This window comes from Mustelus asterias, chromosome 15 (genome assembly GCF_964213995.1).
Source record: "Mustelus asterias chromosome 15, sMusAst1.hap1.1, whole genome shotgun sequence".
Lineage (NCBI taxonomy): Eukaryota > Metazoa > Chordata > Chondrichthyes > Carcharhiniformes > Triakidae > Mustelus > Mustelus asterias.
In genome coordinates, this window is record NC_135815.1 from 4345322 (window position 1) to 4417251 (window position 71930).

Consider the following 71930-nt stretch of genomic DNA (forward strand, 5'->3'; position numbering starts at 1 on the left):
ATGTGTTCCTTGGCAGATGAGATCTTTGAACTTTTTCCACTTTCCAGTGTGTTTCTGTCAGTTGAGTTGAGTTCCCCTTTGGGGAATTATCCTTCTAACAGTGGCAGTGTTGTGGAGCTATGCGGCTGTTTATAGACTTGTTTGTGTGATGTACCTGGGCACATCCCATCGTTGTTTTTCGCTTGCCCATGTATCCATTACAAAAACAAGCATGTCATTCAACAAACAGGCGAGCCAGCCTGGCCAATCACAGCAGTCCCACAGCAAGAGCAACAGAGGTGATATAAAAAGAGAAAAGGGGTTGGGAGTGAAGCAACTCTGTCAGTGCCTGGGGGACAGAGAGACAGGATAACGATTCAGGTGGTGATCCATTGCCGGAACTGAAAGAGAAATGGAGACAAATGGGGTTAAAAAAGTGACAAAAAAGAAGAAGACAAAGGATATCAACAGGTAAAAGTCACATAGCTGAATCCTTTTGCTGCTTTTAAGATCTTGCGCATTGTTTACGAAACACTCAGATCTTAAGATCTGCCTTAACTCCTCCACTTACTAGGTTACCAGTTCAAGCAATAATTTGTGTGCTGAAACACATCACTTCCCCTGGCTATTGTGCCATCTGTCAGCTTTTGACAAACTATATCTGACCGAGTTTCACAACTCACTCCCAATTGTCTGACAAGTAGATAGCTGGATGGACCCCACAGAGCTCAAGACAAAGTTTAAGTTTAAAGTTTATTTATTAGTGTCGCCAGCAGGCTTACATTAACACTGCAGTGAAGTTCCTGTGAAAATCCAAGCTGATTCCCTCAAGGAAAGGTCCTCTCATTGTTTCAAACTGGAGTATTTTTGTCATTTGTTGGTTGGGTATGGGCGAGATTGGTATTTATTGTCCAGCCCTTGTTGCCCCGAGAAAGCGATGGTGGGCATTCTGATTCAATTCCTGTAGCCCTGTGATGGTGCGGGGTCCCTCCAATGGTGGTAGATAGGGGGTGGTTCCAAGATATTGACAATGAAGGAATGGCCATGTACACGCAACTCAGGGTGGGAATTTAAAGGGACTCTTAAAGGTTGTTCTCATGCTTTTTGGGTGTACAGGCCATGGGGCTGAGAGATAAGTCAATTTGATGAACTTTTATATAAGGTACAAACTATACCTTAAGCTCAGAGTGAAAGGAATGGATTTGAAGTCGAGAGGCACTGACCAAATGAACTGCTCTGTCCCATAGAATCCATACAATGCAGAAGGAGGCCATTTGGTCCATCAACTCTGCACCAACTCTCTGAAAAAACATCTTACCCATCTCACCCTCCCGCCCTATTCCCATAACTTTGCGCATTTAGCATGGCCAATCCACCTAACCTACTCAATTTTGGACTGTGGGAGGAAACCAGAGCACCGAGAGGAAACCCACGCAGACATGGGGAGAATGTTCAAACTCCATACAGACAGTGATCCAAGGCCAGAATTAAACCAGATCGCTGGTGCTATGAGGCAGCAGTGCTAACCACTGTGCCTCTTAAATGTTGCAGCAGTTACCCCTATCCAGGCCAAGAGGGAGCATTTATTTTTCATGCCTGACTTGACATTGGACTTGGCTTTGAGGGGTGAGGAGGGGATCTTTTTAAGTACTCAGTGTCTGCCTAATGTTGTAGTCAAGGTTTTGATGTGCCTGGTCCAAGTTCAGCTTCTGACCAGTGCTAACCACCCACCAGCCCCCACCCCCCGCTCTCCCAGAAGCTAACTCTGTATGAATTGGTGGTGCCACTTGGAAGATTTTCTGCCTCCTGAATCTCAGCCATGTGAAATTAAATGAGCGTTTGTGTTGTATAATGATCAGAGGGAGAAATGTCCTGCTTTGTATTTGCAGTGAAATTGAAAGCAGCATATGAAAAGCATGTTTGATTTTATTCTGAATAGAGAAACCTTTGATCATGATGGTGTGCGTCAGAACGAGCTTTCTCCTCAAAGGCTGAAGCAATATAGTATTTAAAAAGGGAGTGATGGATAAACCCCTCACAATACACTAATTACTCTGATGTCAAATTGTGGGCAAAACCTTGGAATCAGTAATGAGATAAAATGCATGTGTATGGAGAAATGCATGGGTTAATTAAATGCAGTTGATATGCTCTTGTCAAATGAAAGCTGTATTTAACAAATCAAAATAGAAAGTGCTGGAAGTACTCAGCAGGCATGGCAGCATATGCAGAGAGAGAAAAACTGAGTTAATGTTTCATCTCTATGATCTTTCATTGGAACTCTCATCAGTTGGTCACAGATATCAAACTCTCACCATAGACGCTGCCAGACCAGCTGAGTTTTTTTCCAGCACTTCCCGTTTTTCTCTCAGATTTTCAGCATCTGCAGCATTTTACTTTGGTCTACATTTGGCAAATGTCTTCAAAAGCTATTACGTGACTCCAAAGATGTGCAGGCTAGTTTGGATTGGCCATGGTAAATTGCACCTTAGTGTCCCAAGATGTGTAGGTTAGATGGATTAGCCATGGTGAATGTGTGGGGTCACGGGGACAGGGAGGGGGAGAGGGCTGGATAAGAGACTCAGTCAGAGCGTTGTTGCAGACTAAATGGGCTGAATGGCCTCCTTCAGCATTGTAGCCATTCTATGATTCTATGATTGAGCAGATAGAGAGTAACGGTTGGTGCTGTGAATATGGATTTCCAGAAGGCATTCAATAAGGTGCCTGATGAAAGGTTTCTAGATAGTATAAGATGGTAACAGCTTTGGGAAAATTTGGTCAGTAGATCACAGCTGAAGAGTTAGGGTAAATAAGTGTTGCATGGATGCAAGAGGCCACACTAGAGCCATATCTGTTCTCTGTATCCATAGATAGTCAGGACTTGGGCACAGGGCACACAATCTCCATTTGTTGATGACAATAAGGTAGTGTGCGGGTTGGACAAACAGGCTTGCAAAAGACCTTTGGGAGATGTAACAGGTTGACAGAATGGGCAGCAAGATGGAAAAGTGTGAGGTAATCGACTTTGGGAAGGTAAACAAGAAGTGGGCGTGCATACTCAGCGGGAACTTACTGCCAAGGAAAAGTGAACGGAGAGAACTAGGGGTGCAAAGGCAGAATTCCCCGAGGTTTCCACTGCAAGGATAGAGCCAGAGACAGCTGGATCATTAATGGAAACAGGAAGATACGGGAATGCAGAGAGGCTGTTGGATAGCACTCACAAAGGGCCAGCACAGACATTATGGGCCAAATGGCCTTTTTCTCTGCTCTCAATTTCTATAGTTTAAACACGTAAGGGTTTTAAGGCAGCTTAAGTTCAGTCTTTACACCTGGTAAATGTTAGTGTGAGTTTATTGATTTACCAAACCATCTGTTTCCTTTTATTAACTAGCAATCCTCTGCCCTCGCTGGAGGAAATCACGTCCTGGACTCAGGGTTTCGATAAGGTGATGAGGACTGAGGCAGGCAGGAATGTTTTCCGTGAGTTCTTGCGGACAGAGTACAGCGAGGAGAACATGCTCTTTTGGCTAGCGTGTGAAGACTTCAAAAAGGAAAAGAACACGAAGGTGGTTGCAGAAAGAGCAAGGACAATATACGAAGATTACATTTCAATACTGTCTCCAAGAGAGGTGAGAAAATTCCTGCAGGAAAACACAAGACACTCAGATAACATTAGAGATTGTGCTGTGTCCTTTCCTTCTGTAACAGATTGTATGTTGAAAGGAGAAGGTAAGTACTGTCAATGGTTAATACCAGCAAAGATTAATACTATTAATAATTACTCATGCCAACTAGTAATGTTACTGAATTGTACTGTTAGTGATTAAGGTTTAGTATGGTTTGTGATGAGTTATATTAATGAATAATTGATTGCATTGAGTACTCTCATTGGTTAGAACTATAATAATTTGTTTTTGATCAATTTGTGATGACAACTAATTACTACAGTTACAGACTAGTATTTAAGATTATATTGTCTTTGATTAATGCTCTCTATAATTTGTAATTTTGATCATGTTTAGTACTTGTTCACATTATTGTCACAGATATGAGTGTTATCTATAAGTGATACTGACTGTTGTTAATGAGGAATATTGTCAGTGATACAAATATGAACAATTTAGCAATAATATCAGTGATTGGGACCAGCCATGACTGGCACAGCCTGGGACTGTTAATGGCCAAGATTTCCCCACCCCTGACCCCCTGCACTGACTGCCACCTTCTGCTTCCCCCTCTCCCAGGTTTTGCCCCTGCCAATGATAAGGAATAATCCATTGGCTGTGGATGCTATCCTATTTTTTATTTTAATTTTTAAATGCTTGCATTCATGAACTTCCATCTTTTAGAAGACAAAGAGTAGATACATTGAGGCCAATTAAATCAGATCCCTTTAATTGCAGTGCTCAAATTCTGCAGTCACAACCACAGTAAATGGACGATTTTTTTTTAAATTGGTGACTGATAGTACTGAGCATTAACAGGACACCACTGGCACCACTGCTCATTGACAATACTGACCACTAGTATTGGCCATTGATAATACTGGCCACTAGTATTGGCCATTGACAATACTGACCACTAGTATTGGCCATTGACAATACTGACCAGTAGTATTGGCCATTCACAATACTGACTGCTAGTATTGGCCATTGACAATACTGACCACTAGTATTGGCCATTGACAATACTGACCAGTAGTATTGGCCATTCACAATACTGACCGCTAGTATTGGCCATTCACAATACTGACCACTAGTATTGGCCATTGACAATACTGACCACTAGTATTGGCCATTGACAATACTGACCAGTAGCATTGGCCATTCACAATACTGACCGCTAGTATTGGCCATTGACAATACTGATCACTAGTATTGGCCATTCACAATACTGACCACCTGCTCTGTCAGCATTCACCATAATACTGGGCACTGGCCATTCATTATACTGACCACTCTCAACATTTGCCATTCATACTGACCTTGGTCTATTATTAATAACCATTGATGGGGCAGCCATAATACTGATCAATGGGCATTCAAGGCATTGTCCATTCACAACACTCCCACTGGTATGGATACATTGATATTAACCTTTCATCATACTGACCACTGGCAGCAGTGACCATTGCTATTGATAATGGGGACATTGAATAGCAACATAATTGACAATTGACATCACTGACATAACTGACCATTAACAGCACTGGCCATTGGCCTTTGATGAGCATTAGTGAGGCTGACCATTGTGCTCTGGACGAGATTGAGGCCTTCCTGATTTGAATTTTATCATTGGATCTTTTTTAACAACTGGGCATTGGGGGAGGCTTGGGATTAAGCACGATTTGACCAGGCTTATCTCAGTCTCACTTCTCAACAGTGAATCAAGATCTCTGCTGGGAAGCTTGATGATGCTGATGCCTTTATGATGTGGATTTGACCATCAGACAGTGTCTGTCCACTTTAAATATGCATGATGTTCTTTAGGTGAGAGACAGTTATGAGAATGGCAATGAATGGGCTGAAATGAAGCATAAAGATTGTATCACCTCGATGCTGAATAGCTCTGTGGGAGATTGTGTAATAATTAAATGTGCACTTCAGTTATTTTCTTCTTTGTGCTGTTTGCAGGTGAGTCTTGACTCTCGTGTGCGAGAAATAGTGAACAGGAACTTGATGGATCCATGTCCTCTTATGTTTGAGGATGCTCAGCTCCAGATATACAGCCTAATGCACAGGGATTCCTTCCCTAGGTTCTTGAACTCTGAGATGTACAAGTCTCTCACTGAAAAACCTAAAACTTCCCCTGACACTAACCCTGAAGCTGAAAGCTAATCTTGGACCCCCCGAAAGCACAAGGAACGGGAATAGTGGAATTTGAACTCAGCTGCACACTCACATATGAAGTCGTACACATACTTACATGTACACAGTCATAGACACACGTGCAAACATACATGCATAACCATTCACTAACATACACACTTGCATGCATACATGAAAGCACAGTTACTTTTGCATTCTCAAACACATGTACTCACAGATGCTGACACCTGTACATAAATTCACCATCACACTTGTGCACCGACCATCACACACAAGTGTGTAAATATTAATGACTGAAAAGAAAGCATTGTAAAACCCTGAAACTTGCTTCCCGGAGATCCCGGTTTAGTTTTACTCAGGGTGCAGCGACCAATGGAATTTCGAGCTCACTTTTAAAAGAAATATATAGATATATATAGATTGGGATAAAAGATTTTTGCTTACAGCCTCAGTTACAAACGCAAAAAAAGCCAAGAATGTTTGTTCCATTTGTAAAAAAATATATAGATGTTTTGTCATTTTTGCCAAGATTAACTCTTGTTCCCTGCAACAGTGTCCTGCCAGGTTTGTCATTGGGAGAATAGGGTGTATAGTGTAGGTGTCTGCAATGTCCCAATGGAGCGATTGAGCCGCTTGCCACAGGAGGGCGTCCAATGCCCCCCCCCCAGAGTGCCAGGTACTGAGTACTCGGCGGGACTGAATGCAGGAAGCGACTGAACTCAGCATGCCAGTTCAACAGGGAATGTAAAGCTCTGTGGCACTCCCTGGGGCCGATCAGAGACCCAAACGTCTTTATTTCTTCGATAGCTGTCGGCAGGATTTCAATCAATTTTAATAAGCACAAAATATTAAAATGCAGAATTGTGTTTGTGGCGGTGGGCTTCAGCCACAGTGGTTCCAATTGTTTTCAGAAACAGCGCCATATTTATTTGTCATGAAAGAGACAGCTATGTATATATATATGTATGTTAGTGAGTAAAAGCTCGGGAATCTCCGCTACCCAGTTGTATCTGTTACTGGGTGAATATTTGCGTCTCTCTGACTTCCCTCTATCCATCGCTCTAACACAGCCGCTAATACATTTAGTTTCAGAATGAATCTTGGTTGGATGTGGGCTGAGACACTCTCCAAACTCACACCCCGAACACTCCAGCAAAGCCTCCTGATATATATAAGTAAAAAAAACCAGGCTGATTTCCCCGGCGAAACGCAGAGTGGGGGATAGTTTCCACAGTGCAAACCCAACTGATTGACAGCAGAGCGGTGGGCAGGGCGGGGGGGGGGGGCGGGGGGCGAGGAGGAGGTGGATCCCAGGTATAATTAGCAGGAATATCTGCATTTATCATCCGCACACTGCCCGGGACGAGTACTCTCATTATATACTGCCTCGATTTTAAACGGGTTACCGGTCATTGGGAGAAGTGAGAGGCTGAATCGCTAGCGGGAATTTCTAGGCTATTTTTTGTTTGCTTGTTCGTTTCTTAAAAATCTGTATGTAATTTTCACACTTTATTATTAAAAATGTTTCTAAATGAATACTATATAGACATCTATGTTGGGCAGAGTGTACATGGGGGCGGAAATGAGCTCCGTAGGAATCTCTCCTTTTTCCAGTTGCTAAATGCTGACAGATTGAGAAGGGAGTGTGCGCAGGTGGCAAACTCTACTCTGCAGTAAACTTGTGAGATTTAAATCGGGAGAATCTGGTTATGCATGGCCGGCAAGCAGTGACCCTAAAAGGCTGTCGCTTTAAAAAAAAATCCAACAGGTGGTTTAAGATTTGGGTTACAGATCACTCCAATCCCACACTGGGGGTTAGCTAACAATTAATAAATGGGTTATAAATATCAGCTTCGGCTGTGTCACTCACAACCTTAAGATGTTTTAAGAGATCTGTTAAAGAATTCAATCTGAGGATATTATGAATGAATATGACAGTCCCATATACTGCGCATATCGACACACCATATGGGAAATGTCTAACAAAGCCTAAACAGGAATTATGACAATATTAGGGAATAAAATAAAGAGAGTCTGGAGATTGGAACAGATAAATTCGTGGTGGGGGAAGGGGCGGAGACTAACTCCCTCAGTGTCCGGGAAGAGTGTGGCTCAGGTCGGTTGAACTTGGTCCTAAGAGCCTAGCAGCTCCGGGCAGCCCCCACTGACTCTCAGACAGAGGTTACACGCAGAGAACAGGTGGTTACAGTAGTTAAAGGCAGCACCATCAGCAGTATAATTGTGCTCCAAATGGGAGACTATCGCCACCCCCCCCCCCTCCCCCCAATCCCTCCTCACTGAGAGGAAGGGGGGACTGGTGAGGACAAAACTTTTTAAAAAGCCAATCTTAAATAAGACTGCAAATCACCAGAGATTTACTATTTATAATAACCTCAAACTGAATTTTTAAACAGATCTCTTTTTTAAAAAATCCTTGTCTAGTGAGTGACACAGCCAAAACTGATATCCATTACCCATTTATTATTCATTGTTAGCTATCCAGTGTGGGATTAGAGTGATCCAAAACTCAAATCTTATATCAGGCCCCAAAGCCTTCGAAACTAAAATGACTCGAGCGAGGAGTATTTGGGATAAAGTGACTTTGTATAATCGGGGTTCCGCTAAGATTGTTGAAGTTTTCCCTTATTTTTATCCATATTATGAACACTGGTCTAACAGGGAGAAATTTGCAAGTCTGGCAAAAGCGGGAGACTATCTCGTGCAGAGGGCCTGTTAAATCCCTTGTCTGATCAATGCAATAAACCCAGTCACAAGGAGGGGAGCAGAAACCCCTTCCTCCCCCCTCCCCAACAATAACCCCACATCCGCCAAGTGTCCATCATTCAATCTCCACAGCCCTGCAACAATATAACAATTCCTCTAAAATAACGCTTCATCAGCATTTGCAGCAAGTATTCAACTGACTCACATAAACACATTGCTGAATACTTTAGGCCCATCATTGGGCACATTGTCACTGACTTTTAACCAGCTGCGTTTAAACCGTTCCCAAGAACTTTCGCCCAAACACTTGACTGGATTGCCGAAGGAAAATGAAACCTTGTGTTTATTCTTAATTTGACATCTCGAGTGCAGCCGGGCTTGGGGTACCAGAGAGTGGGACGGTCAAAGGGATGTTTATTCTGTGACCGAGCAGGATGACATTGGATTTGGGGAGGAGGGGGGAAGAGGGCTTTGGCCAAAATGAACAGAACAGAGGAAATCATTACTGCAGCAACAAGAGGGAAAGAAAGAAACAGCTGGAAACCCAGCGGTAAATGCTAAAAGCAGACAGAGTGAAAAGGGCAGGTTATCCTCTGGGATTGTGAGGCCTTTGGCCAATTGGCTCTCTCTGAATCATTGATGTGTTCTTTCTGTACCTTCACACCGCTGAAGCTGTGGACTGACAGCCTGTGCACCACTGATAGCACTTTTTCCACCTCCCACCACAATTCTAACTGCCCTGCATTCATCCAGATTCCTGCTTCTTCCCCCTACCCCCCTCACTGAAATATTAAAAACTGTCCTTACGCCGGAGTTCAGTTTTGCTTTATATTGTCCAAACCTTCTTTATTATACCGGGTTGCTCAGCACTCCAACCGGCAGCCTTCGGGGTCATTTAGAACCTTGAATCTTTGGTCTGACGGAAGTCCTGACTTCCTCCAAACCGATATTTCTATAGACGCGCCAAACATGTTCAATTCAGAAGTGTTTACCGGTAAATTAAATATTATACATAAAAAAGTATCTTTAAACTTAAAATAACTACAATTATGATTTTATTGACAGCTGTCTATTTGCGAATCATAAGGAGTTTGGGGTCGTGGGGAAGGGAGGTTTATAGCTGATTGGAGACTTTTGGTTTACATTTGAAGGCGCCTTGCTGCTTTGCTGGATTTACTGCCTTTAGAGACTTGTTGTCATTTTCTGCTGAGAAAAATGAGAAGGACGAAGGGGAAAAAAGTGGTAGGGGAGGGGAGGGGGAGGGAGAAGACCGCCCCCTTTATTTAAAGGGACAGCGCTGTCTCACTTTGCATTGCCTTCGAAGAATTGCAAGTGCTTATTTTGTACCACTGGGAATGCGTGAACCTCTGGCGTCTGTGAGAGAGAAACAATGTCAAAGTCCAAGCCAATTCAAAGTTTTCTGTTGGTGAACTAACTGTTGGTGAAAAGTAACTTTGAATGATCTTTAATTTTAAACAAATTGTTGCTTAAGAAAGTAAAAATGAGAGAAAACAAGACTGTCGGCGGGAGGAATTCCCCGAAGTCAATTGACCTTTGAACGTCTGCACAGTTTAAAAAACACAAATGTTTTTTTTTCCTTAAAGGAATGGTTGGGTTTAACCTGACATTGACGGGAAGGTTAGGAACAACACCGTAAAAGGGGAAGGCAACACATGGTCATCCTAGAGGGTTAACCGGCAGACAGGGTGAGACAAAGGCCTCGACATTTTTAGTTCGGTAGGTAGAAATACAAAAATAAATAGCGAGCCTCCTGAAGTGTGTGGGCTAGGAGCTGGAGAGGCCATTCAGCCCCTCGAGCCTGTTCCGTCATTCAGTAGACCCTGCATCAACTCTACTTTCCAATCCTATCTCCATCCTCACCCAGTGGATGGGTGATGGTATCTCCCACTTCTCAGTGCTGGGATTGTTCCAGGAAACTGACCCGGGGCGTTCAGCCCTTTTGGGACGAGAGTATGAAGCCTTCTTCCTTGACCTTGCTCCCAAACCTGTGGATTAGTAAATCCCCATCACCTTCCTCGATCTGGGCCCAGTACCAGTAACCCGGAAAGCTGGACTAATAACCCAGGGACATTGGGTCAGCAGTGGAGTTTAAATCCAGCTCACACTTAAATCAGAGAAAACTCCAAGTGCGTAAGTGCTGAGGAGAGCAGTGGCCCCCACCCCACACTAATTCCAGCCCCCCGCCCCCCACCAACATTGCCCTGGGCAACTTTAACCTTTGGGCCTCATTGCATGCTCAAGCCCAGGAAAGTGAAATCACCACACCTCCCATCAGGTGTTAACGCTGGGTGTGAGGAGAGGGGTAACCCCCCTCCCCCCTCCCCCCCACCCCCGAACATGGACATGGGGCAGTAATTCTCAACTGTCACTCTGCTGCCGACAAGGAGAAGAAACAAGATTCAATAAACTGTGTAAATGGTTTGACGGGACGAAATTGACTGGGGTAAACACTACTGGAATAACTCTGTCCTTATTTCTGTGTAAATAGAAACTCGTTGCTTTAGTTATCCTTCACCAATTGTTTGTCACTACCTTGCTGTGCCTACATTGAATCCGACCATCTTTTCTGCCTCTCTCTGTTAGATTCGATTTTTGGAACAAAATCATACGCTTTATTTATAAGCAACAACTCTTGTGTGTGTATGTGTGTGTATAGATTGTAAATGTAATATATATACCGTTAAAAACCTGAAATCGCAATTTGTTTGCCTCACTGAATTCACTTTAAGAGAATAAAGTAGCATGTCACTTTTTGTAATAGTTTTTTCTAACTGCTCCAAGGAATTCAGGAAACACGATGTTAAAAGGGCTATTTTTCATTTCCCTATGCAAAGATGTGCTGCCGTGGTGATGTCTGAAGATGTACAATTTGAGAAACCGTACAGACACTATATTAAAGAAATGTTTAGAGTTTACACAGAGAGGATGATGGACCTCTCGAAGTTAATACTGTATTTCCACCAATGTGATTGTGATTTTAGAAGTAATGAATTTCATATACCATATATATATATATATATACAGAGAGAGAGCATTAAAATATATGTTTGAAAGAACCCTTCGCTGAAATATTACTGTGTTTTTAAAAAGGGAGATAATAATATAGATCTCCTGCTGTAGAAACTATGACTAAACGATTTGTGAATTACAATTCTCTGCTCCTATTTAAAGACCTCAATACATTTCATAGAGGCGACAAGCTGGAAATGTTTAAACTTGGCAGTTTACAAGATGGAGGTGGGGGGAGGGTGCGGAGGAAAGAGGAAGGGGGGGTTTTAATTCATACATTCAGGGTTTATCCTGACGAGGAATGTAGAATGTGCTTTTTTATTTCTCCCTTTATAAAAGGAAATTTCCCTTTCTCGTAGCTTGCGTTCCGGGAGTGACCCCCTCCCCCTCCCCCTCCACCTCCCCCCTCAGTCCATCCCTTCCAACCTCTCTCCTGCTCAGGTTAAGTCACTGGCCACTAGATTCCAGCTCGGGCCTGCGGAGGCTTGGGCCTCCCCCCCAATTCCTTTCCCTTTTGATGCACCATCAATCGAGCAAAGACTAGTTTGTATGCAAGAACAAATTGGCTTTTATTAGCCAAAGACTTGGAGCACTCCCACGCCGATGAACTGGTCCAGACTGAGGCAGGGGGGTGGGGAGCAGTCGCCTTTATACCTGGACCGGGGGGGGGGGGGGAGGAGTCTCGGGTAGGGCCGGCAGGGATGTGTCCAGGCATGTCACATATACAGGTAATAAGCTAACAGTGGTTTACCGCACCTTTATGTAGGGGGAATTGTTGCGTTTAGCAGCTTACACAGTTGAAAATAGGCAGCAGGATACACACAAGGACAGTGTTTGGGTATAAAATAATTTGCGTATAAAAATCTGTGGATTATTTGAGGAAGTGAGTTGAACGGAAGGAGAAGATCCACAGTTGAGCGGTCGGGGGTAAATAGGGTTGAAGGAGAAAGGTGTCGATATTTCCCTGTTGTGAGGACACAGGGAGGTTTGCCCGGTGAGGATATCACTGAAAAAAAGAGACATGTTGTTGAAGCTTTTTATTTTACACATCAGGACAGATGCAAGAATGTCAAATTTCAAAGGCAGCAACAATTTATACTGCAGGAGAAAAGGGTGCTGATTGGTTAGCAAGTTGGTTTTGATTGATCGAGGCCACGTGGTACATTTGACAGTGCCCACATGGTACATCTTACCCTAGTGATGTGATACATCTTACAGTACCCACAATGTGCATCTTAGTGCCCACATAGTACACCTAACAATCTCCTCCAGGCACATCTGACAGTACCCACATGAGATAGCTTACAATGCTCATACTGTATATGTCACAGTGCCCACATTACATCCTATAATGCCTACATGGTACATTTCACAATACCCATATTACACCACATACCGCCCATGCTACATCTTATAGTGCCAATCTGGTACATCCAAAGATGTGCAGGTTAGATGGATTGGCCATGCTAAATTGCCCCTTAGTGTTCCAAGATGTGTAGGTGATTGGAATTAGCGGGACAAATAGGTGGGGCTACAGGGATAGGGCCTGAGTGAGATGCTGTCGGAGAGTCAGTGCAGACTCGACAGCCAAATGGCCTCCTTCTGCACTGTATGGATTCTATGTCAGTTCTCACATGTCACATTCGGCAGTGACCACATGTTACATCTTACAATATCCACGTTACATCCTACAGTGTCCTCAGGTACATCACTTTTCATTAAAATAGGAGACATTGATTTCATGCTAACCTGTTTAATTGTCCATTAGTAATAGTGCATGGTGTGATTTCAGCTCCTCTGCTGTTTTCTCTAGATTGAGAAGCTCAGGAGGAGGGTCAGAGCCCATGGTGTAAGTGGGAGGGACAGCTGAAAATGGCAGGAGACAATCAGGAAGTTGTTGATACAAACTTGGGTTTTGAAAGGGGGTGGGAGGTGGAAAGAAATTATGTCAGGAGGGTGAGTTCCACAGATTTGACTTAAAGGATCTCCTGTTACTGCACGAGGTGACTCTTGGATTTCAATACAAGGCAGAGAAAGATTGGAGATCTTGATGTAGGCGTGGAGGGTGGAATAGATACTTAGTGTACCACTCCAGTTTAGAAAAACCAAAAAAAAGTATATATCTCAGAATTCATTGCCTCACTCTCCCTTCCTGCTCCGACCTCCTCCTGACAATTTGGATCTTCCCCTAAAAGGAACTGTGAAAACAGATTTGAAGGCAGACTGGCTGTCAATCCAGAGCAAGAAACAATGAATAGATCTGTGAATGCTCTGAACTACCCTCGCCTTTAAAATGAAATTACCATGGGTGCGCTGTTCCTTCTTTTTGCTTGGCAGCTGATGAAGGGGAGTGGGGGGGGGGGGGGGGGGGGGGGGGAGGGGAAGGGGGGGAGGGAGTTAATTGGGGAGAGGGGTAATGAAGACAGTCGGATTTTCTTAAAGGACCACTGCCTTCCCAGAGGAGTGACTGTCAAATACGTTCATTTGTTTTGTCACAAGGACAGCAGCATTTCCATGATATGTCGGGAGCTGGTGATGAATTTCCACTTGGTCGCGTGACATTCCTTCATCTCTTTGCAGTCAGAGAGGTGAAAAGTTGTTTTTTGTTCTTTCACGGGATATGGGTGTCATTGGCTGGGTCAGGATTTATTGCCCATCCCTAATTGCCCCTTGAGATGGTGGTGGTGAGCCTCCTTCTTGCACTGCCACAGTCTATTTGATGTAGGTCATAGAATCATAGAATCCCTACAGTACAGAAGGAGGCCATTCGGCCCATCGAGTCTGTACCGATCATAATCCCATCCAGGCCCTATTCCCATAACCCCACGCATCTACCCTGCTAATCCCCCTGACACTCGGGTCAATTTAGCATGGCCAATCCATCTAACCCGCACATCTTTGGAGTGTGGGAGGAAACCAGAGCACCTAGACATGGGGAGAATCTGCAAACTCCACACAGACAGTGACCCAAGGCCGGAATTGAACCCAGGACCCTGGCGCTATGAGGCAGCAGTGCTAACCATTGTGCTGCCCTTAACGATGGCTTGTTGGTCTAGAGGCATGATTCTCACTTTGGGTGTTAAAATCCACAAGCTCGCGAGAGGACCTGTGTTCAAATCCTGGACAAGCCCTTGTCTTGTAATGGACAAGTCGTGGATTTTTCTTTTTGGGTGGCACAGTAGCACAGTAGTTAGCAGTGCTGCCTCACAGCGCCAAGGACCCGGGTTCGATTCCAGCCTCGGGTCACTGTCTGTGTGGAGTTTGCACATCCTCCCCGTGTCTGCGTGGATTTCCTCCGGATGCTCCGGTTTCCTCCCGCACTCCAAAGATGTGCAGGTTAGGTTGATTGCCATGCTAAATTGACCTTAGTATCAGGGGGATTAGCAGGATAAATATGTGGGGTTACGGAGTTAGGACCTAGATGGGATTGTTGTGGCGCAGACTCGGTGGGCTGAATGGCCTCCTACTGCACTGTAGGGATTCTATGATTCCATGAATAGTTACCCTCACTATACTGTCTCATCTTTTTCAAAGGGCCAGCATAGGTTTAATGGGCCCAATGACACCTCTCCCCCACAACCCCACCCTCCTCCTTCCTCTGCTCTCCCCTCCCACACCCATTCTATGTTCTGTGATTGTGAGATAACATTTTCAAAATTTTGAGCAGATTTTAAATGAAATATTCTCTGAAGAAATGTCACAATTTCTAATGCCAATTTCATTGGAACATGATGATGCATTGACTTACTACCAGGACAAATAATGATGCATCCAAGTCAGTTTCATATTTTTTTTAAAACAAATATATATATATATATATATATATATCTAAATGCCAACTGTGAAATTAACACAGAAATTTCATTCATGGGCAATTGAAAATCTATTTATAACTGTTGGAATAAATTGTTCGTCATTTGTCAAAATGATGTAATTGTTAGCAAAAATATATTCTGATTTATAATCAATACAGAGAACAATGCTAAGGATTTTTTTGCCTGTTGGTTTTCAGGTACAAGAAGGCTGTCTCCTAATGTACAGTTTTTGCCAATTTTCAATGTAACATTAAGCACCATGTAAATAAATTGCTTGTTGAGAAAAGAAAACTTGCCTCTTGGTCATTGAGTCACATTTAGTGCAAAACATTTATTCAGCTGTTTTTCACATTGAAACAACCCAAAGTTTTACTCTCAAAATGCATTAATTGTTGCTTGTCGGAAAGCAAGTGTATCTTGTATTTTTTATGCCTGAAATGTGTGTCAGCCGGACTGAGTTGTCTCTGAATCACAAGGTTCTGGGTCTGAGTTCTACTTGAGGGTTTTAACAAAAATCTAGGCTGACGGTACAGTACCATTGAATGATCAAACCTGACCTTATAATTTCATAATTTTTGTCCTGGTTTTACATTGGGCTAAAATCAAATGTCAGATCAAGCCCAAGATGGGGTGCAATGCCTTATCTTGTCAGCTTGGATCCCGTATGTCTCTCTTGTTGGGACCATGAATTGGATTCAATCTGAATTTGAATTTGGTTTTCAGAACAAGCAAGGAATGGATTTGAATTTGCCCAGTCCATTCTGAGCATTGACTTTGTACTTTTCAGGATGGACCAAAAGCAAATGTCCTGGTTTCAATCTGGCCTGCTCCTTTCAAAGATCAATTATTCTTTCCTGAGGTGCCATGCTCAGACTGAATGCAATAGTCTGGAATGGGATTTAGCAAGTGCTCCTGGCCACTGAGGGCAGCTGAAGATTGGCAATAAAAAAGCAGCCTTGCCCCCTTTACCCAAAGCCCCTCTCACCAAGTCCATGCCAGCTCCCTGTTGAACAATGAAATTGTTCCCCTTTTTCCCTCTACCCCCGTAGGCCTGAAAGTTTATTTTCCACAAGCTGCCATCCAATTAACCATCATTCACTCTCTCCACTTTCACTGCCCTTGCAAGCAGTAAGCTCCAATTATTTTGGTAAAAGGTGAACCCTCCCAAATGCACAAACATGATGCCACAGAGTGGTAAATTGCAGCACTGCACCCATTCTTGACCAGGTCACCTCATCTTTAGATCATACAGCAAACACTTCAGGTGAAAAAAAAGAACTGAAATGCAGCTATTCAAAAACTTCCCTGAAATATGTCGTTGTTTCAAAGTCAGCTCACTGTCTTTATTTGACGGTCCCAGTCCCTATCCCCTTACACCAGAATGTTTGTCTCCCCTCCACCCAGAAGTGCTGCTGGATTTATCTCACCTTTTGCAGTTGCCTCGAGAAGAGAAATTATTAGAGAGCACCGGAAATAACAGCTCATGACCCTCTGCAATGTTCACCATTATCTCTGCATCCCACCCCACTTTCTACCAGAGACCTCACTACTTCCTCCTCTCCGTCCTGGGGTTTCAGATTCCCAGCATGAGTAAAGTAAAGTTTATTTATTAGTCACAAGTAAGGCTTACATTAACACTGCAATGAAGTTACTGTGAAATTCCCCTAGTCACCACAGTTCGGGTCAATGCACCTAACCAGCTCGTCTTTCAGAATGTAGGAAGAAACCGGAGCACCCGGAGAAAACCCAAGCAGACACAGGGAGAATGTGCAAACTCCACACAGACAGTGACCCAAGCTGGGAATGGAATCCGGGTCCCTGGCGCTGTGATGCAGCAGTGCTAACCACAGTGCCACCCAGTGATCTTCCCTGATGCTTCATTTATAAATCGCCCACCTTATTATTTTGATGAGTGGCTAGTCGCACATTAACTGGGATTTGTTACGTTCCCACAGAAGGTGACAGCAGAACAACATTCAGCCTCCAGTCAACAAGTTACTTTACTCCCACTTAATTTTGCCAACATTTGCTCTTTACAACTCAGCATTGGTATCTGTGTTGATACCTTGTTTTAATGGCAGGAATTAATCATACATTGCTGGAAAGAATATCAACACTTTACAGGATATCTGAGACAGGTTAACAAACCTCCTGCAGAGTGAAAGGGAAAAAAAAAGATGATGAGTCACATGACGAGGTTGCGAAGATCACGTGAGTCATACATCACAGCACCGCGGTCCAATCAGTGGCGGTAGGATTTAAATCCTCTCCTCCCAGCTTCCTCGCTTCCTGAGCATTTCCAACATTTCCATTTTTAGTTCCAACTTCTCATCACTACTTTAAACGGGACCCAGAAAAATAGATTAGAACTGTGCTTTAAAAACAGTAATGACTTCCGCATGATTGTTTTGGTAGATTGGATCACGAAAGATAGAGTATCAGATCCAATAAGTCTGGGATATTAAGATATTTTGACCAGGACACTGACTGCGGTGCTGATTCCGCCTGGTTAATAGTGTTGGAACCGGGAACAGCCGCGGTTATGAGATATGACCCTCCCATAATGCCCTGCGGTAATGGTGGCGGCCTCTCCCACAATGCCACGCGGCTGGGAAAGAGGCCTATGGACGGAGTGGGCGGAGAGCATTGTGGGAAGGCGGCGAGGCCTGGGTAGTCAGCCGGGGATCGCGGAGACAGGTGGGTGCAGAGTCGGGGGCTGCTCCCGGCATCCCCTCCCGGGGCAAGCTGGCCCCTCCCCGGTGTTCCCGTCCGCCCCACCCCAGGGACCGGCACCCTCTGCATCGCCACAGCTCCTGTTGAGAGTCAGCCCCGGGTCACTGGGTCAGGAGGCTCTGAGTTCAAGTCCCATTGCAGCCCTGAGAGAGTGTCTGCCTAATGCTCTGCACAAAGAGCAATAGGAGCAGGAGGAGGCCATTCGGCCCTTCGAACCTGCCCTGCTATTCAATATGATCATGGCTGATCATCCAACTCAGTAGCCTGAGCCCACCTCCCACCCACCCTATATCCTTTGATCCCTTTTTAGCCCCAAGAGCTATATTTATATGATTTGATTTATTATTGCCACATGTATTAACATACAGTGAAAAGTATTGTTTCTTGCGCGGTATGCAGACAAAACATACCGTTCATAGAGAAGGAAAGGAGACAGTGCAGAATGTAGTGTTACAGTCATAGCTAGGGTGCAGAGAAAGATCAACTTAATGCAAGGTAGGTCCATTCAAAAGTCTGACAGTAGCAGGGAAGAAGCTGTTCTTGAGTCGGTTGGTACGTGACCTCAGACTTTTGTATCTTTTTCCCAACGGAAGAAGGTGGAAGAGAGAATGTCTGAGGTGCTACTGCTTCTTGGAAACATAGTGTTTTGGCCTCAGCTGCTTTCTATGGTAGTGAGTTCTACAGGCTGACCACTCTCTGGGTGAAGAAATTTCTCCTCATTGAGTTATGACAGTGCAGAAAGAGAGCATTTGGCCTTTGGCGTCTGCACTGATTCTCCGAAAGAGCATCTTATCCAGGCGTCCCCCCCTTTCTTCAAATTATATAGAATCGTAGAATCCCTATAGTGCAGAAGGAGGCCATCCGGTCCATCGAGTCTGCACCGACCACAATCCCCACAATCCCACCCAGGCCCTATTCCCCATTACCCCTTGCATTTACCCTGCTAATTCCCCTGACACTAAGAGTCAGTTTAACACATGGCCAATCAACCTAAACCGCACATCTTTGGCGTGTGGGAGGAAACTGGAGTACCTGGGGGAAACCCACGCAGGCACAGGGAGAACGTGCAAACTCCACACAGACAGTGACCCAAGCCAGGAATTGAACCCAGGTCCCTGGTGCTGTGAGGCAGCAGTGCTAACCACTGTGCCATCACGCCGCCCCTAATCATAAAATCCCTACAATGCAGAATGAGATCATTCAGCCCATCGAGCCTGCACTGACCACAATTCCACCCAGGCCCAATTTCTGTAAACCCACATATTTAACCTGCTAATCCCCCTGGCACTAGGATCAATTCAGCATGGCCAATCAACCTAACCCGCAAAGATGTGGGAGGAAACCGGAGCACCCAGAGGAAACCCATAAAGACACAAGGAGAATGTGCAAACTTCACACAGACAGTGACCCGAGACTGCAATTGAACCTGAGTCCCTGGCGATGTGAGGCAGCAGTGCTAACCACTGTGCCACCCATGCTTGCCTTCATCAGCTGGGGCATTGAATACAGGAGTTGGGAAATCATGTTGCAGTTGAATAGGGAGGTAATAGAGGGATACGGTCTGAGTAATGGCAGACGGTTTTTGTTTAGTTAGGGCATCATGATTGGCACAGTCTTGGAGGGCCGAAGGGCCCATTCCTGTGCTGTACTTTTCTTTGTTCTTAGAAAGATTGGATAAGCTGGGGTTGTCCTCCTCGGATGAGAGGAGGCTGAGTGGAGATTTGATTGAGGTGTAAAAGATTGTGAAGGGCCTGGTTGGAGTGGATAGGAATGGCTTGTTTCCCTGAGCAGACAGGCCAGTGAGTCGAGGGCATTGATTTAAAGTGATTGTTAGAAAGTTTAGAGGGGCGATGAGGAAAGGTTCTTTCACCCAGAATGTTGTAGGGGTCTGGAAGCCACTGCCTGAAAGGCTAGCAGAGATAGAAACCCTCAACTCATTTAAGTATCTGGATTTCCTCCCTAAGTTCGGTAACCTGGAGAGTCACGGACCAAATGCTGGAAAATAGGATTGGTTTGGATGGCTTGTTTTTCTGCTGGTGCAGACACAATGGACAGAGTGGCCTCATTCTGTGCTGTAAAAGTTTCTAAGTATCTGAAAAGGTGAAATGTTCAGGGATGTGGGGAAGGGACAGTACAGTGATTTGCTCCTTAGGAGAGCCAGAATGAACATGGTGGGCTGAATGGCCTTTGGCATTATAACGATTCTTGGATGAATGAAATGTATGTTTGTGTGCATTTTCTCCCCTGCAGCTCAGAAATCTTGGAGAATTCATTTGGACTGGAATCTTCCTGGTGCATCGTTAAGCAAGGCTGTGCCATTGAGGGGCCTGATGCCTCTGTGTGTGGAACATGCTGATTATTGGTCGGACTCTCTTCATCACCTTGAATGCCACTGGCAGCCGATCTCGCACATTGAGCTGTCTCGCAAAGCACTTGCTCCCGTGCGTCAGGAGGTGTTTTCAGCTGAAGGTCAGGCATGGATTTCAGAGGCCCCTGTCCGCCAACCTCCCTGCTGGCACTCCGGAGCCTGCTCGTGCCTTCAGTGCCAGTGTGCAGGTGGTGGAAGGACTCTTTGAGCGGAGCTCGCTACAGCGTTACCTGAGAGACCTGGAACAGGAGCACACGGAGTCTGTGCGGAGGCTCAATTCTACCCAGGCTTCTCTGGAGGGGGGTGAGGAAGAAGAAAGGGTGAAAGTGTTGAGGAGGAGAGTGACTGAACTGACACCGGTGACAATGGAATTGCAGCAACTGAGGATGAAAATGCAGGATCTAGAGGATATTGAGAGCTTGCTGAAAGGTAAAAGACACATTTCATTTACCACTTGCTTCAGGGCTTGTATTCCCTGTGAAGCTGTTTTTAATACTCCCTGAACAAATTCCTCCTCATCACGTCTGTAACAGCTAAACTTGCAAACTGACTGTGAATAACATCAGGGGAGATCTGTCCCTGCATTAGTAAGAAGTCTCACAACACCAGGTTAAAGTCCAACAGGTTTATTTGGTAGCACGAGCCACAAAAGCTTTCGGAGCGCTGCCCCTTCATCAGGTGAGTGGGAGTTCTGTTCACAAACAGGGCATATATAGATTCAAACTCAATTTACAAAATAATGGTTGGAATGCGAGTCTTTACAAGTAATCAAGTCTTAAAGGTACAGACAATGTGAGTGGAGAGAGGGTTAAGCACAGGTTAAAGAGATGTGTATTGTCTCCAGACAGGACAGTTAGTGAGATTTTGCAAGCCCAGGCAGGTCGTGGGGGTTACAGATAGTGTGACATGAACCCAAGATCTTGGATGAGGCTGTCCTCATGTGCGGAACTTGGCTATCAGTCTCTGCTCAGTTGTCGTGTGTCGTGAAGGCCGCCTTGGAGAACGCTTACCCAAAGATCCGAGGCCGAATGCCCGTGACCGCTGAAATGCTCCCCAACAGGAAGAGAACACTCTTGCCTGGAGATTGTCGAGCGGTGTTCATTCATCCGTTGTCATAGCGTTTGCATGGTCTCCCCAATGTACCATGCCTCGGGACATTCTTTCCTGCAGCGTATCAGGTAGACAACGTTGGCTGAGTTGCAAGTGTATGTACTGTGTACCTGGTGGATGATGTTCTCACATGAGATGATGGCATCGTGTCAATGATCTGGCATGTCTTGCAGAGGTTGCTGTGGCAGGGTTGTGTGGTGTCGTGGTCACTGTTCTCCTGAAGGCTGGGTAGTTTGCTGCAGGCAATAGTCTGTTTGAGGTTGTGCGGTTGTTTGAAGGCAAGAAGTGGGAGTGTGGGGCTGGCCTTGGCGAGATGTTCATCTTCATCGATGACATGTTGAAGGCTCCGGAGAAGATGTTGTAGCTTCTCCGCTCCGGGGAAGTACTGAACAACGAAGGGTACTCTGTCCGCCGTGTCACGTGTTTGTCTTCTGAGGAGGGCGGTGCGGTTTTTCGCTGTGGCACGTCGGAACTGTCGATCGATGAGTCGAGCGCCATATCCTGTTCTTATGAGGGCATCTTTCAGCGTCTGGAGGTGTCTCTTGCAATCCTCTTCATCTGAGCAGATCCCCTGTATACGGAGGGCTTGTCCGTAGGGGATGGCTTCTTTAATGTGTTTAGGGTGGAAGCTGGAGAAGTGGAGCATGTGAGGTTATCCGTGGGCTTGCGGTACAGTGAAGTGTTGAGGACTACAGATTACGAACCCACTCAGGTCAACCTCTAACACAGACTACGCTGAGAGACTTTGCCATCGCACCTCTCTCACACTCCTCAACCACCTCATACACCAGCTCTACAGCAAACCCCACATCCTGGAAACCAAGATAGAGTCCATATTCTCAACTTGTGCTCAGGACGCAGACCAGCTGCGAAACTCTGCCAGGCAGATGAGACAAAGGAACTACACCATCTACATGCACTCCAAGAACAGGAAACTTGAGCAACTCGGCATCACCACCAGCAGCAACCAAGCCTCCCCCGGTACCACAGTAGAAAACAGCATCACTGCAGGAAAGTCCATTGTCAACTTGTCGGACTACACACTTCAACCAGATAAAATCGAAGTTCTCAGCCGAGGGCTCAATTTTTGCCCCACCACCAAAATAGACCCCATCAGTCTCGCAGCAGACACACAGGAATTCATCAGGCGAATGAGGCTGCGGGAGTTCTTCCACAAACCCCAAGAGGCCAACAGCGAACACAATGAGACAGCCAATGAACCAGAACAGCCGACAGAGAGATCCACGATGCAGCAACCGAAGAGGAAAGAGTTGAATTGGACTTCTCTGGAAGGCCGCTGCCCTCGACTTGACGTGTATGCCCAAGCCATCAGGAGGTGCGTAAATGCCAGATTCATCAGCCGCAGTCACAAGACAGCCCTGAACATCACCCAAGCACAACGCAATGCCATCCGCGCGCTCAAGACCAACCGCAACATTGTCATCAAACCAGCAGACAAAGGAGGAGCCATCGTCATACTGAACACAACGGATTACTACAAAGAAGTGTACCGACAACTGAACAACGAGGAACACTACAGACAGTTACCCGCAGATCCGACCAAAGAACACACCCGTCAACTCAACAGACTGATCAAGACCTTTGATCTGGACCTTCAGCGCACCCTCCGTGCTCTCATCCCACGTACTCCCCGCATTGGAGATTTCTTCTGCCTCCCGAAGATACACAAGGCCAACACAACTGGCCACCCCATCATATTGGATAATGGGACCCTCTGCGAGAACCTCTCCGGCTATGTCGAGGGCATCCTGAAACCCATTGTACAAAGAACCCCCAGCTTTTGTCGCGGCACTACGGACTTCCTACAGAAACTCAGCACACATGGAGCAGTTTAACCAGGAGCACTCCTCATCACAATGGATGTCTCGGCACTCTACACCAGCATCCCCCACGATGATGGCATTGCTGTAACGGCCTCAGTACTCAATGCCGTCAACTGCCAGTTTCCAGATGCAATTTTACAACTCATCCGCTTCATCCTGGACCACAATGTCTTCACCTTCAACAACCGGTTCTTCATCCAGACACATGGAACAGCCATGGGGACCAAATTCACACCTCAATATGCCAACATCTTCATGCACAGGTTCGAATAAGACCTCTTCACCGCATGGGACCTTCAACCGATGCTATACACTAGATACATCGATGGCATTTTCTTCCTTTGGACTCGTGGTGAACAATCACTGAAACAACTCTATGACGACATCAACAAGTTCCATCCCACCATCAGACTCACCATGGACTACTCTCCGGAATCGGTTGCATTCTTGGACACACGCATTTCCATCAAGGACGGTCACCTCAGCACTTCACTGTACCGCAAGCCCACGGATAACCTCACGATGCTCCACTTCTCCAGCTTCCACCCTAAACACGTTAAAGAAGCCATCCCCTACGGACAAGCCCTCCATATACACAGGATCTGCTCAGATGAGGAGGATCGCAACAGACACCTCCAGACACTGAAAGATGTCCTCATAAGAACAGGATATGGCGCTCGACTCATCGATCGACAGTTCCGACGCGCCACAGCGAAAAACTGCACTGACCTCCTCAGAAGACAAACACGGGACATGACGGACAGAGTACCCTTCGTCGTCCAGTACTTCCCCGGAGCGGAGAAGCTACGGCATCTCCTCCGGAACCTTCAACATGTCATCGATGAAGACGAACATCTCGTCAAGGCCGTCCCCACAGCCCCACTTCTTGCCTTCAAACAACCGCACAACCTCAAACAGACTATTGCCCGCAGCAAACTACCCAGCCTTCAAACTACCCAGCCTGCAAGACGTGCCGGATCATCGATACGGATGCCATCATCTCACGTGAGAACACCATCCACCAAGTACACGGTACATACATTTGCAACTCGGCCAACGTTGTCTACCTTATACGCTGCAGGAAAGGATATCCCGAGGCATGGTACATTGGGGAGACCATGCAGACGCTACGACAACGGATGAATGAACACCGCTTGACAATCACCAGGCAAGACTGTTCTCTTCCTGTTGGGGAACACTTCAGCGGTCACGGGCATTCGGCCTCTGATCTTCGGGTAAGTGTTCTCCAGGGCGGCCTTCATGACACATGACAATGCAGAGTCGCTGAGCAGAGACTGATAGCCAAGTTCCGCACACATGAGGATGGCCACAACCGGGATCTTGGGTTTGTGTCACACTATCTGTAACCCCCACGACTTGCCTGGGCTTGCAAAATCTCACTAACTGTCCTGGCTGGAGACAATTCACATCTCAACCTGTGCTTAACCCTCTCTCCACCCACATTGTCTGTACCTTTCAGACTTGATTACCTGTAAAGACTCGCATTCCAACCATTATTTTGTAAATTGAGTTTGTGTCTTTATATGCCCTGTTTGAGAACAGAACTCCCACTCACCTGATGAAGGGGCAGCGCTCCGAAAGCATGTGGCTTGTGCTACCAAATAAACCTGTTGGACTTTAACCTGGTGTTGTGAGACTTCTTACTGTGCTTACCCCAGTCCAACGCCGGCATCTCCACATCATGGTTGTACTCGTTGGAGTTTAGAAGGATGAGGGGTGATCTTATAGAGACATATAAGATAATGAAGGGGCTGGATAGGGTAGAGGTGGAGAGATTCTTTCCACTTAGAAGGGAAACCAGAACTAGAGGGCACAGCCTCAAAATAAGGGGGGGGCCGGTTCAGAACAGAGTTGAGGGGGAACTTCTTCTCTCAGAGGGTAGTGAATCTCTGGAATTCTCTGCCCATTGAAGTGGTGGAGGCTTCCTCGTTGAATATGTTTAAATCACAGGTAGATAGTTTTCTGATCGATAAGGGAATTAGGGGATATGGGGAGCAGGCGGGTAAGTGGAACTGATTCGCTTCAGATCAGCCATGATCTTGTTGAATGGCGGGGCAGGCTCGAAGGGCCAGATGGCCTACTCCTGCTCCTATTTCTTATGTTCTTATGTTCTTATTAGTGCCCATACGTCTCCCTGTGATGATGGTTTTTGATTGAAAGAGAGACTTGTATTTATATAATCGTTTTCACAATGTTCAGAGGTTCCAAAGCACTTTACGACCAATGAAATACTTTTTAAGTGTAGCCACTGTTGTAATGCGGGAAGCGTGGCAACCAACCGATCCCACAAACAGTAATGTGATAATGACCAGATTATCTGGTTTTGCGATAGTGCCATCAGATCATTTATGTCCACCCGAGGCAGAAAGAGCTTTTGTTACATATCCAAACCAGATCCATGGGACCCTCCCACAGCGTAAGACTCCCTCAATGCTGCACTGGGAGTTGGTGCAGATTCAATGGGCCGAATGGTAGCCTCCTGCTTTGTAGAGATTCTAATGTTAGCCTCGATTATCTGCTCTTGGCTCCCGAATGGAACTTAAACCCACACCCTTCTGACCCAGGGATAGGACTGCTCCCTGGCGAGCCGCAGCTTTCCGCTAATCAGTGCGGGGAATGATTTGATGGGGTCGCTGCTGATGTTGTTTAAGACCTGGTTAGATATTGTAAAGTTGCAGGATTGTTCTGCACAAGTTAACCGTCTACACCTTTCTCCACCTTCTGACTCAGTTTCCTTGCAACCCCTATTAATTATCCACTTGCTCCTGTTCAGTTTATGTTACATAAACCGATAACTCCCTCCTTGTGTTTGAAGGACTGTGTTGCTACTGTCTAACTCTTACTCTGTATTGAGCGCTCGGTGTTCGGTGAGATCGGAGTTATAGAAAATGTTGGTCATTTTCCTGTTACAGATGAGGATGCTGATTTGAAGAAACTTGCTGAAAGTGAAGAGAGCTCTTGCCTGGAAACCATCCGTGCTCTCAAGTCTAAGGTAATAATCAGAGCCCGAATGTTCAATTGCCGGAAAAGTGAGAAGCAGGGAATGGGAAAAGGGCATTTGGCCCCTTCCAACACCTGGTTGTCTCCGAGTTTCTCGGACAAAGTTGGGAAAGGCGATGAGGAACTAATGTCCTTTAGGGAAGCAAACCTGCCGTCCCTTACCTGGTCTGGCCTACATGTGACTCCAGGGCCACAGCAATGTGGTTGACTTTTAGCTGCCCTGTGAAATGGCTGATCATGCCACTCAGTTCATGGGCAATTAGAGATGGGCAACAAATGCTGATCTTGCCAGTGACGCCCACATCCCTTGAAAGAATACATTTTTAAAAATCTGTCATTGTGGTTTTAGAGTTGAATGTAGGCCAGACAAAGTAAGGACAACCAATTTCCTTCAGTGAGCTAGATGGATTTGCAATCGATGCAAGTTGTCATGGTGTCATCATGACTGTATGTTTATTCCAGATTTATTATTGAACTAAAATTCTAGTAGCTGCAATAGTGGGATTTGAACCCATGTCTCCAGAGCATTAGCCTGGGCCTCTGCGTTACTAGTCGACTGCCATTACCACTACACCACCATCTCCCCTGACAGTCAACTTAACATCACAAGTGAACATCTCCAACCATGTGAGACTTTTAAAACTTCAGTGAGAGTTTATCTTTGGTGGGCCTCAAAACCGGGCTTTCAGTGAAGAGAATGTTGCTAATGCAGCCATTGAGGAAGGGAGGGTTAATGCTGGTACAAAATTGATGCTGCTTAGTAGAAGTTGAGTGCTGGAGTGATTTGATTTGATTTATTATTGTCACATGAATTAGTATGCAGTGAAAAGTATTGTTTCTTGCGCGCTATACAAAGCATACCGTTCATAGAGAAGGAAAGGAGAGAGTGTAGAATGTAGTGTTACAGTCTTGGCTAGAGTGTAGAGAAAGATCAACTTAATGCGAGGTAGGTCCATTCATCCTCACAATGAAGAGGAAGCTTTCTGGAGGATCATTCCAGAGGTTGCGACGGGGAACGTGTTTGGAAGGCTTGGCCAGTTGGTAGACCTTCTCTCATCTCCAGCTTCTGGTGGTTTTGAAATGTTATTTTTCTTTTATCTCTGTCCTGTGGCCAACCCGCCCACCACCCTCCCTCATTTCAGATCATTTCACTCCTAATCCCGCCTGAAGAAGCAGATGACAACGACCTGATCCTGGAGGTGACAGCAGGGGTTGGGGGACAGGAGTCCATGCTGTTCACTGCAGAGATGTTCCAAATGTACCAGAGCTACGCGGCCTACAAGAACTGGCATTTTGAGGTCCTGGAGTACTGCCACAGTGATCTAGGTACACAGTGCTACTTCCAAATACATGCAGTTCAAGAAGGCGCCTCAGCACCACTCCTCAAGGGCAATTGGGAATAGGCAATAAATGCTGGCCTTGCCAGCAATACCCACGTCCCATCATTTGCAGAGCCTGTGCAGATACGATGAGCCCAAATGGCCTTGTCCCGCACTGTAACAATTCTGTGATTCTTTGGAAGAATTTTCAAAAATACACACTTCACATCCCTGCATGGTCATGCTGCAGGAACACCAAGACTGGAGCTGGAACAGATCCCAGAGATATGGAGATTCCGAGATCTCTTCCAGCCATACAGCCTCCTTCACTCCTCCAATTTGGCCCCGTGAGCATTCCCAAATTTCACCGGTCCATCACTGGCTGAAGAACATGTTACAACGCCAACTTAGAATCATAGGATCCTACTGTGAAGAATGAGGCCATGAGGCCCATCGAGTCTGCACCGACCACAATCCCACCCACACCCCATCCCCACAATCCCATGCATTTTACCCTATCTAGTCCCCCTGACACAAAGGGGCAACTTAGCATAGCCAATCCACCTAACCCGCACATCTTTGGACTTGCATTTATATAATCAGACGGAAAATGCTGGATATACTCAGCAGCTCTGGCAGCACCTGCGCAGAGAGAAACAGAGTTAACGTTTCGAGTCAGGTCAGCAGGACTGATGAAAGGTCCCCGTTTTACCTGATTTTCAGCATCTGCAGGACTTTACTTTTAAACTCGCATTTATTTATTTTTAATTCTTTCTTGGGCTGTTGGTGTCACCAGAATTTCCCTTAAACTGAGTGGCTGGCTAGATCATTTCAGAAGGCAGTTAAGAGCCAACTACAGTGGTGTGGAGTCACATGTAGGCCTGACTGGGTAAGGATGGCAGATTTCCTGCCCTAAAGGGTACTAGATGGGTTTTTACAACAATCAACAATGGTTTCGTGGTCACCATCACTGAGACTAGCTTTATATTGTAGATTATTAACTGCTGCCTTGGTGAGATTTCAACCAATGTCCCCAGAACATTACCTGTCCTTCTGGACAACCAGTCCAGAGACATGAGCACTATGCCATCATCTCCCTTTCCATAGAGCTCTTAATCGAGTCAAAAGGGGAGATACAGAAGTGTCAGAAAGCAAAATTTTCAGTGAGTCGTGAAAGGAGATATTAAATAAGGTGATTAAAATCTTGATCACAAGGTCAGGTTCCACAGAGGAAAGCAAAGTGGGGGGTGGAGGATTTAGGGAGGCAATTCCAGAGCCCAGACAACTGAAGTTATAGCTGCCAATGTTGGCATAACTAAAATTGGGGTAAAAGAGGCCAGAATTGGGGAAGCGCAGATACCCTGGAAGGTTGAGGGACTGGTGAAAGTTATGAGTGAGGGAGAGACCTTGGTAAGGATTTGAACAGAAGGATGAGAATTTTAAATGCAGTTTTACTGTTCCTTTTAAGCTGGTATTAATGGTGGTCTTTGCTCCACAGGGGGTCTGCGGCACGCTACAGCCAGTGTGAGTGGCCAGGAGTCCTACAAGCACATGAAGTACGAGGGGGGAGTGCACAGAGTCCAACGGGTTCCCAAAACAGAAAAACAAGGCAGGACTCATACCAGCACAATGACTGTGGCCATATTACCACAGCCTACTGAGGTACCTACAGTGATCCCCATCAATCCGAGCTGTTTGCTGGTCAAAATGGCAGGAGCTCAAAAGCCTGGCCAAAGATTTTATAAAATGCTTAAAGGAGGAGCGAGAGAGGCCGAGAGGTTCGGGGAGGAAACAGCAAAGCTCGGTCTGTGTCACTGAAAGCACAGCCACAGGTGGTAGAATGATAAAAGGCAGGATGTAAACCAGACCAGCGCTGTTTCACTCTCCACAGAAATGGCCACATGTTATTTATTTGTTTTACTTATTGTGTCACAAGTAGGTTCACATTAACACTGCAATGAAGTTACTGTGAAAATCCCCTAGTCGCCACACTCTGGCGTCTGTTCAGGTACACTGAGCGAGAAATTAGCACGGTCAGTACACCTAACCCTTTCAGACTGTGGGAGGAAACCCATGTAGGCATGGGGTAAATGTGCCAACTCTGCACAGACAGTAACCCAAGCCGTGAATCGAACCCGGGTCCCTGCCGCTGTGAGGCAGCAGTACTAACCACTGTGCCACCGTGCTTTCAGGGTATTTCCAGTATTTTCTGTTTTAATGTACAAATCAGACATGCACAAAAATATTGGAGGATTAGATACAGAGTAAAGCTCCCTCTACACTCTCCCCATCAAACACTCCCAGGACAGGTACAGCATGGGGTTAGATACAGAGTAAAGCTCCTTCTACACTGTCCCCATCAAACACTCCCAGGACAGGTACAGCACTGGGTTAGATACAGAGTAAAGCTCCCTCTACACTCTCCCCATCAAACATTCCCAGGACAGATACAGCATGGGGTTAGATATAGAGTAAAGCTTTTTCTACACTGACCCCATCAAACTCTCCCAGGAGACACTGTTTGAGAACCTGAATTTTTCTAAAAAAAAAACCTTGATTTACCAGTAAATGCATTACAAGACACTACTTGGTAATGATTGCTTGGTCTAGCTTATATGTGACTCCAGTCCCACACCAACATGTTTGACTCCTAATGTTGCCTGAAGTGGCCTATTAAGTCGCTCAGTTAGGACTGTCTTAAAAGAGGCGTGAGAGACGATACAGAAAGTTGGGGATGAGCAAGAGGCTGGAATTTGATCGTCTGGGACTGCCGGACACTGACACGTGGGTTCTACAGTTTGATTAAACAACATTACCTTGATATTCCTCCAATCAGATTGACATGACTATCAATCCCAAAGAGCTGCGGATAGAGACAAAACGTGCGAGTGGCGCTGGGGGTCAGCACGTGAACACGACAGACAGTGCGGTTCGCATTCTGCACATCCCAACAGGTAACGCCCTTACCGAGCTCTTGAGCAGCAGTGCACCTTTGTACAGTGGGTCTACTTTCACTGCCATTTATTGGAAGACCCTGACTGTGACACAGGGAGAAAGCAATAATGTTGTTATTTCTGTTGTGTCTTTTTCTTCGGGAGGGGGGAGCGTCGTCACGGGGTCAGGGTGTGGAAAATGTTGTCCCCGGAATGGGGATGGTCAATGAGGTGGGGATATCAATGGAGAGGAAATGAAACACTTTCCAGCAATGAGTTGGCTGCATGTTTCCTTTTTCACAACAGTGACTACAGTAACTACTTGTGTTTCATGGTCTGCATAGTGCTCTGGGATCCTGGGGCGCTGCATAAACCAGAGATGGTCGTGTAGTAATAATGTCGCTGAATCAGCGATCCAGAAAACTAGGCTAATAGTCTGGTAGCTGGTGGGATTCACACCTGGAATATTAAGCTTGTCTCAGTTATGGTGTCCATGACGTCTTTCATCGATTGTTGTAAAAACCCATCTGGTTCACTAATGTCCCCTGGAGGAGGAAATCTGCTGTCCTTACCTGGTCTGGCCTACGTTTGATTCCAGATCCCAGCAATAGGGATGGGAACATTGGTCACCCATTTCGGACAGAGATGAGGAGAATTTTTTTTTCTGAGTGCCGTGAGTCTTTGCAATTCTCTTCCTCAGAATGCAGCGGAAGCAGAGTCTTTGATTTTTTAAGGCAGAGTTAGATAGTTTATTGATCAACAAGGGGGTGAAAGGTTATCGGGGGGTAGGCAGGAATGTCGGGTTGAGGTTACAATCAGATCAGCCATAATATTGAATGGTGGAGCAGGCAGGAGTGGCCTTACTCCTCCTAATTTGTATGTTTATATGTAATGTGGTTGACTCTTGACTGTGCTCTGAAATATCCTAGCAAGTCATTCGGAACATGGGCAATTAGTGACAGTAACAAATGCTGGTCTTGCCAACAATATCCACATCCCATGAAGTATTTTCATCTAAATAACTGGTTCATTCTGTTGCCCGGCAGGAGTGGTAGCTGAGTGCCAACAGGAAAGGTCACAGCTGAAGAACCGAGAGAAATCAATGCAGATGCTGCGAGCTAAACTATACACCATGAAGCTGGAGGAACAGACTAACAAGCGATATAATGCTCGAAAGATTCAGGTACCTGTGGCCTTGTTGTCAACTCCTCCCATGTCTCTCCCCACCCCCCACTTTACTGCCATCGCTCATACTGCAGCCAGTCACCTCGCCCAGTCTCTGTGTGAGTGCTCAGACAGGTGAGTGTTGGGCTGTTTGACTTGGGAGGAATCACAGGGAACGCAATCCTGGCCCTCATCCGACTCTGCAGGGATTACTGCACTGAGATCCCTCTCTGCTTTTATTTTCCCGTTTCCTGCCTCACTGTTCATGGTCTCAGGATATCCTAAAGTGCTTCGCAGCCAATGAAGTACTTTTGCAGAATAGTCAGTGTTGTGATACAGGTACAGTACCTCAAATCCAGCAACCTTTCAGACTGAGGCTGTACCGGAGATTGGATATTACCAAAATATAAGTCAGGGGGGGGGGGGGGTGGTTTGGGCTGTGGGCTGTTCAGGTCTAGCTGCATTGGGTGGGGTTAAAGGTTGCTTTGAACAAAGGAGAGAGCGGTGTGCAAAGTGACAAAGCTGATAACTAGTTTGGAGCCACACGTGCAGATGCAGCACCTAGCCGAATTGTCCAGGTAAGTGTTTTTTTAAATTTTATTCACTCGCAGTGATGTATGGAGCAGTGTCCAGTTTTTGGACAGCCTGGTCTGAGACACTGTATTAAACAACAAGACCCAGGAATAGAGAGAAGGGTAACTGGAATCTGGTAACTTTAGTTACACCACAGAGGATTTCTAGAATTTTCTGTTTTTATTTCAGATTTCCAGCACCTGCAGGATCATAGAAACCCTACAGTACAGAAAGAGGCCATTCGGCCCATCGAGTCTGCACCGACCACAATCCCACCCAGGCCCTACCCCCATATCCCGACATATTCTACCCGCTAATCCCTCTAATCTACGCATCCCAGGACACTAAGGGGCAATTTTAACATGGCCAATCAACCTAACCCGCACAGAATCACACAGACTCAAAACTTTAACTCTGTTTCTCTCTCCACAGATGCTTCCAGACCTGTTGAGTTTTTCCAGCATTTTCTGTTTTTATTTCGGGTTTCCATCATCTGCAGTATCTTGCTTGTTTAAATAACCAGATTACCTGTTTGAGAATCTTAAAACTTCTAAGGAGGTCGTTTTTTTGTTGTTGCGTCTGCCGACTCTTTGAAAGAGCTCTTTAATTGGTCTCACTCCACAATGTCCCCAGTATTTTCTATATGTATATATTATTTATATATAAATGTTAACAGATTTCTCATTATCACCCCCCTCTTATCATTTAACCACTCTTTAACTCAAATCTCTCCCTTTTGTTTCTTCCCTGATTGAATTTACTTAAAGGCTGCTCGATTCTAAACTCTTCCAGTTGTGACGAAATGTCATGAACCTGAAACACTTTCTTTCTCCACTGTTGCCAGACCTGTTGAATTAATGTTGATTGAGGGGAGAATTTCGCTGCTCTTCAAAATAGAACCAGAAAATCTTCTCTCTCCTCCTGAGGGGGGCAGAGATGGTGCCTCGGTTTAATGCCTCTTACCTGGGGGTGTAATACTCCCTCAGTGCTCCAGGATGGGTGTCTGTGCTTAAGCTCTGGAGTGGGAATTTTCAACCTTATGACTCATAGGGCAAGTATGCTGCTCACAGCTGATAACCTTGTTAAAGTACAAATCTGTTTAAACTCCTTATCTGAGAGCTTTAATACTGAAGTTCCGGAATTGGAGATAGTTTGACAAGTAAAACATGAAGTTTACATTTTTGTACAGCCTATTTTAGAAATATAATCGGGCATGTACATCATAGATTTACGCAGGAGTTATCAGAGATGGGAAGCTACAGTCCTGTGTGGAGATGCGAGATACTTGGGCAGTTGAACAGAAAAGGTTAAGAGGAAATTGAATTGAATTTTTTAGTTGTAGGGTAATGGGTTTCAAGGGATTTGGAGCAAAAGTGTTAAGTGAAACTCAGGTTTAAGCGGCTGAATCGCTTCCTCCTCTTTCTGTGTTTAACACTGGGGTGAAGTTCGAATAAAAGCAAAATACTGTGGATGTTGGAAATCTGAAATAAAAATAGAAAATGCTAGAGAAACTCAGCCGGTCTGGCAGCATCTGTAAGGAGAGAAACAAGAGTGAATGTTTTGTGTCTGAATAATCCGATAGAAGTTCTAATGTTGATTGAGTGATCACACTTGGCCAAATCATTGTGAGGGGAAGTTTATCCTGGAAGTATTGTGATGAAATAGTACATGTAAAAAAAAAGGGGGTAGAAAGAGGCCCTTTGAGCATGTTCTGCCTTTCAGTTCCTTCAGGGCTGATCAGTATCTCCACTCCATTTACCCACCTTGGTTCTGTACTCCTGAATGCCCTCGCTGACAAAAATCCATCATGAAATGTTCAACTGAACCCCACCCCCCCCACCAAGTCTTAGCAGCTTGTCTTGGGGGAGAGCTCCAGATTTCTACTGCCCTCTGTGTGAAAGGCTTCCTCAACTCAAACCCTCCCCAGTTCTACTTTTAAGCTCCCGGCTCCTCTTTCTGTCCGCCCTCACAAAAGGAAATCACTTCAGTCTGTCTGTAAGTTACAAGTTATCCGTCAACTTTACCCCCTCCAATTCTTTCCCCAGATTGGGACCAAGGGAAGGTCGGAAAAAATCCGAACGTACAATTTTCCGCAGGACAGGATTACGGATCATCGGATTGGAAAGTCGCTTCATGACCTGAGGAGCTTCATGATGGGGAAGGAGCTGCTGGATGAGATGGTTGAGGAGCTGAAGGGCTTGGCAGACAGCGAGTCTCTCCTTGAGTTACTGGAACAGCGTTCACCCAGCCAGCAGAGTGAGCACAGGCATCAGTGAGGACTCCATCGAAGGAGGCCATTCGGCCCATCGAGTCTGCACCGACCACAATCCCACCCGTATTTACCCTGCTGGTGTCCCTGACGCTTAAGTGGAATTTAGCATGGCCAATCAACCTGACCCGCACATCTTTTGGACTCAACAAGGCAACTTTCTAAAACTCAATGAAAATGTATTCCGCCCTGGCCCATTCCCTGCCTGCCTCAGCTGAGCTCCTGCTGAAACCCTCCTCCATGCACTTGTCACCTCCAGACTCCACTCGACACTGTTCCCCGGCCAGCTTCCCAAATTTCACTCTGGAATTCCTCGTCTAACAGCAATGTTGAGAGTATTTTCACCAGACGGACTGCAACAGGTTCAAGGATTCAGCTCATTACCACCTTCTCGAGGGCAACAAGGGATGCAGAATAAATGCTGACCCTGTCATCAACCGAAGAACTAATAAATAAATGTTTTTAAAAATGCAAATGTATTTTCCGACGCATTTTTATTATCTCCAGTCTCAAATATTCTAACTTTCTCTTTGCCAGCCTCCCATCTTCCACCCTTCATAATTTTGAACTTACCAAAACTCTCTATCTCCCTGCATCCTAACTCCCATCCACCCATCATCCCTGTGTGCTCACTGACAGTTCCCGTTCTGACAACGCTTCAGTTTAAAAATCCTGATCCTTGTTTTAAAACCTCTCTGCAGTCTCGCCATTCCCTATCTCTGTCACCTCTAGCCGCACAAACCTGTGCGACCTCTGCACTCCTCCAGTGGTGACATCTGGAGCATTCTGATTTTAAACCACCATTTGCAGCCATGCCTTCAGCTTCCTGGGGCCTGAGCCCTGAAATTCCATCCTTAAACCTCTCCACCTTGCTTCCCTCCTTTAAGATACTCCTTAAAACCTACCTACCTATTCAATGTGACTCACTGCCAATTGAATAATTCTAGAATGAAACTTGTGGAAAGTATTTTGGGATGTTTTCCTGTGTTAAAGGTGCTATATAAATGCAAGTTATTGTTGGGATCTAAATAAACTGGAATGAATGAGTGCCTCCTATGATCCCATTGGGATACTGAAGCAATATAGGGCAGGAAATGCCAGGTTCCAGTGCTGTTGGGTGCTGAGGCCACTTTCATGGATTGGAGATGCTGGATGGATGTGAAGAGAGAGGGGGTATCTGTGGTCGTTTCCTCTCTGTCCAGCAACCCCTGAAAATAATTCAACCGTGCTGAGCTGCTGTGGAAAGCACGGAGCTGTGTTGTGATCACCTGACTAAATGTGGCTGACTATTGGTAAGTGCCAGAGAACGACAGCAGCTGAGTGTCTGAAAATGGACCAAAGCCCCATCTCCCAGTCACACATCAAACAGTGAGTATTTGAATAGTATGCAATTGTCTGTGAAGCACCTTGGGATATACCGAGGTGGTGAAAGGTGCTATAGAAATGCAAGACTTCTTTCTTTACTGTGTTAGTGTGGTGTTCTCACATTGAGGATGTGCTGCTATCTGCCACTTCAACGTACCGTTACTGCAGTCCTGAAAGCAGCTTGTGCGGCAGTAAAAAGTGAGCATCTCACAACCAATTCAGTACTTAGTTTAGTTTATTATTTATTAGTCACAAGTAGGCTTACATTAACACTGCAATGAAGTTACTGTGAAAATCCCCAAGTTGGCACACAGGTACATTGAGGGAGAATTTAGCATGGCCAATGCATCTAACCAGCACATCTTTCAGACTGTGGGAGGAAACCGGAGCACCCGGCGGAAACCCACTCAGACACGGAGAGAACGTGCAAACTCCACACAGACAGTGACCCAAGCCGGGAATCAAACTCGGGTCCCTGGAGCTGTGAGGCAGCAGTGCTAACCACCGTGCCATCCCACATGTTTCAAGTGTTGTCACTGTTATAAAGTAGGAGACGCGAGAGCCAATTTACACATGGTAAGAACTCATACACAGGCCTTAGAAAATGTCAATGTAAATCAACAGATGGTGTTTGTTGGATAATTATGAGCAGGGTTTTGGGAAAACCACTCTGATCTTCCACAAGGTGCTGTAAGATCTTCTATATCCACTTGAGATGACAGATATTTCTTCTGAAAGACTGCAGTGTAGGACTTCTACCTATGACTGTTAACTCCTGTTTCAGTCCCAAGCTAGCATCCCTCAACCCTCTCAACTAAAACCTACTTCTGGTTTGAAGATGATCCAGTCCTTATTCATGGCTCTGTGCCCTGAGTTGAAGAGGTGGCAATCTGGTGGATGTTCTTGCTGCCCCTGTCCAGGGATCACTGCTCCATGTGATGTGAAGACAACATCCCAAGTTTGGCTATGATGTGCTGACCCCCATGGTCAAATAGCATTGTCGTCATCATTGGCAGTCCTTCGATTCGAGGATGACATTTGCTGAGGGTTGCGAGAACAGGTTGATTCTCAATCCACAGATCTTTGGGCACATGTGGTCAAATAGCACAATGGTAATTACTGATTAAATACTGATTTGGGGGGGGGGCGGAGGGAGGTGTGAACAGGACTTGGCAGCAGATGTGTGGGAACACCACCAAATGCTAAATCTCCTCCAAACCATGTACCAGCCTGCTTTGGAAATATATTGCCGTTCCTTCACTGTCGCTGGGTCAAATTCCTGGAGCTCCCTCTCTAAAAGCGCTGTCCAGAAGTAACAAATATCACAGTGGGTTTCAGCAACGGTGAGCACTCAGGTAAAGTTATGGAGGTAGAAATCAGCAGTCTTAGAATCCCTACAGTGCAGAAGGAGCCCATTCGGCCAATCGAAACTGCACCTACAACTATCCCACCCAGGCCCTATCCCTGTAACCCTACATATTTACGCTGCTAATCCCCCTGACACCAAGGGGCAATTTAGCACAGCCAATCAACCTACCCTGCACATCATTGGAGTGTGGGAGGAAACCCACGCAGACACGGGGAGAATGTGCATACTCCACACAGACACTCACCCAAAGCCGGAATTGAACCCGGGTTCCTGGTGCTGTGAGGCAGCAGTGCTGCTATTGTGCAAGGAAAATTCCTGTCTTCTCCTATTTAAAGTTCTCACTCCAATTTTCATTTTGCCCATCGAAGACGGAACCATCAGTCACCAGGTCTCTGGGATACTCTTCCAAGATCAATTTGTACACTAGCTGTCACATGCCTTGAAAAAGACTCCTGAGGATCTCTTTCTCCCTTCCCAAGTTTCCCCTATTTTATCTGTTTGATGTCCCCTGGCATAACTTGGAACTTATCCATGGCTAAGATTTTGGAGAGAATTATGTCGATGTTTTGTCTTTCACAACAAAATGAATTTGCACAGGTTTTAAAACAGAAACCGCAACAGACTGCAGGCAAGGAAGATGTGCATTAAAACCAAATGACTTTCTGTACTGCAGCCAAGACAATGAGTGACAACTAACTCGTACTAGACTCAAGTCCCTGCTGTATTTATTCATCCTGAGAATAGCAGGAAAGATGTTTGAAGCCACAGCCCTAAAAAAAAGAGCAACTTATCAGTTCGTGATTGGTGGTCAGAATCCCATCTTGGGATCAAATGTGACACCAGGACTGGTGAAGTCTCAGGGAAAATAATAAATTGTGAATCAGCAAGTTAACGCCCAGGCTGACTCTGCCGCTCCGAAAGCTGCATCTTTCATTTAACTTTTAAAACTTTTCAAAGGTTCGCGGCTTCCGGGTCTGCTTTCTCCTGATTGGCTGGTTCGACTGTTACAATGATGATTGGATGGCACTGCAGCCAATCAGAAAAGTTAGGCAGGAAATTCAAAGATTTTGAAGCGGTGGCGGCTGAATTTCAGCGCCTTTTTCACCAGAGCCGAGATCCAGCCCGGCGAGAGAGAGAGGAATCCAGCCCGGTGAGAGAGGGATCCAGCCCGGCGAGAGAGAGAGGGATCCAGCCCGGCGAGAGAGGGATCCAGCCCGGCGAGAGAGAGAGGAATCCAGCCCGGTGAGAGAGGGATCCAGCCCGGCGAGAGAGAGAGGGATCCAGCCCGGCGAGAGAGGGATCCAGCCCGGCGAGAGAGGGATCCAGCCCGGCGAGAGAGAGAGGGATCCAGCCCGGCGAGCGAGAGAGAGAGAGATCCAGCCCGGTGAGAGAGGGATCCAGCCCGGCGAGTGAGGGATCCAGCCCGGCGAGAGAGAGAGAGATCCAGCCCGGTGAGAGAGGGATCCAGCCCGGTGAGAGAGAGAGAGAGATCCAGCCCGGGGAGGGAGGGATCCAGTCCCGGGTGAGATCAAGTCCTGAGTAGTTTAGCTCTGAGTGAAGGAAGACGTGTGGTCGGAGGGGCGTGTGGATCTGGGGTGGGGGTCTAAGGGCGTTGGGGTCTTTCTGTCTGGGGATCGGAGAGGTCTGGGGATCTGTCTAGGGATTTGTGTGTGTGTGGGTGTTGTTTGTGTGGGGGACCTAGGGGTATGTCTGGGGATTTGGGGGTATGTCCAAAGATGTGCAGTTTGGATGGATTGGCCATGCTAAATTGCCCCTTAGTGTCCCAAGATGTGTAAGTTAGCGGGGTAAATACGTGGGTGTTGGGGGCGGGGGAGGCGTGCTAAGTAAGATACTCTGTCAGAGTCGGTGCAGACTCGATGGGCTGAATGGCCTCAGGTCCCACCCCCTCACTTTTCTCCTGATCAGATGCTCCTTTTGACTTGCCTATTTGACCACATTTTAATCGCCTATGCTAGTATCACCCTGTGTGCTCCCCTGGACACCAGGAGAACTCCTGCTTCTCAATAGCCATGAGATCTATTACATCCACCTGAGAGGGCCTTGATCTAACCTATTGTGCAGAAGATGGCACCCCAACAGTGCAGCACTCCTTCAGTACTGCACTGACGTGTTCAGTCTTTATTATGGCCAGAATGTTACGGCCATTCACGCCGGCGGGATTTGCTCATTCTAGTGCAGTGAACAAAGTCCTGGCTGGGCGCCAAGTTCTCCGACCTCGCTGCACACAGGTGGTGTGAGCGGTCGGTAAGATCACACCCGATATGTTTGTGTGTCTGGCTTAGAGTCCTAACCCCTGAGCCACATTCTCATTTCATGAATTATCCCAAACTTTGAGCTACGATTGGTCATCTCTAATTAACTCCGCATTGGACGAACAGTTAGTTGATTTTCTCTCAATCAGGTTTTAAATGACGTATTTATTTAAAATAAAATTTATTTTCAGTTTCAGTGTTGTGAGAAACAGCCAGGAAGATTGTGACGACCACATCCCTTTGACATGAAGCGCAGAAGCTCTGCCAGGCTCTCGACCACCTTTCAGGCCTGTGCGGTCAGCAGTACCGGTGATGTAGAGAAGGTGGAGACATGCCGCAGGATGAAGAGCAGCCTTCAGCATGACTCAGATTGTCTGCACCACTGCCACAACTCAGAGTCTGCAGACTTCACAGTCACATCCTCTGCTGTGGGTGAACTGAGTGGCACTGAGACCCCCAAAGCAAACCCTCATCTTAAACCACCAGGATGTTTTTGTGACTCTTCTGATTGTAACCACATCCTGTCTCGGGACAGTGGCTACCACTCTCGGGACAGTGGCTACCACTCTCGGGACAGTAGCTACCACTCTCGTGACAGTGGCTACCACTCTCGGGACAGTGGCTACCACTCTCGGGACAGTGGCTACCACTCTCGGGACAGTGGCTACCTCTCTCGGGACAGTGGCTACCTGTCTCGGGACAGTAGTTATCTGTCTCCACTGAATCAGCCCTCTCTCTTGGTTGAGAAAGAAGAGCAGCTTGTTCCAGATGGCAATCACCAAGCTGGGAACTCATCTGAAGGCCGAGAATGCACTGGAGAGCAGCCTTGGAACTGGACTTTGGGGAAGGAGATGGAAGATCCCACAACCTTGTCCAGTGCACACAGTGTGGTGGCGAATCTCAAACTCGAGGAGAAAGCTGTAGGCCCACCTGAGAAAAGCTGTGTGCCTGCCGAGTGGAAAATGCTGCCAGCCCTGGAGGCTGGGTGGGCAGCCTGCCAAGCTGTGGATCGTGAAAAAGGCAAACAGAAGGAAACGATACAGGGGCAAAACTGTAATGTCAAGAAACTCATCGGCAAGAAGATGGGGCTAGAATATGTGGACATTTGTAAAGAGCTTTTACACAGCGGAGTCCCTGCACTTCTGAAAAAAATCCAGGGGTATCTGCCTCCCACTGACCTCCTGATGTAAGTTTCATGTACCAGTTTACTCCTACCTAATCCCTGTGCAGTGTGCTGTATCGAACATTGGTTAGGTAACACATGGAGCACTGAGTAGTTGTGGTCTCCACAAGGGATATGGAGGCATTGGCAAAATTACAAATGATTGCAAGGATGATGCCTGATCGAAGAAGTTAGATTCATTATCAAAGGCTGAACAAGCTGTGAATCTTATAGCCAAAAAAGAGAAAGCTGAGTGTTCTCATAAAAGCAGACTTCATCAGTAAAGCGAGAGGCTATATTAAACTTCCTGAGATGTTTGCCTACAGAGGCAGTGTCACGGCATAGTCACATGGCTACAGAAAGTCAGACGTGTCGATCAGACTGGTTACATTTCAAAACCCAAACACTGATTTGATTTGATTTATTATTGTCACATGTATTAACATACAGTGAAAAGTATTGTTTCTTGCACACTATACAGACAAAACATACCATTCATAGAGAAGGAAAGGAGTGCAGAATGTAGTGTTACAATCATAGCTCGGGTGTTGCAAGGTAAGTCCATTCAAAAGTCTGACAGCAGCAGGGAAGAAGCTGTTCTTGAGTCGGTTGGTACGTAACCTCAGACTTTTGTATCTTTTTCCCAACGGAAGAAGATGGAAGAGAGAATGTCCGGGGTGCGTGGGGTCCTTAATTATGCTGGCTGCTTTGTCAGGGCAGTGGGAAGTGTAGATAGAGTCAATGGATGGGAGGCTGGTTTGCGTGATGGATTGGGCTACATTCATGACCTTTTGTAGTTCCTTGCGGTCTTGGGCAGAGCAGGAGCCATACCAAGCTGTGATACAACCAGAAAGAATGCTTTCTATGGTGCATCTGTAAAAGTTGGTGAGAGTCGTAGCTGACGTGCCAAATTTCTTTAGTCTTCTGAGAAAGTAGAGGCGTTGGTGGGCTTTCTTAACTGTAGTGTCAGCATGGGGGGACCACGACAGGTTGTTGGTGATCTGTACACCTAAAAACTTGAAGCTCTCGACCCTTTCTACTTCGTCCCCATTGATGTAGACAGGAGTATGTTCTCCTTTACGTTTCCTGGGGATAGCATGACTGGTTTTTAAGATTGTGAAAGGGTATCATCAAGTGGATGGAGAAGCAATGCATCCACTCGCAGGCAAGACCAGAACTAGGGGCCATAAATGTTAGATCATCAATAATAGATGCAGCAGAGAATTCAGGAGAAATCTCTTTACTCAGAGAGGGTTCACACTTTGTTGGAGCTGGGCTAATGGGCGCAAGCTTGTTGAGACTAGTCATTAAATCCAGTGAAGTTATGTCTTATGTTGTCATTGATACCATGGTGATGCCATGGTAAGGAGGTATTATCTGAGGGTAGATAATGGGACGGTATAGAGGGAGTTCCTGTCCAACCTCTACACTTCCATCAGGTTCCCCCCTCGTTTTCCTTAGAGCAGAGAAAACTAACCCCAGCCTAACTCCTCATAGCTGAAAAACGCCAGCCCAGGAAACATCCTGGTAAATCTCCTCTGCACCCTCTCTAGTGCAATGACTTCCTTCCTATAATGTGGTGACCAGAACTGCACATAGTACTCTCGCTGGGACCTAATAAGCATTTTATACAGCTCCAACATAACCTCCCTGCTCTTATATTCTATGTCTCAGCTAATAAAGGCAAATACCCCATATGCCTTCTTACCCACTTTATTCACCTATCCTGCTGCCTTGAGAGACATTTGGAAATGCACCCCAAGGTTCCTCTGATCCTCTGTACTTACCAGCGTCCTACAGTTCATTGTGTATTCCCTTGCCTTGTTAGTCATCCCAAAATGCATCACCTCACTTTTCACGATTCAATTCCATTTGCCACTGTTCTGCCCATCCGACCAGCCCGTCTATATAATCCTGTAATCTAAGGCTTTCCACCTCTCTTTGTCACACCACCAATTTTCATGCGAACTTACGGATCATAATCCCTACATTCACGTCTAGATCATAATACAAACAACAAGGGACCCAGCACTGACCCCTGTGGTGCACTATTGGACACAGGCTTCCAGTCACAAAAACAACTTTCAACCATCACCTCTGCCTCCTGCCACTAGACCAGTTTTGGATCCAAATTGCCTTGGATCCCATGGGCTTTTGCCTTATGGATCAGTCTCCCGTATGGGACCTTGTCAAGCTTTACTGAAATTCATGTCGACTACATCAAATGCACTGCCCTCATCTACACACCTATTCACCTTCTCGGAAAACTCAATCGAGTTTGTTAGATATGATCTCCCCCTTATGAAGCCACAGTTTTATTTGTAAAGTTACAGTAGCTGAAACCATGACTTTCGTTGTTCTTTCTCAACAGATGTGCCAAGGTGAGCAAGACTTGGAAGAGGATTATTTTTGGCAATAAAACACGAAGGCAGTTCTTGAAGGAGGTTTCTCACTCAGAAAGAGTAGGTCATTTTTCTTCACTTCCTTTTCAAACTGGGAATCCTGGTAAACACTGGTAGAGTTGATGGGCAAACCTTGGTAGACTGCTCCACAATGTGGCAACGACGAGGGGGGCGGGTGGGGGGGAGAAAAGAGATTCCTCTGGTACAGTTACAAGGGCTTTGGGATAGAATCCAGGGGATACAGTGATATTTCCAGGTGGTCGCTGTAGAGGTTTGAGCATTTGCTCAAATGGCCAATCATAATTTTGTCAGGTTGTTTAACTATGAACAATGAGTGACTGGGTGGGTCACAGGTTCTCTGTTTATTGGACATGAGTTTATAATCCTCATCTCCTCATTCATTCATAGCCTGCCCCACCCCAATAGTATGATTGGCTAGTATTTGCTTGTTTAGAAGATTAAGAAATAATCTGATCAAGATGTTCCACCTGGTGCGGAGGGAAGGCAGAGAAGGGGCAAAGCCTCCTCGTGTACCTGCTTCTGGGCCTGGCAAAGCTTGCCATCTACAAGTCCAGGCAGCGGGCGACCAAGGGGGTCATTCAACCCGACTGCCTGCCCCTCTATGGCGGCTATATTCGCGGCTGGGTGTTCCTGGGGAGGGAGCATGCGGTGTCCGAGGGGCAGTGTTAATGCTTTCCGTGCCCGCTGGACACCGCAGGGACTGGGGGTGCATTATCTAATCACATTTTAATTTGATGTTTTAAGTTTCCTTTCCACTTTGTCCTTTGTTTCAGGCGTTTCCCCTCCTTTTGGGAGCTGCTCCTTTGATCGCCTCATTAAGTTGATTTAGTTTACTTGGTTGGCCAAAACGATTGGTGTTCAAAGTATTAATGGGAGTTAATAGGGACTACTTCCCCTGGCGGAGGAGGCCCGGAGTCAGAGGCAGGTTGTTCAGGAGTGACGCCAGGAAGCACTGCTTCACACAAAGAGTGGTGACTATCTGGAACTCTCTCCCTCAAGAGGTTATGGATTCTGGGGAGTTAATTGGAGTGTTCCAGGCTGAAGTTGACCAATTTTTGTTGAGCAAAAGCAAATGGAATTGGTGTAAAAGATTATTCTGATTAAAAGACAAAACAGTCTGGAGGGGCTGAATGGCCTCCTCTTGTTCCTAATGCTCTTCCATACTTGTATTCAATTTTCCGGACGCTCTTCAACCTGTTGTGTTTTTGCCATTTTGTTTTAACCAGTGATTTTCTTTTCCACACATTGTTAGATGTCGGCTGCTGACAGGTACACAGTTTCCCGAGGAGCACTGACTGCTGTGCAACGTGTGGGCACAAATTCCCCTCAGAAAAGCTCGATTCAGGCCTCCAGCCCTGCCAAGCTCAAACCCAGTTCCAAAAATTGGATGCGGAACCAACAGGTAACTTAATTTTCCACTACCCTTTTTGTAATGAAGTTCTTCCTGATTTCACTCATTGCTCCACTCGGCACTCATATTAAAATTATTTTAAATTTATTTATTAGTGTCACAAGTAGGTTTACATTAACACTGCAATGAAGTTGCTGTGAAAATCCCCTAGTCGCCGCACTCCGGCACCTGTTCGGGTACACTGAGGGAGAATTTAGCACGGCCAATGGGGCACCTAACCAGCACGTCTTTTGGACTGTGTGAGGAAACTGGAGCACGCCGAGGAAACCCACGCGGACATGGGGAGAATGTGCAAACTCAACACAGACAGTGACCCAAGCCGGGAATTGAACCTGGTTCTCTGGCGCTGTGGGCAGCAGTGCGAACCACTGTGCCACCGTGCCATTATATTCCCTTGTTCTGATCTTTTCCACCAGATAAACGTTTCTCTCTATCTCTCTAACCCATCAAACCACTTGGTTATTTTTAAAGACCTTAGTCAGATCACCCCTGTTGTCTAAACTCGAGGAAATGCGAGTCTGAGTGCATGCATCATTATTAACCCATTGCACCCCAGCATCAATCTGGTGAATCTGCCCTCTACTCTCCTCCAACTCCAGAGGGAGTCTGATCTGGTCCCTGTACAAATTAAGAATCAGTTCCTCACAGTTATAGATGGAGTTGCCTCGTTTTACAAAGAGAAAAGGTAGGCTGCAGTATACAGCGGGCAGCGTCGGGAGCGGGCTGTGGAGTGTGTGGGAAGCAGAGTGTGAACTATAAGGCTTTGGCTCACAGGGCTTCGGCAGAAAGGGCGAGCAGGGGTGAGTTTAATTCATTTTTGCTGTTTCTACCTGGTACTGGCAAGGTATCTAGAGGGGATGGGTGTGCAGGCAGTGCTATGTTCCTCTTGCACTATGTTTGAGGTGAGGGACGACGACAGTGTCCCTGCTGATTACATCTGTGGGAAGTGCACCCATCTGCAGCTCCTCCAAAACCGTGTTAGGGAACTGGAGCTGGAGTTGGATGAACTTGGGATCATTAGGGACCATAGACAGAAGCTTTAGGAATACAGTTACTCCGAGGAATGAAAACAGATGGGTGACGGTGAGAGGGGCTGGGAGGAAGCAGTCCATGCAGGGATCCCCTGTGGTCGTTCCCCTTAGCAACTAGTATTCCGCTTTGGATACGGTTGAGGGGGATGACATACCAGTGGGGAGCCGCAGTGAGAGGATCTCCAGCACTGTGTCCGTCTCTGTGGCTTGGGAGGGTAAGGGGCAGAGCGGGAGGGCAATAGTTATTGGGGACTCGTTAGTTAGAGGGATAGATAGGAGGTTCTGTGGCAGCAAAAGAGACTCACGGATGGTATGTTGCCGACTGGATGCCAAGGTCCGTGACGTTCTAGACCATGTTTTCCGGATTCTGAAGGGGGAGGGGAAACAGTCACAAGTCGTGGTAAACATTGGTACCAATGACGTAGGTAAGAGAAGGGACGGGGATTTAAAACAGAAATTTCTGGAGCTGGGCTGGAAGCTGAGAGCCAAGACAAAACATGTGGTCATCTCTGGTACGTTGCCGGTGCCACGTGATAGCGAGTTGAGGAACAGGGAGAGAGTGCAGTTAAACATGTGGTTGCAGGGATGGTGTAGGAGGGAGAGTTTCAGATATGTGGATAATTGGAACACATTCTGGGGAAGGTGGGACCTGTACAAACAGGACGGGGTGCACCTGAACCAGAGGGGCACCAATATCCTAGGAGGGAAATTTGTTACGGCTCTTCAGGGGGGTTTAAACTAATTTGTCTGGGGAGTGGGAAAAGGAGTTGCAGTCCAGAAGTCGTGAGGGTGGTGAGGTATTGGGGAAGGTATCAGGGTCAAGGGTGGGTACCGGTAGAGAGGAAGGTGGGTTGAAGTGTGTCTACTTCAATGCAAGGAGCATCCGGAACAAGGTAGATGAACTTGGGGCGTGGATTGGTACTTGGGACTACGATGTTGTGGCCATTACGGAGACGTGGGTAGAACAAGGACAGGAATGGTTGTTGGACGTTCAGGGGGTATAGATGTTTCAGTAAGTGTAGGGAAGTTGGCAAAAGAGGTGGAGGAGTGGCATTGTTAATCAAGGATAGTTTAACGGCTCCGGAAAGGCACTTCGAGGGGGATCTGCACACTGAGGTAATATGGGCTGAGGTTAGAAATAGGAAAGGAGCGGTCACTTAGTTAGGAGTTTACTATAGGCCCCCAAATAGTAATAGAGATGTGGAGGAAGAAATTGCTAAGCAGATTATGGATAGGTGTGGGGGGTCACAGGGTAGTTGTCATGGGGGACTTTAACTTTCCAAATATTGATTGGAACCTTTGTAGGTCAAATAGTTTGGATGGGGCAGTTTTTGTGCAGTGTGTGCAGGAGGGTTTCCTGACACAATATGTGGATAGGCCGACGAAGTGAGGCCACATTGGATTTGGTACTGGGAAATGAACCGGGCCAAGTGTTAGATTTGGTTGTGGGAGAGCACTTTGGAGATAGTGACCACAATTCGGTGTCTTTTGTTATTGCAATGGAGAGGGATAGGGCTGTACGGCAGGGCAAGGTTTACAATTGGGGGAGAGGTAATTATGATGCGGTTAGGCAAGAATTAGGGGCCATAAGTTGGGAACAGAAACTGTCAGAGAAAGGAACTAATGAAAAGTGGAACTTTTTCAAGGAACAAATACTGGGTGTCCTTGATAGGTATGTCCCTGTCAGGCAGGGAGGAAATGGCCGAGTGAGGGAACCATGGTTCACGAAAGAGATTGGAATGTCTTGTGAAAAGGAAGAGGGAAGCAAGGGGCTGTCGCCTTGTGGATCCAGAACTGGCTTGCCTGCAGAAGGCAGAGAGTGGCTGTGGAGGGGTCTTTCTCTGCATGGAGGTCAGTGACCAGTGGAGTGCCCCAGGGATCTGTTCTGGGACCCTTGCTGTTTTTCATTTTCATAAATGACCTGGATGAGGAAGTGGAGGGATGGGTTGGTAAGTTTGCTGACGACACCAAGGTAGGTGGTGTTGTGGATAGTTTGGAGGGATGTCAGAAGTTGCAGCGAGACATAGATAGAATGCAAGACTGGGCGGAGAAGTGGCAGATGGACTTCAACCCGGATAAGTGTGTGGTGATCCATTTTGGCAGATCCAATGGGATGAAGCAGCAGTATAATATGAAGGGTACCATTCTTAGCAGTGTAGAGGATCAGAAGGACCTTGGGGTCCGGGTCCATAGTACTCTTAAATCGGCCTCGCAGGTGGAGGATGCGGTCAAGAAGGCGTACGGCGTACTGGCCTTCATTAATCGAGGGATTGAGTTTAGGAGTCGGGAGATAATGCTGCAGCTTTATAGGACTCTGGTTAGACCCCACTTGGAGTACTGCGCGCAGTTCTGGTCACCTCATTACAGGAAAGATGTTGAAGCCATTGAAAGGGTGCAGAGGAGATTTACAAGGATGTTGCCTGGATTGGGGGGCATGCCTTATGAGGATAGGTTGAGGGAGCTTGGTCTTTTCTCCCTGGAGAGATGCAGGATGAGAGGTGACCTGATAGAGGTTTACAAGATGTTGAGAGGTCTGGATAGGGTAGACTCTCAGAGGCTATTTCCAAGGGCTGAAATGGTTGCTACGAGAGGACACAGGTTTAAGGTGCTGGGGGGTAGGTACAGAGGAGATGTCAGGGGTAAGTTTTTCACTCAGAGGGTGGTGGGTGAGTGGAATCGGCTGACGTCGGTGGTGGTGGAGGCAAACTCGTTGGGGTCTTTTAAGAGACTTCTGGATGAGTACATGGGATTTAATGGGATTGAGGGCTATAGATAGGACTAGAGGCGGGGATGTGATCGGCGCAACTTGTGGGCCGAAGGGCCTGTTTGTGCTGTGGCTTTCTATGTTCTATGTTATGTAGGGATGAGGAAACAAGGTTCAGATGGCTCGATTGAGGGTTACAAGTTAGCAAGGAATGAGCTGAAAAAGGGGCTTGGGAGAGCTAGGAGAGGACATGAGAAGTCCTTGGCGGGTCGGATCAAGGAAAACCCCAAGGCTTTTTACTCTTATGTGAGGAATAAAAGAATGACCAGGGTGAGGTTAGGGCCGGTCAAGGACAGTAGTGGGAACTTGTGTATGGAGTCAGTAGAGATAGGCGAGGTGATGAATGAATACTTTTCTTCAGTGTTCACCAAGGAGAGGGGCCATGTTTTTGAGGAAGAGAAGGTGTTACAGGCTAATAGGCTGGAGGAAATAGATGTTCGGAGGGAGGATGTCCTGGCAGTTTTGAATAAACTGAAGGTCGATAAGTCCCCTGGGCCTGATGAAATATATCCTAGGATTCTTTGGGAGGCAAGGGATGAGATTGCAGAGCCTTTGGCTTTGATCTTTGGGTCCTCGCTGTCCACGGGGATAGTGCCAGAGGACTGGAGAATGGCGAATGTTGTTCCTCTGTTTAAGAAAGGGAATAGAAATGACCCTGGTAATTATAGACCGGTTAGTCTTACTTCGGTGGTTGGTAAATTGATGGAAAAGGTCCTTAGGGATGGGATTTACGACCATTTAGAAAGATGCGGATTAATCCGGGATAGTCAGCACGAATTCGTGAAGGGCAAGTCGTGCCTCACAAATTTGATAGAATTTTTTGAGGAGGTAACTAAGTGTGTTGATGAAGGTAGGGCAGTTGATGTCATATACATGGATTTTAGTAAGGCGTTTGATAAGGTCCCCCATGGTCGGCTTATGATGAAAGTGAGGAGGTGTGGGATAGAGGGAAAGTTGGCCGATTGGATAGGTAACTGGCTGTCTGATCGAAGACAGAGGGTGGTGGTGGATGGAAAATTTTTGGATTGGAGGCAGGTTGCTAGCGGAGTGCCACAGGGATCAGTGCTTGGTCCTCTGCTCTTTGTGATTTTTATTAATGACTTAGAGGAGGGGGCGGAAGGGTGGATCAGTAAATTTGCTGATGACACCAAGATTGGTGGAGTAGTGGATGGGGTGGAGGGCTGTTGTAGGCTGCAAAGAGACATAGAAAGGATGCAAAGCTGGGCTGAAAAATGGCAAATGGCGTTTAACCCTGATAAATGTGAGGTGATTCATTTTGGTGGGACTAATTTAAATGTGGATTACAGGGTCAAAGGTAGGGTTCTGAAGACTGTGGAGGAACAGAGAGATCTTGGGGTCCATATCCACAGACCTCTAAAGGTTGCCACTCAAGTGGATAGAGCTGTGAAGAAGGCCTATAGTATGTTAGCTTTTATTAACAGGGGGTTGGAGTTTAAGAGCCGTGGGGTTATGCTGCAACTGTACAGGACCTTGGTGAGACCACATTTGGAATATTGTGTGCAGTTCTGGTCACCTCACTATAAGAAGGATGTGGAAGCACTGGAAAGAGTGCAGAGGAGATTTACCAGGATGCTGCCTGGTTTGGAGGGTAGGTCTTATGAGGAAAGGTTGAGGGAGCTAGGGCTGTTCTCTCTGGAGCGGAGGAGGCTGAGGGGAGACTTAATAGAGGTTTATAAAATGATGAAGGGGATAGATAGAGTGAACGTTCAAAGACTATTTCCTCGGGTGGATGGAGCTATTACAAGGGGGCATAACTATAGGGTTCATGGTGGGAGATATAGGAAGGATATCAGAGGTAGGTTCTTTACGCAGAGAGTGGTTGGGGTGTGGAATGGACTGCCTGCAGTGATAGTGGAGTCAGACACTTTAGGAACATTTAAGCGGTTATTGGATAGGCACATGGAGCACACCAGGATGATAGGGAGTGGGATAGCTTGATCTTGGTTTCAGATAAAGCTTGGCACAACATCGTGGGCCGAAGGGCCTGTTCTGTGCTGTACTGTTCTATGTTTTATGTTCTATAGAAGATGTTTTATTTTCAAAGTCAAGAGGCGGGATGGACTTGTCCGTGGGGATCCAGTCCAGCCCAACCAGACTGAACATTCTGCCTGGGATGAATGCGGTTCTGAAAGAAAGACTCCCTATTGCTCCCCACGGTGGCAAAGGAGTTAGCACTGCTGCCTCACAGCGCCGGGGACTCGGGTTCGAATCCAGACTTGAGTCACTGTCTGTGTGCAGTCTGCAAGTTCTCCCTGTGTCTGCGTGGGTTTTCTCCGGGTGCTCCGGTTTCCTCCCACAGTCCGAAAGACATGCTGGTTAGGTGCATTGGCCGTGCTAAATTGTCCCTCCATGTACCCGAACAGGCGCCGGAGTGTGACAACTAAGGGATTTTCACAGTAACTTCATTGCAGTGTTAATGTAAGCCGACTTGTGACACTAATAAGTAAACTTAAACTAATTCCAGCTGTCCTCATGTCTGTTTTGTGTTTTAAACTTGCCGCAATTATTGCCCTGGGTGTGGCCACCTGCACTTAGCAAACGCACTGTGATTTTTCTCTCTCTTTTTCCCCCACCCCCAGCTCGTGAAGAAACTCAAGCCTGAGGAGACCCTCAAGACCTGCCCTATGTGCAGCTCACTGGCCAGGTTTTTGTCTTATGAGCAGAGGGCGATCTGCAGCAGCGAGCACTGCTCCTACGATTACTGCTCGCTCTGTTTCAATACCTATCACGGCTCTAAGGAGTGCGCTCGCCGCCGTTTCAGGAAAAGGTCCCAGTTACAGCCACAAGCTGGCAGCAAAAAGAGCAAGCAGAACTTAAAACGGTTATGACAGAGGAAAGCAAGCGTGTGTGTGTGTGTAAAATATAAATACGTTTTGTTCATTCGAAGAAAAAGAATTTCAGAAAAGATAAATTGTGCTTTCAGACAGTTTTATGGGGAATGTTTAACAGTTTTATTTTAAAATCTAGAAAGCTTGCTTTAAAAACTTTTTTAAAATTAATTTATAAATATATATATATATATATACATATATGCCAATGGTTGTTGCAACTGCAGAATGAACACGTCATGCAGACATTTTAAGAATGTTAAAGTTTCCTGGTAAATTGTAAAGTCCAGTGACCGGAGATGAGCTGTCTGTATTTATTTATATAATTGACTCAGGACTTTAAAAATTCTGCCTGGTCCATTACTCGGTGTGCAGTTCCTGTTGTCCATTTGCTATCCTTTTTAGGGTCTTTATACTGTCGTAAATTATTTTGTAAAATTTATATCACTTTCTTTTGTCATGTGAAGTATTCGCTGTTCAATAAATGCATAAGAACCTGGCTACTTTGGAATTTTTTAAAAACTGAAGCAGGTGATCATTGCTGCTGAGGGGGCGGGGTGGGTGAAGGAAGTGTGGTAAATTGTGGGGTGAATGAGACTAAGAAGGTGTCTTGAACTGGGGTAGAGCGAACCTGATAAGGTTACAAAACAAACAGGAAGACCAAGGGCGTTCGAGAATAGCTTGATTTTGCAGCCCGTGAGATGGAGGCGATGGAGAGAATGTAAACTCAAGTGCGTTTAGCAACTCGAGTACTTTTGATTTAAAATAATGTTGGTCAGAAAACGTGAGCCAGCAAGTTTCTGTTGCAACAGGAGAAGAACATCCACCCTCTTGGGCATCCTCTGCCCTTCACTGAGATCATGGCTGATCTGTCTCATAATGTCATCTTCTCTCCATATCCTCAGCTTAAAACCACTGATGAGATTGTGTGAGGAAACATTTCCTGATCTCACTTCAGAATGGACCGGCTCCAATTTTAAGTTTGTGCCAATTTCTGACTAGCTAAAAAAATTTCTTTCAGTTGCGATCTGTAACTATTAAACATTCTTAAAGTTTTACACCTTGATTGGGGAAGTCTACTTTTTTTAAATTCATTCGTGGGACATGGGCGTCACTGGCTGGCCAGCATTTATTGATTTGGAGATTTGTTATTTATTTATTGCCCATTCCTAGTTCCCTTGGAGGACAGTCAACTGCATTGCTGTGGGTTTGAAGTCACATGTAGGCCAGACCAGGTAAGGATGGCAGATTTCCTTCCCGAAAGGGACATTAATGAACCAGATGGGTTTTTCTGACAATTGGCAACGGTTTCATGGTCATTGGTAGATTCTTAATTGCAGATATTTTTTATTGAATTCAAATTCCACCATCTGCCGTGGCGGGTTTTGAACCCAGGTCCCCAGAGCATTAGCTGAGTTTTTGGATTAATAGTCTAGCAATAATACCACTAGGCCATCACCTTTCTGACATAATGAATAGTGTCCCTGCCTCTAAGTCAGAGGTTCCAGGCCTGTTCCCCAGTCCAGGATTCAATGGTCGAGGAAGCTGTGTTCATTACGTGGTCAGAGAGATTGAATATGAATCTAAATCTTTCCAACACACTAGTGGCAGCAGTAAGGGTGGGAGAGATTCATAGAATCCCTACAGTGCATAAGTAGGCCATTCAGCCTATTGAGTCTGCACTGACACCGTCCCACCCAGGTCCTATCCCTTTAACCTATCACATCCCATTTAGCATGAACAATCAACCTAATCTGCACATCTTTGGACTGTGGGAGGTAACTGGAGCACCCAGAGGAAACCCACGCAAACACGGGGAGAATGCACACACAGATAGTGACCCAAGCTGGGAATCGAACTCGGGTCCCTGGAACTGTGAGGCAGCAGTGATAATCACTTTGCCACCGTGCCGCCCCTGGTCAACCATCTGACGGACACAGGGTTGGAGCCTCGGCCATCACTGTCCATAGCTCCAGATTATAACATGCAGGGAAAAATCCATGTTGTTATAGCAACTCGGACTGAGTGCACAATAAGACAACAGAACCACACCTTGATCAGAACACCCCCTCAATCTACAGGAATACAAGCCTATTCATTTCAATGTAGATGTGACATTGACATATTTTCAAATTATTTCCTCTGGTGTGGGGAACTTAAAGCAAAGAGAAATGAACTGAATCTTAGAGCTAGGCTGTTTAATGGTGACATCAGGCTCACAAAGCTCGGTGGAAATCTTTAACTCTCCGCTCGAAAGGCTGTCAATTCGAGGGGCAATGACTGATGATTTCCAGACTGAGGTGGATGGGGTTTTGTTCAGTAAGGTTATCTAAGTGGAGGTCTTGTGATGGAGGGGGTAGCATCCCTGCCTCTGAACCAGAGACTCCAGGTTCAAGACCCACTTCAGGACTTGATGACCAAGGAAGGTGCATTCATAAAGCAACCAAACAGGTTGTGCATCCACCCACAAATCCTTACAGCAGGTGGTAAGAGTCAGTGAGTGTCCTGGTTAGCCAGAACCTGACCCGGTGGCACAGTGGTTAGCATTGCTGCCTCACAGTGCCAGGAACCTGGGTTCAATACCCGACTTGGGTCACTGTCTGTGTGGAGTCTGCACGTTCCCCCCGTGTCTGCGTGGGATTCCTCCGGGTGCTCCGGTTTCCTCCCATAGTGACACCAATAAATAAACTTTAAAAGAAGGCATATTGCTGCAATATCTTATCAAGCATAACCATGAACGGGGCGGCACGGTTAGCACTGTTGCCTCACAGCGCCAGGGACCTGGGTTCGATTCCCAGCTTGGGTCACTGTCTGTGTGGAGTTTGCACGTTCTCCCTGTGCCTGCGTGGGTTTCCTCCGGGTGCTCCAGTTTCCTCCCACAGTCCAAAGATGTGCAGGTTAGGTGACTTGGTGTCGGAGTGTGGCAACTCAGGGATTTTTACAGTACCTTCATTGCAGTGTGAATGTAAGCCTACTTGTGACTAATAAATAAACTTTACCTTACTTTAATATGTTCATCAATGTCCTGTCTGGTGGAGAGTGAAGGTTATGAGGCATAGAGGACAAAGGGGGGTAAATGGAGTTGAGATACAGATCAGCCATGATCTAACTGAATGGGTTAGGCTTGAGGAGCTGAATGGCCTCTTTCCCTTTCTAATCCTCGGTGTAAACTCAAGTAACTGTTGGCAGAACTGTGACCGAATGAGCACAAATTGTGGTCTAGGACCTGCTTCATCCAAATCTCAGAGATTCCCTGTAAATGTCAACATTCCCAGAGAGAGACAGATACATGTAAGGAGCAAATGAAATATGTTGATGTGGGCCTGGAGTCTCATAGAGAGCCCAGAATGGATAAGGACAGCAAGTTTCCTTCCAGCATGGATGTGAGTGAACAAGTTCAGTTTTTATGACAATCTGGAGGTTGCTTGTACTGGCACTGGATTGAAAAAGAAAATTTTAATTCAAGTCCCCAAACTTCCATTGGTGGGATTTAAACTCCTGTTTAACTCTGTGATGATGAATCCAGGATTCTCCTTTGTGATAAAATGCACTGGGCCTGATGTTAGTGTAATGCACCATCTTGTCACTAGATGTCACCCCATTATAGTTTTGGAGAAAGCAGCGAAGGGGAAACTTCCTGATCGGCCCAGTATTAATGTTAATGTCTTGTGGCAACTCATTTGAAATAAATAATCAGGACATCTGGGGTTAAAATTGCATCAATCACCATAGGTTCAGATTGAAGCAACATCTCTCTCCATCTGTCCAAAACACCCCACGCGCAGTCACATAATGAATTGCTATGAAGCAGACCATTTACGCACAGCAAGGTTCCACAAACAATATTGAAATGAATGGTCAAATAGATAGGCAACGGGGGTTGAAGATCAAATAGGCCAAGACACTGGAGAGAACCCCTGGATCTCCTTCAAACATTGCTGTAGAATAAGAAGATAAGAAATGGGAGCAGGAGTAGGCCGTCCAGCTTTTTGAAATCACTCTGCCATTCAGTAAGTCTCTGGATGGTCTGCCCTGGCTCCACCTTTCTGCACTGTGCCCATATTATTAATTCCACAGGAGTCCTGAATGCACTGACTCAGCATCCACGGTTCTCTCAGACTCCAGAGAACTCCAAAGATTCACAACTCCCTGAGAAACACAGAGGGACCTAGGTGTGCAAGTCCACAAATCCTTGAAGGTGGCAACACAGGTGGAGAAGGTGGTGAAGAAGGCATATGGTATGCTTGCCTTTATAGGACGGGGTATAGAGTATAAAAGCTGGAGTCTGATGATGCAGCTGTATAGAACGCTGGTTAGGCCACATTTGGAGTACTGCGTCCAGTTCTGGTCGCCGCACTACCAGAAGGACGTGGAGGCATTGGAGAGAGTGCAGAGAAGGTTTACCAGGATGTTGCCTGGTATGGAGGGTCTTAGCTATGAGGAGAGATTGGGTAGACTGGGGTTGTTCTCCTTGGAAAGACGGAGAATGAGGGGAGATCTAATAGAGGTATACAAGATTATGAAGGGTATAGATAGGGTGAACAGTGGGAAGCTTTTTCCCAGGTCGGAGGTGACGATCACGAGGGGTCATGGGCTCAAGCTGAGAGGGGCGAAGTATAACTCAGACATCAGAGGGACGTTTTTTACACAGAGGGTGGTGGGGGCCTGGAATGCGCTGCCAAGTAGGGTGGTGGAGGCAGGCACGCTGACATCGTTTAAGACTTACCTGGATAGTCACATGAGCAGCCTGGGAATGGAGGGATACAAACGATTGGTCTAGTTGGACCAAGGAGCGGCACAGGCTTGGAGGGCCGAAGGGCCTGTTTCCTGTGCTGTACTGTTCTTTGTTCTTTGTTTCTTCTTCATCTCAGTCCTAATTGGTTGACTGTTTAATCTGAAACTGATCGCTTAGGCACCGGAGAGAGGGGCCTCGTTTCAAAATCTTATCTGAAAAATCACCACCTCCTGGGAGAGACTAAACCTCCGTGAAATAATTCTGCTTTAAGTACCCGGAGATGCACCAAGTGTGACATTGAGATGGCACAATCTGATTAAGTAAGCACACTGTCCGATTTTGAAAGGTAATTTTATTATCTCAGGTATTAGACCGAAAGAATTTACTCCTGTGTGCAATCCGTGTCTGAGTGTTGGATTCAGAAACAAAGATTTAATTATCATCCAAGTGTTGTAAATTGTAGCCATCAGTTAATACCTAGGAAGGCTGTGACAAAATACATGAACGCATGGATTAACACACAGAACTCCCTCTCTAACTGCACTGTGGGTGTACCTACACCACATAGACTGCAGAGGTTCAATAAAGCAGGTCGCCACCACCTTCTCAAGGGCAATTAGGGATGGGCAATAAATGCCGGCCCAGCCAGTGATGCCCACATTCCATGAAAAAGAATGGAGAGGTGAATGGCAATGATTTTCAATGCAGGTAAGCTTTTAACAATTCTTTCATGGGATATGGGCATCACTGGCTGGTCCTGCATTTGTTAACCATCCCTAGTTGCCCTTGAACTGAGTGGCTTGTGAGGCCATTTCAGAGGGCATTTAGTGATCAACCAGATTTCTGTGGAGCTAGAGTCACATGGAGGGCAGACCAGGTGGGGATGGCAGATCTCCTTCCCTGAAGGACCTTAGTGAACCAGATACACAAATAGAAAATGCTGGAAAATCTCAACAGGTCTGACAGCATCCGTAGAGAGACAATATAGCTAACATTTCCAGTCTGGGTGACTTTTCATCGGAGCTCTGAACCTGATAATAGTTTCATGGTCACCACCAGTGAGACAAGACTTCAATTCCAGTTGAGTTTCAACTCCCCCAACTATTGGTAGTTGGATTTGGACTCATGTCCACCTGGACCTCTAGATTACTGGTCCAGTAACATTATCACAGTTCCAACATGGGTCAGCACAGTGGCACAGTGGTTAGCACTGCTGCCTCACAGCGCCAGGGCCCTGGGTTTGATTCCCGGCTTGGGTCACTGTCTGTGCGGAGTCGGCACTTTCTCCCCGTGTCTGCGTGGGTTTCCTCCCACAGTCTAAAGATGTGCAGATTAGTTGAACTGGCCGTGCTAAGATTCTCCCTCAGTGTACCCGAACAGGCACCGGAGTGTGGTAACTAAGGGATTTTCACAGTAACTTCATTGCAGTGTTAATGTAAGCCTACTTGTGACTAATAAATAAACTTTAAACATTTTACATGTCCCCCACGTGTGAGGCAACACATTTTGGTAAGGGAGGCGACATATACGTGGAAAGTAAGAGTCTAAATAGGTCGAAGTCGCAGAGGGATCTAACGATACACATTGAAAACTGATGAGAAGTAGCAAAAAGTGAACTGGGGTTAACATCCAGAGGAATGAAATTGAAAAGCAAAGTAGACATGTTAAACTTGTATAGAACTGCAGTTAGACCACACTCATCCTGGGAAGGGATTAAGTCTGATATAATTTTAAGTCAGGGTGTTGTGTGGATTGGAGGGAACCTTGCAGGTGGTGACGATCCCATGTGTCTGCTGCTCTTGTAGCTCTCATTGATGGAGCTCATGGAATTGGATCATATTGTTCAAAGATTAAACGGTGATAAAACGCTATGCACAGTCTGATTCAGTTTCCAATCTCACGACGACAGGCAATGTTCTGGGCTCACAACAAAAGACAAAGCTTTTACTTTTCTTTCTCCAAGAGGCTGTGGACATTGCAATTCAAAGCAATGTGCTTTCCTTTCTAAAGCGAACCTTGAACCTCACTAAAGGTCAGTCTTAAACATCCAGAGCAGCTGTTCAGACAATTAATGGGTGACTGCTGAATGAAAGTGAAAGGTTTGAAGGAACACTCGCCAGCAGTGTCATATTCTGTTACAGCTTGAGAATAGAAATACAGCAACAAGATAATTCATTTCCAGTGACTGATACAACAATGAGTTGTGGAAAGTCAGAGGGAACTGGTCACTAATCAGCACTCAGTGTATGTCCTTTCACAATCCTTGGAAGGACAGGAGAGAGAGCTGTCAAACTAACAAGTCCAAATAGGGAAGGAGAAAGAGTCAAGGAACAGAACTCAAGTAGCCATATAAATGCAGTGGCTACCAGAGCAGGTAAAAGGCTAGGGATCTTGCAGCAAATAACTCCACTCCTGACTCCCATCTGCAAGGCACTAATCAGGAGTGTAATGGATTACTCCCCACTTGCCTGGATGGGTGCAGCTCCAACAACACTCAAGAAGCTCAACACCATCCAGGACAGAGCAGGCCAATGGAGGGGCCCCCATCTCCCCTCCATCACATTAAACAATGCACAGTGTCAGCCGTGTGTATCAGCTACAAGGTTCACTGCAGAAACACACCAAGGCTCCTTCAATATCACCTTCAAACTTGCGACATCTACTAATTAGGACAAGGGAAGCAGGCACATGGGAACACCACCACCTGGAAGTTCTCCTCCAAGTCATTCACCATCCTGACTTGGAAATATATTGGCCATTCCTTCACTGTCGCTGGGTCAAAATCCTAGAACTCCCTCCCTAACAGCACTTTGGGTGTACCTACATCACATGAACTGCAGCCATTCCAGAAGGCAACTCAGCAACACCTTATCACAGGGGCAATTAGGGAGCATCAATAAATGCAGGCCTGATCAGAGACACCCGCATCCCGTAGAGACCTGAACTAAGGTCTAAAAATAGAAAATATTAAATCCAATATTCAGGCGAAACGTCTTTACCCAGAGAGTCACCCTCGTTACCACATGGAGTAGTTGAGGTGAATGATATAGGTGCATTGAAAGGGGAACTAGATCTGGGCACAGGGGAAAAGGATAGAAAGACATGCTGAAGGGGTGTGATGAAGATGGGTGGGGATGGGGGAGGGGGGCGGGAGGCTTTTGTAGACCATAACAACAAGCAGAGATCACTTGGGCTGAATGGGCTTTTTCAGTCCTGTATACTCAAAGTAATTCAATGGATAACTCGCCTTTTCTTCAGTTCCCAGCAATGAAGGACATTCTAGATTCCACCCTGCCCCTTTTAAAATCCACCCTGCCAGTTCAAGAGAATGTACAGGACGTCTCAAATTATAAGATAACTCTGGAAGACCATAAGACCATAAGACCATAAGACATAGGAGCGGAAGTAAGGCCATTCGGCCCATCGAGTCCACTCCACCATTCAATCATGGTTGATTTCAACTCCATTTACCCGCTCTCTCCCCATAGCCCTTAATTCCTCGAGAAATCAAGAATTTATCAATTTCTGTCTTGAAGACGCTCAACGTCTCGGCCTCCACAGCCCTCTGTGGCAATGAATTCCACAGACCCACCACTCTCTGGCTGAAGAAATTTCTCCTCATCTCTGTTCTAAAGTGACTCCCTTTTATTCTAAGGCTGTGCCCCCGCGTCCTAGTCTCCCCTGTTAATGGAAACAACTTCCCTACGTCCATCCTATCTAAGCCATTCATTATCTTGTAAGTTTCTATCAGATCTCCCCTCAACCTCCTAAACTCCAATGAATATAATCCCACGATCCTCAGACGTTCATCGTATGCCAGGCCTACCATTCCTGGGATCATCCGTGTGAATCTCCGCTGGACCCGCTCCAGTGCCAGTATGTCCTTCCTGAGGTGTGGGGCCCAAAATTGCTCACAGTACTCCAAATGGGGCCTAACCAGTGCTTTATAAAGCCTCAGAAGTACATCCCTGCTTTTGTATTCCAAGCCTCTTGAGATAAATGACAACATTACATTTGCTTTCTTAATTATGGACTCAACCTGGAAGGACCATAACTTGGTAATAAAGCGACATAAAGACATTTAATGATCAAAATGCCTCAGTCTGCGAGTCCCTAATGCGATTAGATGTAAACCTGGCTGCACTATTAGAGGAAAATGTTGGTAAATTGTCATTAACAGACGATAAAGGGTTTTTGTACAGAACATGGAGCTTTGTGTATCAGGTCATCAATTCTCTGTGATTATTATTTAATGACTATTGAACAGTTTCAGTGTTCTACCCGGGTAAGTGCCTCTTCTTGTTCATTAGCACCAGTGGCAATGATTCCTCAGTCTACAAAGACTCAATCAGGCATAACTTTATAATTCTACTGTTTTCCTCCATAGATTTCCTTTTTCACTCAATGGGAAAGTTGACGTCAGTGACAGTTCCTGGAAGATGACCTTTAACTTTTTGTAGCTACACTCAACATTAACCACTCTCAGATCAGAGCCAGCACAAATTAGACACAGTGTAAAGTTACCTCTGTGCTGTTTCCATCAAACACTCCCAGGACAGGTACAGCACCCGGTTAGATTCAGAATAAAGCTCTCGCTACACTATCCCCATCAAACACTCCCAGGATAGGTACAGCACGGGGTTGATACAGAGTAAAGCTCCCTCTTCACTGTCCCCATCAAACACTCCCAGGACAGATACAGCACGGGGTTGATACAGAGTAAAGCTCCCTCTTCACTGTCCCCATCAAACACTCCCAGGTCAGGTACAGCACAGGTTAGATACAGAGTAAAATTCCCTCTACACTGTCCCCATCAAACAATCCCAGGACAGCTACAGCACGGGGTTAGATACAGAGTGAAGCTCCCCTTCCACTGTCCCCCATCAAACACTCCCAGGACAGGTACAGCACGGGGTTAGATACAGAGTAAAATTCCCTCTACACTGTCCCCATCAAACACTCCCAGGACAGGTACAGCACGGGGTTAGATAGAGAGTAAAGCTCTCTCTACACTGTCCCATCAAACACTCCCAGGACAGGTACAGCACAGGGTTAGTTTAATTTTATTTATTAGTGTCACAAGTCCTCTTATATTAGCATTGTAATGAAGTTACTGTGAAATTTTCCTAGTCATCACCCTCCGGCACCTGTTCAGGTACACTGAGGGAAAATTTAGCATGGCCAATGCACCTAACCAGCATGTCTTTTAGACTGTGGGAAGAAACCGGAGCACCCGGAGGAAACCCATGCAGGTATGAGGTAAACATGCAAATTCCGCACAGACGGTGACTCAAGCCGGGAATTGAACCCGGGTCCCTGGTGCTGTGAGACAGCAGTGCTAACCACTGTGCCACCGTGCTGCCCACAGATACAGAGTAAAGCTCCCTCTACACTGTCCCCCATCAAACACTCCCAGGACAGGTACAGCACGGGGTTAGATACAGAGTAAAGCTCCCTCTACACTGTCCCCATCAAACACTCCCAGGACAGGTACAGCACGGGGTTAGATACAGAGTAAAGCTCCCTCTACACTGTCCCCCATCAAACACTCCCAGGACAGGTACAGCACGGGGTTAGATACAGAGTAAAGCTCCCTCTACACTGTCCCCATCAAACACTCCCAGGACAGGTACAGCACGGGGTTAGATACAGAGTAAAGCTCCCTCTACACTGTCCCCATCAGACACTCCCAGGACAGGTACAGCACGGGGTTAGATACAGAATAAAGCTCCCTCTACACTGTCGCCCATCAAACTTTCAGCTCAGCATCAATATTTCTAAACTACTCCCTAAGCACAGGCTCAATAAAGAAGAGAACTCTAGAATGATAGAAATTACAGTGCAGGAGATGCTTTGAGAACTATCCTGGATGGTAAAGGATTGATCTGGTGACAGGCTGCATGTTGGGGAGCAGAAATGATTGATGAAATATGTAAATTGCCCTTCATCCTAAAAGTCTGAAGAAGATTCTGTCAGAAGCTAAATAAAAAGGCAGCAGGTTTTGAATCTGAAGGGACAATGAGGGTGTCATTTACATTGTTGGGATCTTACATTTTACAGATAAATCTGTAATGAGTCTAATTGCATTTCTGAATGAGCATTGACCAACCAGCTGCAATACCCTGAGGCTACCTGCTGATGGCACCATTGAGCTATTGTGGGTCATTGATCTGTCCCGACAGGGTTATTGCTATGGCTACTCCAAGTTTAATTGCTGTCTTGTGTTGCAAGTTTGGTGAAGTGTTCCACTCCAAATATTAACCTGCCTTTTGACAAAATCACAAGACAGGGTGCGAATGAGAAAGATCCTTATTCAGGGTCATCACTTGCCATCCCCATTGCTGCGTCAAAGTGACTCTGAAATAAACACAATGGGCCTGATTTTACCATTTTGATTCTAAGTGCTGAATCTGGGAGTGTTTCAGATCTGACTTGGAAACCTCAGGCGCCCCCGTGCGCACTCAGCCTGAAAAAAAAATTGAAAATCTGAATTGCGCTGTGGGCGGGGCTTATCGTGCCCGAAACGCTGCAGCTCCCAATCGGAGCTTTAAACTGTGTTTGCGTGGTAAAAAAACATTGAAAAATGTTCCCCTGCCACATCGCTCCCGGGCCGCAAAAAACAGGAGCGATGACCCCCACAGACATTGGCCCACCCCCACAACATAACTGTCCTCCCTTATCCAACCCCCCCGCCCCCCCTCCCCGCTACCCAGACCAATCGCCACCCACTGCCCCACTTCTCCCCCACTGATCGCCTGCAGAGTGGCAGCGGACCCCCCCGCCCCTGCCCCCCACCCACCAGAGATTCATCTGACCCGCCTCCTCCCCCCCCCCCCCCCTCACCAGAGAACGATCTGGCCTCCCCCTTCCCCCCCCCCCCCCCGCACCACCAGAGAATGATCTGGCTCACCTCCCTCCCCCCCACCATCGATCTAAGTCAGAGGGCCATTGGAAGCTCTGAACCCACCTCTTCAGAAGCTGGAGCGCCCGAAATAGACCTTTGTTGAGCATGTCTGTTTCGTGCCAAATCTGGATGGACGAACGTGATGGTAAAGGGGGAAATCCCGGTAGGTTTGGTCGTCCATCTCGTTAAGTCAATTTAAGTGCATGCAAATGCATTTAAATTGATGTCACACCCGCTTCGGGCGCGGTTCCAATCGCAGCCGTTTTCGGGCCTTGGTAAAGAGGGAATCGGCAATAGTAAAATCGGGCCCAATGTTTCCAACTTTACTTAAAATCCTTTTGAAGGGTCGACCACTTTTTATGTCAAGAAGTACTCCAGATATTAGTCCTATCATATCCAGAAAAAGCAAAGTGGGGTGAAGCAGCTGGTTATGATACTGCACTAACGGGGTAGAGGTAAGAGTGACGCAGCTAAGGAGTTTCTATTCCCTAGAGTTTTGAAGAATGAGAAGTGATCTCACTGAGACTTTGACATTTCTCACAGGTCAGGTGTGGGTAGAATGTTGCTCCTGGCTGGTCAGTCTAGATCCATGGGGCACTGTCTCAAGGTTGGTCATTTAAGACTGAGGTGAGGAGGAATTTCTTCACTCAGAGGGTGGTGAATCTTTGGAATTCTTTGCCCCAGAGAGGTGTCTTGAGCATTTTCAAGACAAAAATGGATATCTTCCTGGATGCTAATGACAACACGGGATATGGGGATGGTGGAGCAAGTGGTGTTGGGGTAGATAATCAGCCAGGATTGAATAGCAGGTTTGAAGTGCCAAATGGTCTATTCCTGCTCCTTCCATGTTGCTATGTTCCTCAAGTTCCGTGGTACAGCGAGTGGGTAGATCAAGGCAGCAAAGAAGTTTTAATCGCATCACAATGAGAATGTCCTTTCAGTGAAGGAACTCTGCCGTCCTTACCCAGCCTGGCCTACATGTGACTCCAGAGCCACAGCAATGTGGTTGCCTCTCAACTGCACTCTGAAATGGCCAAGCGAGACACTCAGTTCAAGGGCAACTGGGGATGGGCAATAAATGCTGGCCCAGCCAGCGACACCTGTGTCCCACGATTGAATAAAAAAAAGAAAGAAGCACCTATAATCGAAAGAGTTGATCGATTTTCTCTTTCTTGGAGCGTTGTCTTGGCAATCTGGAGTCGATAATCGAGAGTTTGTATTGTAACCCAGTGAAAGAGAGACCATCGGCATTTTGAGAATTTGAATTTCAGTTTTTAAAAAATCTGGACATAAAAGGCCAGAGTGAATGAAAGACCAGAAAGCAGTTGGATTGCGTACAATAACCCGAATTAGTTCATCATCGTGAGGGAAAGAAACCTGCTGTCCTTCCTGAGTCGAGCTTTTCATTCCGTCCATGCCGGAACATGGTCTGGACATCCACCGACTGGCAAAGTCAAGCCGCAGCCCGACAGCGACCCGGAACGCCCGACCACACAGACCCATCTACCGACGCAGGAACCGCAAGCAAGGCAACAAATCCTCCATCTAACATCAACCAGAGAAAGAACCTCATTGGACACAACGATACCCTTAACACCGCAAACTACTCTCACTGTCCCCCAGGCTCGAAAATAAGCAGTCACTCCAGGAAGCGTGGGAACCGTGCAGGCCTGTAGGTGGGAGTGAAACAATATGTTTGCAAGGCAGCCCCCCCCCCCCCCCCTCCCCCCCCCCCCCCCTCCCCAGCTCACTCCTGGCAAATGTTCAATCTCTGGAAAACAAGCTCGACAAACTTAAAGCCAGACTCACTTCCCAAAGAGAACTGAGGGACTGCTGTGTGCTCTGTTTCACAGAGACATGTCTCACTCCTGCTTCACCGGACAGTGCCCTAAAACCAGAAGGTTTCTCAATCCATCGAATGGACCGTACAGCGGCCTCAGGCAAGGCTAGGGGAGGTGGGGTCTGCTTCCTATTCAACACCTCGCGGTGCCTAGACATAGCAACACTGGCGAGCTTCTGCTCCCTGGACCTGGAATACCTGACACTAAAGTGCCGCCCCTATTACCTTCCACAGGAGTTCACCTCCGTTCTCCTGACAGCAGTTTACATCCCACCCCATGTGGACGTGAAGATCGCGCTGGACGAAATATACACCACTACGAATAGACTTGAGACGAAACATCCTGAGGCCTTGTTCATCGTGGCCGGGGACTTAAATCAGGCCAAGCTCCAGAGCGTACTACCAAGTTACCACCAACACGTCTCCTGTTCCACCAGAGGGGCAAACATCCTCGACCACGGCTACACAAATATCAAACATGCCTACCGCTCTATCGCTCGCCCACACTTTGGCAAATCAGACCACAAGGCTGTGCTCCTACTCCCGGCTTACAAGCAAAAACTGAAGTGGGAGAATCCACCAAAGAAAGTTGTGCAATGTTGGTCCGAGGAATGGGATGATCTCCTACGGGGCTGCTTGGAGTCAGTGGACTGGTCAGTATTTAAAAACTCTGCGACCAGCCTGAACGTGTACGCCACTACAGTAACTGACTTCATTAGTAAGTGTGTAGAAGACTGTGCGCCAAAGAAGCAAATCCATGTGTTTCCCAACCGGAAACCATGGATGAACAGGGATATCCACTGCTTGCTGAGGTCCAGGCCTGAGGCATTCAAGTCAGGCGACCCTGACCTATACAAGAAAGCGAGATATGATCTAAGGAGATCCATCAAAGACAGTACCGGACCAAGCTAGAGTCCCAGGCTAGCTACACAGACCCCCGCTGACTATGACAAGGTCTGCAAGAAATAACAGGTTACCAGATCAAGGCATGTAAAATCACCGGCTCCAACGCACTGATGAGCTCAATGCATTCTACGCCCGTTTTGAGCAAGAGGTCAGCGAGAGCAGGCCCTCCACCCTGGAAGCTCTGGATGAACCTATATCTGGGGTCACAGTTGCAGATGTCAGAGCAGCTTTCTCGAAGGTCAACCCACGGAAAGCGACTGGCCCGGATGGAGTACCCGGACAAGCACTCAGATTCTGCATGGATCAGCTGTCGGGGGTATTCACAGACATCTTCAACCTCTCTTTATAACAATCTGAGGTCCCTATCTGCTTCAAGAACATGAAAATCATCCCAATATCAAAGAAAAGCCAGGCAACATGCCTTAAAGACTATCAGCCGGTGGCTCTGACATCCATCATTATGAAGTGCTTTGAAAGGTTAGTCATGGCACGAATCAATTCCAGCCTCCCGGACTACCTGGATCCACTACAGTTTGTCTACCGCCTCAACAGGTCCACAGCAGACGCCATCTCCCTGGCCCTGCATTCTACCCTGGAACACCTAGATAACAGAGACACGAATGTCAAACCCCTATTTATTGACTACAGCTCAGCTTTCCTACAAAACCCATCTCCTTCAAGTTTTTAGGGGTTCAGATCACCAACAACTTGTCCTGGTCTCCCCATGTCGACACTATAGTTAAGAAAGCTCACCAACGCCTGTACTTTCTCAGAAGACTAAGGAAATTTGGCTTGTCAGCTATGAATCTCACCAACCTTTACAGATGGACCATAGAAAGCTTCCTTTCTGGTTGGATCACAGCTTGGTATGGCTCCTGCTCTGCCCAAGACCACAAAAAACTACAAAGGGTTGTGAATGAAGCCCAGTCCATGACACAAACCAGCCTCCCAACCATTGAGACTGTCTACACTTCCCGCTGCCTTGCAAAAGGAGCCAGCATAATCAAGAACCCCACGTACCCCGAATATACTCCCTTCCATCTTCTTCTATTTGGAAAAAAATACAAAAGTCTGAGGTCACGTACCAACTGACTCAAGAACAGCTTCTTCCCTGCTGCCATCAGACTTTTGAATGGACCTACCTTGCACTAAGTTGATCTTTCTCTACACCCTAGCTATGACTGTAACACTACATTTTGCACTCTCTCGTTTCCTTCTCTATGAACGGTATGTTTTGTCTGTATAGTGCACAAGAAACAATACTTTTCACTGTATGTTAATACATGTGACAATAATAAATCAAATCAAATAAAATCAAATCTAAAGGTTCATTGCTGTCCCAACTGAATTGAAATGACTGTAGTCAGTGGGTGGGTTTATGGGGCTCTTGGTGGGTTGCTGTCTAAAAGCAGTCAGTAGGATCCAATAATGAATGTTACAAAGCAGAATGAAAATGGATCTAGGTGTGGTCTGTTTGAGCGACTGGGGAAGTAAAGCTGAATAATTGAATCTGAATTGAATTGTCTGGATCCAGTGCAGATTCCAGTACAGCACTATGGAGGGAATAAATATCAACACTGATGACATTTCTGCTTAAAATGCAGCCCATGAGGATTAGTGCTGAAGGTAATTGAAAAAACAATGATGAATTGAGTGAGTGTTGGTGGAGACCATACTGAGTGTTATATTTAACAGATTGCGACTAAATCTCTACTTCCACTATTGAGTGAAAGTGCAAAGTGATTCAAAAATAATTGAAGTATTACTGGTGCTAAAATAGCAGTTACTGAGATATTTGGTGAATGTGTTAACAATGCTGTGGTATAACGGTAACACTCTGTCGCTGAGTCCAAAAGAGACTTGAGCCAATTGTCCTAACTGACTTTTTTTTTGCAAGAAGTACTTTATTCGTAAAATATCTGAAAGAACATTACAAACATTCCAAATGACCATCATACAAAGTGCAATAATATTCAGGTTTTCCACACAGATCAATGTTACACTCTGAGCTGCTTGAATACAGTCAAAGAAACATTACAGATATTTCACATTGGTCATTACAAATGGTGCAAAGGTATTTAAGTTTTCTACAGAGATCAAGTTGCATTCTGAGCTGCTTCAATACAATTGAGCTACATGTAATATTCACCGTGTACATTCAATGTGAGTCACACAGCCCGAGGGGATTCTATACAATTCCCCTCCTTTCAGTTCACTCTGGCTGAAAGGTCTTGATGTGGAGTTGCCAGCGTTGGACTGGGGTAAACACAGTAAGGAGTCTAACAACACCAGGTTAAAGTCCAACAGGTTTATTTGGTAGCAATTTATTTGGCATTTGCTACCAAATAAACCTGTTGGACTTTAACCTGGTGTTGTTAGACTCCTTACTGTGAAAGGTCTTAGACAGCCACCTTCCCCACTTTGCCCCTGCGGCTACTACCCCAAGCTTTAGTGCGTCCCTCAGTGCATAGTCCTGGGCTTTGGAATGTGCCAGTCTGTAACTCCCAGTCAGAGGCAACTCTTTTCACTGGAAGACCAACAAGTTTTGGGCCTGGTCATCAGGTGTGAGGCACTCTCTGTGTTGCTGTATGTTTTTTTCAATTCATTCATGGGACATGGGCGTCATTGGCTGGCCAGCATTTATTGTCCAACCCTAGTTGCCCGAGGGCAGTTGAGAGTCAACCACATTGCTATGGCTCTGGAGTCACATGTAGGCCAGACCGGGTAAGGACGGCAGATTTCCTTCCCTGAAGGACATTAGTGAACCAGGTGGGTTTTTCCGACAATCGACAATGATTTCATGGTCATCAGTAGATTCTTAATTCCAGATATTTGTTTTTTATTGAATTCAAATTCCACCATCTGCTGTGACAGGATTCGAACGTGGGTCCTCAGAACATTAGCTGAATTTTTGGATTAATAGCCTAGCGATAATACCACTGGGCCATCCCCTCCCCATGGCAAAGGTCTAGCCCATTCCTCACTCCTGTGCTGTGACGATCGCCAGAGTCATTTTCAGCTTCATCTAGAGGCTGAAATTGGATCGCATTTACAGTGACGCAATGTAGAAATCTCTAGATAAATGGGGGAAAAATGTGTGCAACATTGTCCTAATCCTGATCGCCACCTTTGTCTGTGGTTGCATCAAGCTGTGCGTAGATCCTCAAGTGTCACTATGTACAGAGGTTCTATCTGTCCCTGGTGTTGAGAAGGATGAGTCTTGCCACACTGCCATGGAACACTCCATGTAGTTGGACCATATCACCTGTCCCTCGTAGAAAAATTTATGCAGAGAAACATCTTTGCCCTCAAGTCCACCAGGCAGCTGTCTGCACGTAACTTCCTAGAGGCCCTACAGGAAAAGGAAATAGTCGATCCTGTCGGATGGTTTGGGAGATTGTCCTGCTTTTCTCAGTGGATAAGCTCACGTGTGTCAGATAGGTCTCACCCTATATATATCTTGGGATCTTTCCAAGATCCTGTATCTCCGTCCAGCTAAAGATGACCAGCGTCTGTGTGTTCTCTTTTGTAAGCCACTAACCATCTCAATATTAATATTTTTAACCCACATTCTATCTGAAGAGCAAAGTTGCATCTTGCAAACACATTATTCTTTTACTGCTCCATGACATCCTCCCTTGGGGGAACTTAATTAAAGCAGCCCATCTAATAAACCAATGGCAGGAAACTCACAAAGCAAACTAAGAGTTTATTAAACCAAAGATAAATGTATCAGAAATTACATTATCAGTGGTATGAACTGTATTTTATTAAATTACAAAATAAGATTTAGACATTCAAATGTTTGTGTGATCATCAAGTTGAGGGATTTCAGGGTGTCAGATTTAGAGCTCTTTCTATTTTAGGCAACTAGAATCAACTTCTGGGAGAGGGGGAAATGGAGGAGACAAGGAAATAGAGAAGGGGAGCAAGAAAGAATGGACCTACGTTGTGCCATCAAACACACCCAATGTTTACACAGTGTTCCATACAGAGGAAAGCTCCTTCTTTTCACAGAAACCCTACAGTACAGAAAGAGGCCATTCAGCCCATCGAGTCTGCACCAACCACAATCCCACCCAGGCCCTACCCCCATATCCCTACATATTTTACCCGCTAATCCCTCTCAGCTACGCATCCCAGGACACTAAGGGGCAATTTTTTTTTAGCATAGCCAATCAACCTGACCCGCACATCTATACTGTCCCTATCAAACACTGATGTGCAGATGCCGGCGTTGGACTGGGGTAAACACAGTAAGAAGTCTTACAACACCAGGTTAAAGTCCACCAGGTTTATTTGGTAGCACAAGCCACTAGCTTTTGGAGCGCTGCTCCTTCATCAGGTAAGTGGGAGTTCTGTTCACAAACAGGGCATATAAAGACACAAACTCAATTTACAAAATAATGGTAGGAATGTCTTAAAGGTACAGACAACGTGAGTGGAGAGAGGGTTAAGCACAGGTTAAAGAGATGTGTATTGTCTCCAGCCAGGACAGTTCGTGAGATTTTGCAAGCCCAGGCAAGTCGTGGGGGTTACAGATAGTGTGACATGAACCCAAGATCCTGGTTTAGGCCATCCTCGTGTGTGCAGAACTTGGCTATCAGTCTCTGCTCAGTTGTCGTGTGTCGTGAAGGCCGCCTTGGAGAACGCTTACCCAAAGATCAGAGGCCGAATGCCCGTGACCGCTGAAGTGTTCCCCAACAGGAAGAGAACACTTTTGCCTGGTGATTGTCGAGCGGTGTTCATTCATCCATTGCTGTAGCGTCTGCATTGTCTCCCCAATGTACCATGCCTCGGGACATCCTTTCCTGCAGCGTATCAGGTAAACAACGTTGGCCAAGTTGCAAGTGTATGTACCCTGTACCTGGTGGATGGTGTTCTCACGTGAGATGATGGCATCCATGTCGATGATCCGGCACATCTTGCAGAGGTTGCTGTGGCAGGGTTGTGTGGTGTCGTGGTCACTGTTCTCCTGAAGGCTGGGTAGTTTGCTGCAGACAATGGCCTGTTTGAGGTTGTGCGGTTATTAGTAGGCAAGAAGGGGGGGCGTGGGGATGGCCTTGGCGGGATATTCATCTTCATCAATGACCTGTTGAAGGCTCCGGAGAAGATGCCGTAGCTTCTCCGCTCCGGGGAAGTACTGGACGACGAACGGTACTCTGTCCGCCGTGTCCCGTGTTTGTCTTCTGAGGAGGTCGGTGCAGTTTTTCGCTGTGGCACGTCGGAACTGTCGATCGATGAGTCGAGAGCCATATCCTGTTCTTATGAGGACATCCTTCAGCGCCTGGAGGTGTCTGTTGAGATCCTCCTCATCTGAGCAGATCCTGTGTATACGGAGGGCTTGTCCGGAGGGGATGGCTTCTTTAACGTGTTTAGGGTGGAAGCTGGAGAAGTGGAGCATCATGAGTTTATCCGTGGGCTTGCGGTACAGTGAAGTGCTGAGGTGACTGTCCTTGATGGAGATGCATGTGTCCACGAATGCAACCGATTCCGGAGACTAGTCCATGGTGAGTCTGATGGTGGGATGGAATTTGTTGATGTCATCATATAGTTGTTTCAGTGATTGTTCACCATGAGTCCAAAGGAAGAAAATGTCATTGATGTATCTAGTGTATAGCATCGGTTGAAGGTCCTGTGCGGTGAAGAGGTCTCGTTCGAACCTGTGCATGAAGATGTTAGCATATTGATATGCGAATTTGGTCCCCATGGCTGTTCCGTGTGTCTGGATGAAGAACTGGTTGTTGAAGGTGAAGACATTGTGGTCCAGGATGAAGCGGATAAGTTGTAAAATTGCATCTGGAGACTGGCAGTTGTCGGCGTTGAGTACTGAGGCAGTTGCAGCAATGCCATCGTCGTGGGGGATGCTGGTGTAGAGTGCCGAGACATCCATTGTGACGAGGCGTGCTCCCGGTTCAACTGCTCCATGTGTGCTGAGTTTCTGTAGGAAGTCCGTAATGTCGCGACAAAAGCTCGGGGTTCTTTGTACAATGGGTTTCAGGATGCCCTCGACATAGCCGGAGAGGTTCTCGCACAGGGTCCCATTGCCCGATACGATGGGATGGCCGGGTGTGTTTGCTCATAATAGGCTTTCTCATAATAGGAAGGGCTCGGCGACAGGTGTGAGAGGGGATGGGAGTGAGCAATTAGTGGAGGGGTCACCTGTGGTTGTCCCACTCCAAAACAAG

General features: G+C 46.4%; 2 protein-coding genes across 4 annotated transcripts; both read left to right on the top strand.

Moving 5' to 3' along the window:
• The first annotated feature begins 18002 nt into the window (after window positions 1-18002).
• mtrf1l (mitochondrial translational release factor 1-like) lies at window positions 18003-35188 on the top strand. Of its 3 annotated transcripts, none has more exons than XM_078229385.1 (8): window positions 18003-18073; window positions 20360-20906; window positions 26365-26444; window positions 27595-27778; window positions 29270-29433; window positions 30608-30725; window positions 31751-31887; window positions 34487-35188. In XM_078229385.1, the coding sequence occupies exons 2-8, from the start codon at window positions 20459-20461 to the stop codon at window positions 34715-34717; spliced, it is 1362 nt and encodes a 453-aa protein (XP_078085511.1). In that variant the 5' UTR covers window positions 18003-18073; window positions 20360-20458; the 3' UTR covers window positions 34718-35188. The 3 variants fall into 3 exon arrangements, with proteins under 3 accessions (XP_078085511.1, XP_078085513.1, XP_078085512.1); XM_078229387.1 differs by having other exon boundaries at window positions 18015-18073; window positions 29270-29295; window positions 34487-35182; XM_078229386.1 differs by having other exon boundaries at window positions 18066-18604; window positions 34487-35182.
• A 4774-nt stretch (window positions 35189-39962) lies between these two features.
• On the top strand, window positions 39963-51434 carry fbxo5 (F-box protein 5). The gene is made up of 4 exons (XM_078230633.1): window positions 39963-40903; window positions 43251-43341; window positions 44555-44704; window positions 51109-51434. Exons 1-4 carry the CDS (start codon window positions 39963-39965, stop codon window positions 51355-51357), a joined length of 1431 nt encoding a protein of 476 aa, XP_078086759.1. The 3' UTR covers window positions 51358-51434.
• The last annotated feature ends 20496 nt before the right edge of the window (window positions 51435-71930 follow it).

Bases quoted from the DNA above. Each gene is read 5' to 3' on its own strand.
- mtrf1l (XM_078229385.1), top strand. From the start codon at position 20,459: ATGCTGATTATTGGTCGGACTCTCTTCATCACCTTGAATGCCACTGGC. The intron at 29,434-30,607 runs GTACCTACAGTG...TCCTCCAATCAG, and splicing joins TATTACCACAGCCTACTGAG to ATTGACATGACTATCAATCC. The intron at 31,888-34,486 runs GTACCTGTGGCC...TTCTTTCCCCAG, and splicing joins ATAATGCTCGAAAGATTCAG to ATTGGGACCAAGGGAAGGTC.
- fbxo5 (XM_078230633.1), top strand. From the start codon at position 39,963: ATGAAGCGCAGAAGCTCTGCCAGGCTCTCGACCACCTTTCAGGCCTGT. The intron at 40,904-43,250 runs GTAAGTTTCATG...CTTTCTCAACAG, and splicing joins CCTCCCACTGACCTCCTGAT to ATGTGCCAAGGTGAGCAAGA. The intron at 44,705-51,108 runs GTAACTTAATTT...CCCCACCCCCAG, and splicing joins ATTGGATGCGGAACCAACAG to CTCGTGAAGAAACTCAAGCC.